Genomic DNA, 72,089 nt, shown 5'->3' with positions numbered 1-72,089 from the left:
GCTAGTTGGAATGAAAAATAGTGCAGCCATTCTGGAAAATAGTGTGGCAATTCCTCAAATGATTAAATATAGAGTTACTATATGAGTTACCAGTAATTCCACTCTAAGATAAATGAAAACATATGTCGACACAAAAACTTGCACAAGAATTTTTTAGCAGTGTTACTCATAATAGCCAGAAAATGAAAACCCAAATATCCATCAATTGATGATGAATATAAAAACAAAATGCACTATACAAATGTGCCATATTGGAATAGGAGGTAGCCATAAAAATGAATAAAGTATTAATACATGCTACAACACAGATAAACCTTGAAAACAGTATGCCACGTGAAAGACGCCAACACAAAAGATTACATAATTCCGGTCATATGTAATATCTAAAACAAGGAAATCTACAGAGACAGAAAGTAGATTAGTGGTTGCTTGGGTCTGGGGAAAAGATAGGCAGATAAGGGGATGACAACTAACGTATATGGGGTTTCTGTTTGAGGTGATGAAGATATTCCAAATCTAATTCATATGATGTGATTCATACATACATTAAAGTTAGAGAAGGTCTGGTCTCGCTACAAATCTATGTCTTAAAAACAATGGGCATCTGAGTGGCTTAGTCAGTTAAGCATCTGTCTTTGGCTTAGGTCATGATCCCAGGGTCCTGGGATCAAGCCCGGCATTGAGCTACCTGAGAACCAGCTTCTCCCTCTCCCTCTACCACTCCCCCTGCTTGTGCTCTCTTTCACCCTTTTTTCTCTCAAATAAATAAAATCTTTAAAAAAGAAAATGGGTCTTTAAAAAAGGGGGCGGGGGACGCCTGGGTGGCTCAGTGGTTGAGCGGCTGCCTTTGGCCCAGGGTGTGATCCTGGAGTCCCTGGATCCAGTCCCACATCGGGCTCCCTGCATGGAGCCTGCTTCTCTCTCTGCCTATGTCTCTACCTCTCTCTCTATGTGCCTCTCATGAATAGATAAATAAAATCTTTAAAAAAAAAAAGAAAATTGGGACCAATATAAAGAGAATTATGACACAGAGATTTATGACAGCTACAATGTAAGATTCTTGTTTGGATAAATTTAAACAAAGAAATTATTGAAAGGCATTTTTGAAATAACCAGGGAAATCTGAAAATGAATATTAATTGATACGTAGAATTATTAATTTTGTTGGGTGTGACATGCCATAGTGGTATGCAGAAACAAAAAAGTTATTGGAGATGTATACTTAAATGTTTACTCATGAAATAACCTGATGGCTGAATTTACTTTAAAATATCTAGGAAAAATTAAATTAAATTAAATTAAAAATTAGAATAAAATAAAATATCTAGGAAAAAAATTTTTATGGAGACATGGATGAATTGAAATATATTGATAATTAATGGAACTAGATGATGGGTGCATAAAGATTCATTCCTCAATTATATCCATTTTTGTGGCTACTTAAAATTCTCTTAAATAAATAACATTTCATTTTTAAAAATCACCTGGAATATTTAAAAATCAGATTTTTGGGCTCCCCAACTCAAAATTACTGAATCCAAATCTCAAGCATGAGTCGGCATGTGAGATTTTAAGATGCTAGGACTCAAGATACAGTGTCTGCAATCACCCATGGGCAACTTCCTACCCTATTTAGGAAGAAATCCATGCAGTCTATGAACCTTGGCTTCCCAAGCCCAAAAAACTATCATTTATTTACATGAATTATGAATCAGGCCTCTGTTTCCTCAGTTTGATGAATGTTATTCCTGAAGTGGAGAAGGACAAAAGAAAAGAAAGAAAGAAAGAAAGAAAGAAAGAAAGAAAGAAAGAAAGAAAAAAAGAAAGAAAAAGGAAAAGAAAAGAAAAGAAAAAGAAAAAAAGAAAAGAAAGAAAAGAAAAGAAAAGAAAAGAAAAGAAAAGAAAAGAAAAGAAAAGAAAAGAAAGGGAAAAGAAAAAAGAAACCGCAATACCTCTTTCTTTACTCCTAGACTCCACACCCACAACCATCAGTGATGGTAATTAGTCAATTACCTGCCTATCTGCATCCTAATGGTGATACCACCAGTCCTCTAATCATTGAGAAAAGAAATCAGCAGCAGGAGAGGATAGGCTGGGGAGAAGTTTAGAAGTTAATACAATGGGAGTGGATGGATTTCTGCCCTTAAAAATAGAGTCCAGAGGCAACTCTCACCTCACTCAGATTCAAATGTCCAAGTAAATGAAATTTCAAATAGAATTCTAAATGCAACTCCAAGCATATGATTTGCAAATTTAATGTGATGCCTACTGCTTTTAATTAGATGAGATGTCCTTTTTGAAATCAGTTACAGACACTTGCCATTTTCAAAATGCCCTCAGGTAACTTCCAACATTTGTGCCCTTCAAGTGAGCAGTTAATTTTCACTCTCACATACATAATTCACCCAGGCCATTGCTGGCTGTACCTATCATCCGAAGAGATTTACAGAAGCTTCACCACAGTAAATATACCAGGTCAGCACTGCAAGTTTCCAGAATAGTTTCAGGACAAAAATTGTGTAGATAAAGTGGAGACCTGAAAGGATAAATATGCCCTCAGGTGATATCCAAAAAGGGTAAAACTTGAATGTTTTTCTGTCTTTCCTGATAAATTTTCATCTTTTTGGCTTTACTTCTAAATGGATTATTTTAATCTTAACACTACTTTTAAATTTAAACTTACTCTTTTGACCACCACAGCATGACAAGTGATAACTATTTACTTCATTTTTTAAAAATTATTTTAATGATTTGACAGACAGTAAGAGGAAAGAAAGCAAAGAAAAAGTGAAGACAACTCCTCATTTTCCAGGAAAGTGAGCGGACAAACATGGAAGGGGTTCATCACTCTGGGAGCATTAGGCTTTGTCACTTGTGTCCATCAATCCATTTTCATTTATCACCCGAGTCTAAGCCAGGAAGATAAGAAATGCCGATTAGACCTTCCTTTTCCCTAGAAGGCCTCCATGAATCTGAAGTCTCCGTCTTATTCAACAACTATAATTTATCTTCCTTTCTTTTTTTTCAGCTCTCTGTTGATATACAAGTATTGATTAACTAGACAGGATGGGAGGAATGGGAGGAGGCAGAGCTTTTCCTGCTAAACATGTGGTTCATTTACTAGATGACAGCTGCTCACTAGCTTCTCAGGGTGAGACCAAGTTGGCAGGACGACCCCATATTTATTGTGAGGCTGGGGAATGCTATTAACATCAAGACTGATTTAGAGGGAGGGTAGGAAGAGGTGCCTTTGTGAGTTTCAGGTAATAGTTTCCCATTGCCTGGAAGGTCAAGACTTAAATCTTTAGCATATCTTACACAGCTGATCACAAGCTGGCTTCTTCCTAGCTTCCCTGCCTTAGTGCCTACCTTTCTCCTACCAAATCAACTCGAATCTGCCCCAAATTCTTACCTCTATGGCTCCATGCACTCCTTTTTTCTACCTGAAATTCTCCCTCAGATAAACCACACATCTTCCAAGGCCCAGTTTCAACATAATTTCTTGAGAGAAAGCTGCACTAGTCTACTTCTCTGTCCTCTTTGTTCTTATAGGTTTTTCTGTATGCCTCTATTGAAGCTCACGAGGCTGTTATGTGGGTGTAAATATTAATATGCTAACCTGTTTTAATATGTAAATAGAAATGTTATGTTTTCTTCCCCTCTTTTGCTACAATTGTAGAATGAAAGGAAATATATCCCCTCACTATGTGGGGGCATTAGAAGATTTAATTCCTGGCCTCCAGAAACTTTAGGGTATATCTTTTCAGTAAGTTCTATTATGAGAGAAGAGAATGGAAGAAAATATATGCAGAATACAGGGGGAAACATGGGACTCAAGAGGACTAGGGAGAAAGGGAAGCAGGTGAAAGGAAAGGAGATAGAAAATGATGGGGTCCCTGAGGCCTGAGAACCAATGGAAGCCATGTTGAAACTGAGTCCAAACCCAAGGGCAGCTCAGCTTTCATCTTCAAGGAGAGCTTCCCACCCTCTGCATCCACGGTCTATGCATCTGATCCTCTTCTGTACCAAAGAGGATGCCCCATTTCCCTTCCCTCACCTCTCCTCTGAGTGTACTCATTCTCAGCTGCCAACACACCCCATGCCAGCAGATATTACTTGGTTCTCATTCCATCAAACCTCCCCACACTCTAGGAAATCTGTAAGGACATCTGGGCACGAGATTCTGAGCACTCAGTGATTGGGGAAACCTCCATTTATCTTAAGGAGTGGGGAAAGTACACTTATTGAGCAAACTAGAAACCTATAAACAGGATCATATAGTTGGTGATAGCCCTGCATTTATGTCTATCTCCCTAACTTGACTGTAAGCTCAAGGCCCTTGTCCCATTCATCACTGATTTCCCAGGAATATCTGGAATGTAACAAATTTATACTAATTTTAGCTCAATGAATACCTAAAAGAAACCTGCTTGTGTTGTGCCCAAGATTGCGAATCCGAGAAACCACCGAGGAGCAGACACCGATGCAAGCGCACGAGGGTTTATTTGCAAGCTCGAGCTTGGGTCCAAGTATACACGACACAGCGGAGCAGGGACTTGGACCCCGAGGTGGGTTTCAGCTTAGTTTTTTATAGGCTGGTCTAGGGGACCTCCAGAAGGGGTGGAGGAATTTCTCAAGTTCTGTTTACATTTTGATATGGGGCTTTCAAGGGCATTGAGCTCTGTTCTTATTCTAATAGTGGCTTCCTGCCCTTGGCTTGGGCTCTGTTCTTATTCTAATATGGGGCTTTCTAGGACATTAAGCTGTAAACTGTTTTCTTCCTGTAACTGAAGTAATGTAAAGTTCAGCTCTTATTCACAGGGGCCTGGGATGGCTGTACTTGTGCTAAGGCTAAACTTGAGGTGGAATGGCCTTGCTTTTTCTCCGCCTCCACACCTGCTTTTCCCCTAAAAATATGCCTTGTATATTTGTAGTAGCTAAAGTTTTGAAAACTATTCCATTATCACTTTTTTATAAACATTTCTTTGAGACCTACTATGTGCAAGTTACTGAGACAGGTACAGAAGAAGGGAGAGGTGCTATAGGAATGGATAAATTTAAAAATAATCCTTAATGTGAGGTGATTCAAAATCTGAAAGTTATCATTTTTATAGAAACCCACATTTATAACCAATATGTTAACAGGTTAACATAATTTAATTTCAATCATTAATACACATCATCATCTTATAATGGGCACTAAAAAAATTAACCACTTACCAGATGTCCCCATACATCCTCCTAGTAGTATCCTAGGCTGTGTTTTGTAGAAAAAGACTTTGACAACCACTAACTCTGGGCTCATAAACACTGAGGAAGAAGTGCTCAACATCAGCATATCATGTATGAGTAAAATACTCTGTTACTTATAATCTTTGTCGGATTGCAGAATTCATGATTAGAATTTAAATTCCAAAAGGAGAATTCTAAAACCTTCTGCTGATTTTATACAAGCACAGGATTGAACTCTGTTATCTGGCAATTCAAAACAACTAGCATGTCAAGCTGTGATATTAGGAGTGATGGAACAAGTCAAATATATAGGTAAGTAATGAGTCTATGGCTGAAATTTAAAAGCAGGGTTCGGGCAGCCCCAATGGCTCAGCGGTTTAGTGCCGCTTTCTGCCCAGGGCGGGAGACCGGGGATCGAGTACCATGTCGGGCTCCCTGCATGGAGCCTGCTTCTCCCTCTGCCTGTGTTTCTGCCTCTCTCTCTCTCTCTCATGAATAAATAAAATAAAATCTTAAAAAAAAAAAAAAAAACCAAACATCAAAAATAAAATAAAATAAAATAAAATAAATAAAATAAAATCAGGGTTCAAAGATTTATATACAGGTGGAGGTCTTGAGTTTACCTCACAGTAAGACTACTCAGGACAACTCAAAAGGTTCATCTTCTCCCTGGTTTCTTTCACTCTCAATGCTCTCCTCCATCTCCTTTATACCAAACCCCCTTTCATCTTTACTCTTCTAACTTCATACTCTCCTCACTTATAAGATGAGCTGTGAACTAAATTCATGCTCCAAGAAGAAAATGCAATCACACAGGCAAAATTCCTTTATTCTTTCCTTTCACTTTATCCCTTGATGTGGTACTGGATGGATATATATATATATATATATATATATATATATATATATATACACATACTTTCTCTGGTCAGTTTTCCCACATCAGTGCATACAGATGCAGAAGCTCCTTCTGGATTTGAGAAGGGCTTCATGAACATATCTCTTGTGCTACATGTTCTCCTAGACAAGGTCTTCCTAAATAATTGTAAAGAAGCAATGGACTGAAATGGTACACACCTATGGAGTAGGCTAAAGCTTAGATTGTAGATATCAGAACTGCCAGGCAGTTATCACAAAGAAGAAAAAATGAAGAAATTCAGTTATTCAAATGAAAACTTTAGTTAAGCTATTGTGTTGATGTCAAGTCCACAAAACAGCTGGTTGAGTTTTAAACTCTTTCACTTTCCAGTTAGTAACTTTGCAGGGCAGTCATTGCAGTAATAGTTTATCAGGTTATTGAAAGAACTAAGCAGATAAACACTTTGCATTGCAGTCTAAGCTGAAAAATGTATCATTTGGGAACTACAGTAAAGTAGAATTACTCTTCTCTCTGTAATGGTTGAAACTCTACCTCAAAAGCAATCAGTCCATGGTCATGACATAAAACAAAGGAAACATAAGTCATTGTATAAGGGAATATGAAGTAAATTCCAGCACTGCCAAGATAATGAAAACTTATAAGGAGTTAAACTCCTATATGTTGCAGCATTGACATTTTAGTCTTAAATAGCTTCTTGAAATCCAGGACTACCACACCAACTCTGGTGGAGGCATCATTCATTTTTATCTGTAAAAGCTATATACTTAATTGTGATCTACAATTCTATTACCGATGCTGGACAAAAAAAAAAAAAAAAAAAAAAAGACACTTCTTTTATGTCATATTTCTTTTCTCTAAATGGGGAATTAAAATTTGTGAATCTACAAAGGGTATTTTGGAGCACTGATAAATATTAAATTTTCCTGTCCCCTCCCTTGGAGATTTGGATTCAACAAGTTTGAAATGGGGTTTAAAGAACTAGCTTGCTGCCTGGGTGGCTCTGCAGTTTAGCAGCTGCCTTCGGCCCAGGGCGTGATTCTGGAGTCCTGGGATTGAGTCCCACATCAGGCTCTGTGCATGGAGCCTACTACTCCCTCTGCCTGCCTCTTTCTCTCTCTGTCTCTCATGAATAAATAAATTAAATCTTAAAAAAAATAAAGAAAGAAAGAACTAGCTTGCTTTCTTCCTTTCTCCCTCTTTTTTACTTTTCATTCTTAAATAATTTTAGACTTACTGAAAAGTTGTAAAAATCATACACCCAGATTTCCTAATATTAGCATCTTAGACAATATAGTTCAACTATCAAAATCAGAAAATTAACATTTACACAATGTTCTTTATTAATTGTAGTGGGTTGAGTTGTGCCCCCAAAAAGATATCTCTAAGTCTAAAGTCTCAGCATATGTGAATGTAACCTTATTTTTTTAAGTGGTCTTTCCAGCTATAATTAAGGATCTCAAGATCATCTTAGATTAGCAAGGTGGACCCTAAATTCATTGACAAGTGCTCTAAGAAAAGATGACACAGTCAGAAGAAAAGAGATAAGGGAGAAACCATATACAGAGGCAGAGATTTGAGTTTCATTGCCACAAGCCAAGGAACACTTGGATCAACCAAAAGCTGGCAGAGGCCAGGAAGGATCCTCCCCTACAGTGTTTAGGAAGGAACCAATCCTGTCAAAACCTTGATTTAGGACTTTTGGCCTCCAAAACTATGAAAGAATAAATTTCTGTAGTTTTAAGACACTTCCGTTTCTGGTGCTTTGTTATAGTAACTCCAAGAAACTAACACATACAGGCAACAACAGTAAATAAAAAAAATATGGTATATCATTTCTGAGTACAATCACCACTGCTTACTCTCAATAAGGAACTGGTTAATTGCAAAATTATTTTTTACCTTGGCTTATGACCTACAACTACACTCTCTTCCATTCCATTCTAAATTTATTATTTCTTAAATGGTCTTTCAAAAATCTAAAATTTCCAAAGGAGGTTTTCAAAGATAATTAATTGATCAAGGAGGACTCGGTATTCTTCATAAGTAAATTTATTGAATATATGCACCAAATTTTGTGGTTATTAAGTTTTGACATAGAAAATAAAGCTTAACATTGCCAAGGAACTAGAAAAAGCTTTTTTTACATAAACAGTGACACAGATGGATTTTCATATGTTAAATACTTTAAAAAACATTTTTAAAAGATTTTATTTATTTATTCATGAAAAACACAGAGGAAGGCAGAGACAGGCAGAGGGGGAAGGAGAATCCCTGCAGGGAGCCTGATGCAAGACTGGATCCCAGGACTCCAGGATCACAACCTGAGCTGAAGGCAGACACTAAACCACTGAGCCACCCAGGTGTCCCATTTTAAGGCATTTTAAATGTACGTGGCATTCTCAACTGGATATCAACTTAATGTCTTTTTAACAATGACCTAACTTTTACATTACATAAATAACAGGTAAAGAGCAGATCTTAAGCTTGCTATTTTTGAACTACATGTTTTGATGTATAATCCATAAACAAGAAACTTGGACTATATTAAATGTTCCAAAATATGTTGACACTAGAATTTCTGGTGATTGGTTTCCAATTCTGACATTTCAGAGTGTGACTAGCAATGTGTTTCAATCTCATTTGATACAGATTATCAATTAGCAAATAAATGAAGTTATATGATTCTTACTAAGATATCTGGGCAGCCTGGGTGGCTCAGCGGTTTAGTACTGCCTTTGGCTCAGGGTGTGGTCCTGGAGTCCTAGGATGGAGTCCCAAGTCGGGCTACCTGCATGGAGTCTGCTTCTCCCTCTGCCTATGTCTCTGCCTCTCTTTGTGTGTGTCTCTCATAAATAAATAAATTTTTTTTAAAAAGATATTCTTTGAATCTACCACTTTGCCTGCAACTATAAATATGGGTTTTGTTCAAGAAAAATGTTTTAAAATTCTCTGTGAAATGTAAGAAGATGTATTTTATCACTACCAAGTAAATAAGCACTGATCTATAAGCCTAATAATTAAAATAAACCATTCTTCATGAAAGTAAACATTTTAGTGGGAGGTGAAAGCAGCTGATAGCCCTTTTCAAGGCTAAAGAATAGTTCCTTATATGAATGGAACCCATTGTCTTTTGCCTAATGCTGTAAAATATGGAAAAATTTTGGTGAAATCTCAAGAGAGACCTTAAAAAAAAAAACTGGCAAATTTTAACACTTAAACTACCTTTAACCTTTCCTTTGACTATGAAATATATTCCAATATGACTGACTCTTAATAATCTTCCTTATATTCTGAAGAGGTAAATAAAAATTTTCACTTTAATTGACCCTTATATCCTATAATCTGAGAAATCTAACCAACATCCTTGTCATATAATACAAGTAGACTTTCTTTCATTATGAAGAATAACTGATTTCTCACGTCTCTTGACACAGCTCAACAGAATCAATGTACAGCAATTAATATATTCCTATCTGCCTAAAGATCTGCATCAAAGTTACTAAGAAATATAACACAACCAATGATAAATTTGTTTTTAAAAATCAAAATGTGAGAATTATAAACATAAATTTCATTTCCCTTCTCAATAAATATATTCTGTAGCTGCTTCAAAAATATGGAAATTTGAACCAAAAAAAAATCCAGACATATTTCCAAATATTAAAGAAAGGACATCCTTCTATGCTCAAGAGTAGGAAGACTCAATATTGTCAAGATGTCATTTCTTCCCAACTTAATATATAGATTTAATAGAAATCCAATCAAACTCCCAGAAAGTTATTTTGTGAATATTAATAAAATGACTCTAAAGTTTTATAGTGAGGCAAAAGACCCAAAATAACCAACATAATATTGAAGAACAAATAAGGAAGACTAATACTACTTGAAGTTGAAAACATGTCTGTAGAAAAAAACTGCACACAAATGCTTATAGCAGCTTTAGTCATAATTGTCAAAGCTTGGAGGTAACCAAGATATCCCTCAGTAGATGAATGCATAAACAAACTGTGATACATCCAGACAATGGAATATTATTCAGTGCTAAAAAGAAATATGGGGTGCATGGGTGACATAGTCGGATAAGTGTCCAGCTCTTAGTTTTGGCTCAGGTCATGATCTCAGGATCGTGAGATTGAGCCCCCTGATGGGCTCCATGCTCAGCGTGGATTCTGCTTAAGACTGTCCCTCTGCCCCTCCTCCCTGCATTCTCTCTCTCTCTCTCTCTCTCTCAAACAATTTTTTAAAAAAATTAAAATAAATAAAATAAAAAGAAATGAACCATCAATTCATGAAGAAACACAAAGGAATCTTAAATACACATTATTAAGTGAAAAAAAAATCTGAAAAGCTATATACTGTATGATTCCAACTATATGACATTACTAAGGCAAAACTATGGAGACAAAAAGATTACTGGTTGTCAAGGTTTGATGGGAGATGAGGGACAAGAATGAATATATAGAATATAGGGGATTTTTAGGGCAGTAAAAATACTCTGTATGCTAATGATGGATACATGTCATTATACATTTGTCCAAGCCCACAGCATGTATAACACTAGGAGTGAATGCTAATGTAAAGTATGCACTGTGTGATTATGATGTGTCAATGTAGGTCCATCAGCTGCAAAAAAAACGTATCTCACTGGTAAGCAATGTTGAGAATGGAGGAAGTTATGTATGTGTGATGGTGGGGTGATTTGAGAATCTCTGTATCTTCCCTCAATTTTACTTAAAATCTAAAATTTCTCTTAAAAAATAATAATGAAGTCTTAATTTAAAAAACAAAAGAAAGAAAAAAATTCTGAGTTCATATTTCTAAATCTTCCCATCAAATTGCTTCTCTTTCCATGGTCTCCATTTCAGTAAATAGCTCCTTGATCCAACCGATTTCTCAGGCCTAAATTCTACATTCTTCCATGATCCACCTTCTCCTCCAATCCCCAAATGCCCAATAGCTCAACCAGTCTTAGAGAGACTTCCTCCAAAATACATTTTGAATTTTTTTCATTTTTCTCTACCCTCACCTATCTCATCCAAAACACTATCACTCCTTGTGTAATTTATAGCAATGGTCTCTTAATTGGTTACTCCTACTTGACCCCAATTCATTATCCACACATCAGTCAACACATTCTTTGAAAAATGTAAATTTTACTCCCTATTAAAAGCTGCTCAATAGCTTCTCAATTGCAGTTAAAGTAAACTCACAATAAACTATCACCTTACACCCATTAGAGTGGCTATTACCAAAAAGACAACAGATAACAAGTGTTGGTGAGCATATGGAGAAAAGGCCCCCTTGAGCACTGTTGATGGGAATGTAAATTGGTGCAGTCACCATGGAAAACAGTAAGGAGGGCAGCCCAGGTGGCTCAGCGGTTGAGCGCCGCTTTCAGCCCAGGGTGTGATCCTGGAGACCAGGGATCAAGTCCCACGTCGGGCTCCCTGCATGGAGCCTGCTTCTCCCTCTGCCTGTGTCTCTGCCTCTCTCTCTCACTGTGTGCCTATCATGAATAAATAAAAATTAAAAAAAAAAAAAAAAAGAAAAGTAGGAAGGACAAAAGCAGTAAAATTAAGTCTGTCTACAAAAATCAACCAAGAGACTCACAAAATTAAAGGATGTAATATATGACACCATTTACCTAATACATGGTGGGGTGAGGGGGGAAGAAAAGTAAAGAATGGGTTCAAACTTAAGCAACCATCAACTTAATATAGACTTCTATAAGCATGATGTTATATATGAATCTAATACTAGAAATCAAAAACCAGTAATAGGGATGCGTGGGTGGCTCAGTGGTTGAGTGCCTAACTTAGGCCCAGGGTGTGATCCTGGAGTCCTGGGATGGAGTCCCACATCAGGCTCCCTGCATGGAGTCTGCTTCTTCCTTTGCCTGTGTCTCAGCCTGTCTCTCTGTGTCTCTCATGAATGAATGAATGAATGAATGAATGAATGAATGAATAAATAAATAAATAAATAAATAAATAAATAAATAAACTTTAAAAACAAAACAAAACAAAAAACCAGTAATGGAGACGAAAAAAAATGAAGAGAAATAAAACCAAGTATATAACTAAAGAAACCCAACAAAGTGTAACAGAAGAACTACAAAAACAACCATAAATCAAAAAATGGCAATCAGTATATATCTATCAATAATTAATTTGTATGTAAGTGGACTAAATACTCCAAACAAAAGACATAGGGTGATAAAATGGATAAAAAAGCAAGACCCATATATGCTGCCTGCAAGAGACTCATTTCAGAACTAGAGACACATGCAGACTGCAAGTAAAGGTAGGGAAAAGCATTTATCATGTAACTAAAAGTGAAAAGAAAGCCAGGGTGGCAATACTTACATCATACAAAATAGACTTTAAAACAAAGACTATAACAAGAGACAAAGAAGGGAACTATATAATTATAGAGGGAATAATCCAACAAGAAGACATAACAATTGTAAATATTTAGGCACCCAGCATGGGACCCAAATACATAAAGCAGCTAATAACAAACATAAAGGGAGCAATAATAATACAAAATAAGAGAAGACTTCAACACCCCACTTACATCAATAGATAGATAATCCAAACAGTAAATCAACATGGTAACAATGGCTTTGAAAGACACATTGGAGCAGATGTATTCAGAATATTCTGTCCTAAAACAGCAGAATACACATTGTTTTCAGGAGCATATGCAACATTCTTCAGAATAGATCACATATTATGACACAAAATAAGTCTCAACAAATTCACAAAGATCTAAACCATACGATGTGTCATTTCTGACCACAGCACTATGAAACTAGAAATCAACCACAAGAAAAAATCTGGAAAGAACACAAATTCATGGAGGGTAAATAACATGCTACTAAACAATAAACGTGACAACCAAGAAATCAAACAAGTAATGAAGAAATATATGGAAACAAATGAAAACACAACAGTCCAAAATCCTTGGGATGTAGCAAAAACTACTCTAAAGGGAAGTTTATGGCATTACAGGCCTACCTCAAGAAGCAAGAAAAAAATCTCAAACAATCTCACTTTATACCTCAAGAAACTAGAAAAAGAACAAACAAAACCCCAAACCAGGAGATGGAAGGAAATAATAAAGATTAGAGCAAAACTAAATGAAGTAAAAACAAACAAAAACAACAGATCAATGGAAGCAGGATCTGGATTTTTTTTTTTAAGATTAACAAAGTGGATAAGCTTTAAGCCAGACTCATTAAAAGAGAGAAAGAGAACACAAAAAAGATGAGAAATGGATGAGGAGAAATAACAACTGACACCACAGAAATACAAAGGACTGTAAGAGAATATTATGAAAAATTACATGCCAACAAGCTGGACAAATTAGAAGAGATAGATACATTCCTAGAACCATGTAACATCCTAAAACTGAATCAGGAAGAATTAGAAAATTTGAACAGACTGAGTACCAGAAATGATATTAAATCAGTAATCAAAAACTCCCAACACAGAGAAGTCCAGGACCAGATGGCTTCACAGATGAATTCTACCAAACATTTAAAGAAGAGTTAATAACTACTCTTTTAAACACTTCCAAAAAATAGAAAAGGAAAGAAAACTTCCAAATTCACTCTATGAGGCCAATGCTACCCTGATACCAAAACCAGATAAAGACACCACTAAAAAAACAGCCCTATAGGCCAATATCTCTAATGAACATCAATATAAAAATCTTTAACAAAATATAAGCAAACTAAATCCAAAAATACATTAAAAAAAATCATTCACCACAATCACTTGGGATCTATTCCTAGGATGCAAGAGTGGTTCAATATTTGCAAATTAATCAATACGATACATCATATCAACAAGAGAAAGGATAAAAACCATATGATCATTTCAATAGATGCAGAAAAAGCATTTGACAAAGTATAATATCCATTCATGGAAAAAAAAAAAAAAACCTCAACAAAGTAGGTTTAGAGGAAACATATTATGCCTAAACATAATAAAGGCCATCTATGAAAAACCCACAGATAACATCACACTTAATGGGAAAAACTGGAAGCATTTCCTCTAAGATCAGGAACAAGACAGGATGTCCACTCTCACTACTTTTATTTAACTTAATACTAGAAATCCTAGCCACAGCAATTAGACAATAAAAAGAAATAAAAATCATCTGAATTGGGAAGGAAAAAGTAAAACTTTCAGTGTTTGGAGATGACATAATCTATACATATAAAATGCTAAAGACTCTACCAAAAAAACTACTAGAACTAATAAATGAATTCAATAAGGCCACTGGATACAAAAGCAATATACAGAAATCTATTACATTTCTACGCACTAATAAAGATACAGCAGAGAAATTAAGAAAACAATCCCATTTATAATTGCATCAAAAATAATAAAGTACCTAGGAATAAACTTAATCAAGGAGGTGGAAGACCTGTATTCTGAAAACTATAAAACACTTATGAAAGAAATTGAAGATAACACAAACAAATGGAAAGATAGTCCATGTTCATGGACTGGAAAAAATAGCATTGTTAAAATGTCCATATTACCCAAAGCAATCTATAGATTTAATGCAATCCCTATCAAAATACCAACATCATTTTTTACAGAACTAGAATAAACAATCCTAAAATTTGTGTGGAACCACAAAAGAACCTGAATAGCCAAAACAAACAAAAAAACAAAAACCCTAACAATCCAAAAAGAAGAGCAAAACTCTCACAATCCCAGATTCCAAGATCTACTACAAACCTATGATTATCAAAACAGTGTGGTACTGGCACAAAAATGGACACATATATCAAAAGAACAGAATACAAAACCTAGAAATAAACCCACAATTCTATGGTCAATTAATCATCAACAAAGGAGGAAAGACTGCAATGAGAAAAAGTCTGTTCAAAAAATGGTGTTGGGGAAACCAGATAGCTACATGCAGAGGAGTGAAAATGGCCCACTTCCTTATGCTATATACAAAAATAAATTCAAAATGGATAACAATCTAAATGTGAGACCTGAAACCATAAAAATCCTAGAAGAGAGCATAGGCTATAATTTCTCTGATATTGACCATAGCAAAACTTTCTTGATATGTCTCCTGAGGCAAGGGAAACAAAAGCAAAAATAAACTACTGGGACTACACCAAAATGAAAATCTTCTGCATAGAAAAGGAAACAATCAACAAAACTAAAAGACATCCTACTGAATAAGAGAAGATATTTGCAAATGACATATATGATACAGGGTTATTACCCAAAATATGCAAAGAATGTATACAACTCAACACCAAAAAACAAATAATCCAATTGAAACATGGGCAACAGATGTGAACAGACATTTCTCAAAAGATGTTATATAGCTGACCAATAGTCACATAAAAAGAGGCTCAACATCACTCATCATCAGGGAAATGCAAATCAAATCCACAATGAGATAACACCTCACACCTGTCAGAACACCTAAAATCAAAAATACAGGAAACAATAAGTGTTGAGCATGTGGAGAAAACCAAATCTTCATGTGCTGTTGTTGGGAAGGCAAACTGCTGCAGCCACTATGGAAAGCAGTATGGAGACTGCTCAAAAAGTTAAAAATAGAAAAACATGATTTAGTAATTCTGCTATTGGGTACTTACCCAAAGAATACAAAAACACTAATTTGAAAAGATGCATGCACCCCTGTGGTTATTGCAGCATTATTTACAATAGCCTAATTATGGAACAGCCCAAGTGTCCATTGATAATGAATGGATAAAGATACACACACACACACACATCGGAATATCAGTCATAAAAATGAATGAAATCTTGCTATTTGCAACATTACAGAGAGTGTAATGCTAAGCAAAATAATTCAGAGGAAGACAAATACCATATGATTTCACTCATATGTGGAATTTGAAAAACAAAACAAATGAACAAAGAAAAATGAGACAAACCAAAAAACAGACTCTTACTATAAAGAACAAATTGATGGTTAAAGAAGGGAGGTGGGTAGGGGGGGTGGGATAGGTGATGCGGATTAAAAGTACAAGTATCATCATGAGCACTGAGTAGTGTACAGAATTGTTGAATCACTATATTGTACACCTGAAACTAATATAACACTTTGTTTACTATACTGGAATTAAAATAACATTTAAAAACTATATATTAGAGGTCCACCATTCATGCCTGATTGGTCTAATTCAAAATTGAGAATCGATATCCATTACTCAGTGTAATTTCATTGTGTTCAACAAGAACTTCATTCTGAGGTTGTTGAGATAAATGGCTTTATAAAGGTATCCCCTTCAATGAAGTTAACAGCTAACAAGATACAAATTCTAATTTTGGTGGGCTTAAGGGGTGAAAAAGGGTAAACTTTCCTCTGCGTGATGAAGGGATAGCAGACAGAACTCCTCATGGGGAGATGAAAATAACATCATATACACGGAATGCAAAATATAAAGCAGCATAAGCTAGCTTCACTCTCCATCTTGCCATGTCAGAAATAATAAAACATAAAATAGGAAATTAGAGGGTTTTGTGCACAAGCAACTAAGTTCCCGCAGAAGCTGCAAGTGGTTTTCAGGAAAGCTGCTTCTTTATAGCTGGTTTAGCTGATGCTAATGAAACTCCTTTCTGGCTAATAGGCCATCTGCTCCATTCTGTCTCCCAGAGAGGGAACACATACATTCTTCCTGAATTTAGTCTCTGCTAGCTCCAGGGAGACAATGGCTCTTCTGGAGATGACACTTTAAGGACAGCCTCTGGATCCAACATTTTTCTACTTGTTTCTGAGAGAAGCACAGTGATGTGGTAAAGGAGTTGTTAATAGGTCGCTGCTTCATCACTCCAGGGACATAAGTCGAGTCAGTTATCTTCCCAAAGTTAGGGGGCAATGTGTGCAGGCACAGTGTCATGCAAGGTAGCAAGGTGCTTGTTTTTGGAAGAAGAATGTGCTGGAGGTGGTAATTTACAGGGGTATTTTAGGTGGCAGTAAAAAGTCAGAAACTGGCTGCAGCAAAGAGCTTGAGCATATCTGATACCATACTTTTAATGTTTTCCAAAATGAGTTTCATCAAGAGATGTTATACTTAAAAAGACACAGACACAGATAGGAGGGGGGAAGGGGAGGAAGGAGAGGAAGAGAGAGAAAATCTTTCATTAAAAATATTTGAGAGATGCTGAGTGGCTAGTCGGTTTGGCCTCTGACTCTTGGTTCTGGCTCTGGTCATGATCTCAGGGTTGGGAGATCAAACCCCACATCAGGTTCCACACTGAGTGTGGAGCCTGCTTAAGATTCTCTCTCTCCCTCTCTCTCTGCCTCTTCCCCTTTAAAAATTTAGGAAACACTGGAGTTAACAGAACTTCTTTAAAGTCTTTGAGTTGCTTTTATGAACTATAATGCTTTAAGAGAAATGGTAATATTGAACATTTCCCTAATTTAACCACTTTTTACATAACTTCTGTAAAAGTTGGCATGCTATTGGCTATGAATGGCAATATTAGCCAATAATGTCTTAAATAATACAAAAATTTAAAAAGCTCACATATCACTGTGCAGAACATTTTTCTTATTTGGTCCAAGGGCTCAGGGAGGTCACAGTGCTGAGTGTAAAGCTTTGTGATTCTGTAGGCCCTTCCCTCATGGTGGTAGAAAACTAGAGCAACATCAAGCATCAGTTTCACAGAGCAACATTCCAAGAGAGAAAAAAAAAATCTCACCTACTGGCCTCTCTCTCCTTTTGCCTGGGAAGAGAATCTTTCCCAGAGATCATCAGCTCACATCCCCTTACATGTCATTAGCCAGAACCAGATCACACAGATACCCTTAACTGCAAGGGAAGCTGAGAATTCAGATAATATCTGATTTTCCTAGCCTCTAGTGGGAAATGGGCAACAAAAGGAGAATTAGAAGTAACTGTTGGACATGCAACCAAGAGCCACAGCCCTTCTTAGGGTTACTGTTCTAAGTGTTATGGACCATTTTGGCAGGTCAGGAGAAAAACAAGCTGGTTTATTTAATTTATTTTATGGGTTGAATTATGTTTCCCCAAAATTCATATGTTAAAGCCCTAGCACATAACACCCTGGAACATGATTATATTTGGAAATAAGGTCACTGAAGATGTAATTAGTTAAGATGAGGTCCTACTGGAATAGGATAAGCCCCTATTCCAATATGACTGATGTCTTGATAAAAGGGGGAGATTTATACAGCCATGCACACAGGGAAAACATTATTTGAAGGTGAAGACAGAGATGGGGGTAATGCAGCAGAAATCAAGGAATGCCCAAACTGCCAGCAAAATACCAGAAGCTACGTGAAAAGCATGGAACAGATTCTTCCTCACAGCCCTCAGAAGAAGCCAACCTTTCTAATACCTTGATCTTGGGCTTCTAGCCTCCAGATCTAAGAGACAATAAGTTGATGTTATTCAGGCTATCCAGTCTATGATACCTTGCTACGACCACCCTGGCAAACTAATATAAGCCCCACTCTTCCAGACATAGGCACCACCCCTGTAAGTGACCGCAGGGCACCTCCTACATCACAGGGCTCACTAGCATTCAGGAATGCTAAAGAGGCCGTTGCCAATAAGTGGTAAGTGAAAGCACAAAGACAGTCCTTCACCACAGGTGGGCATCTTCCGGCATAGCCAAGGCCAATAGCAACATGCTGGTTACTACATAAGGGAAGTCTACATGTGATACAAACAGGAACAGCAACTCGCACAGCTCAGCCATGCAGGCAAAATGTGGTGTATACACTCAAGTGGAGGCTGGTTCCCAGGCTCCACTCATGGACAGCCCAAGAGGAGTCTGGGAGAGACTAGAGAACTTGGATCAATCTGATTTACACACTGTTCCATGTCCAGACCCTTCATTCCCTCCTCTCTCACCTCACATCCTCTCCTATTACTTCCTTCTCACAGCTTGGCAACCTTTTATATAACTCATTATGTCTCCAAACAGGGATGGCTTAATATGTATGAGACCTGTGCAGTCACCCAGGGCCTAGTGCTTGGAAGGGCCCCCAGGTTTAATGCTCAACTGTTGCCATTTGAAATTCTTAGTTTTTGAACAAGGGATCTCACAGTTTCATTTTGTACTGGACCCTACAAACCATTTTCCAGGTCAGATTGTGTCTCCAAAATCTACATTAAGTTAGATGATGTATCAAAAGCCAAGAATTGATCCTTTTCTCATGGCAGTTCAGTAGACCATCCCTTCCTTAAAGAAATGAACTATAGAATACCTAGCTGATTGGATGATAAAGGGACCCAGGAGTAGAAAGAAATAAAATGTGTTGACTAGCATGTACCTATTCCTGGACTATACAGCTGAGTCAACCCCATTTAGGGCAGTGTCTTTCAAATGGGTGGGTTGCAACCATTAGTAAGTCATGAAATCAAATTAGGAAGTCAGGACTAACATGTTTTAAATATGAGAGAGAATGAAATGGAATGGAATTAGTGGGAAAGTAACAGAAAAGATCAGAGTTTATCAAAAGTAGAAAGATGAGTTTTTTTTTTTTTTTAAAGATTTTATTTTTTTAATTTTTTTTTTTTTTTATTTATGATAGAGAGAGAGAGAGAGAGAGAGGCAGAGACACAGGCAGAGGGAGAAGCAGGCTCCATGCACCGGGAGCCTGATGTGGGATTCGATCCCGGGTCTCCAGGATGGCGCCCTGGGCCAAAGGCAGGCGCCAAACCGCTGCGCCACCCAGGGATCCCGATAAGTAGAGTTTTATAAACTTTTATTTCCAACACATATGCATATATACAAGTGAGGTAAAATATGTATTTTCTGTAAGTCACGTTCAAAATAATTTGAAAGTTGCATTAGACCCTAGTTTCTAGGGTAAGGGCCAGCAAACTATTGTCCAAAGAACAGATCTAGCTTTTCTTTGTAAGTAAATGTTATTGGAAGACAGCCATACCCACTCATTTATGTGTTGTCTATGGTTGCTTCTACCACATGATGACAGAGTTGAGTGTTGCAACAGAAACCATACAATCCACAAAGCCAAAAGTATCATCTGGCCCTTTATAGAACAAGTTTGCTGAACCCTGCTCCAGCAATGCGGACCAAGTATTGAAGAAAATAATCGGTTACTTAGAGGAAAATGGAAGTGCAATTATGAGAATAAGAATACACGAATAGGGGAAGCAAAAACAAATTTCTTTAGTTACCATTGAAGAAGAAAGCCAAAAGCAAATATATAGAAACAGAGCACAGAATCAAAGATACCCTGGAGGGCCACAACGCAAGCATCAAAGTGGCCTGGGGCTTGACAAGGCAGCCTGTGAGTCAAAGAGGATCCACATTGAAAGGTCATCCATTCCTGGCTCTGTCCTTCCTGGTGTTCACCAACAGACCCAGTGCTCAGTCTCTTTGCAGTTGTGTTCATTTGTACCCTTTGCTTCCTCCACAACTACACCTTAGGCCTGGGCTTCAGGGTTTCCCCATTTTGGGGGGAGTACTGTTCTGGAGAAGCACCCTAGGTCTTGATCAGGTCCTGCATGGATACCAGTCAAGAGAAGCATCCCTCTGCTACCTGGGACATGCCAGGAACAACAGTGCCATTCTCCGTACTTGAACCAGGGCCATATGGTTTTAGTTCCCATTCCTCTCCTTCAAGGAACTCTCAGATCACTTATTCTAAGTCCTTGCATGTGGAAACTTCCCCATGCTTCAAGGAGCTCCAGAGTTCCAGTTTATTAGAGAAGCTTTCAGTTCCAAGTGAGTCATCTGGCCAGAAGAGGGTTTCTTCATGGGATAAGATTGACCCATGAAAAGTGCAAACATACTGATTTGGAGAGATTCTCACTTATGTTGGACACATCACCTATGATGGGTCACAGCAATCCTGTGAACCTGAGCTGTGTGGGCCTCTGCTAAAATTCTTGTCTGTGTTCTGACCAGGGTTCCACCTCATATCCATGGCACCCAAGAGTGACAGAGCAGCAGGGGTCTTCTGTCCTGTACAACCCCCATTACTGACAAGTAGAGTAACGACCCCATTCCCTCATCCCAGTTCCACAGGTTCTGCTCTGCCTCTATCTCCAAGAGCTTTCAAGACAACTACTCTGCAAGGCTAACAGGCCTTTCTGATCCATGTCCTCGCTTGGCCCCACTGACATAGTGACTTGATGCTAAGCTGTGCCAGAAGAGGAATGGATAGTCCTTGCTCACATGGGCCCCTCTTCTCAATCTTCCCATAGGATTTTCCCTTATCCTCTCCACTGATGGTGCCTTCCATATAGATTATGAGGAGCTAGGCAGTGTGAACAAGAATTGCACTGCACATTTTCCAGACTGTGGGAAATAGGAAATTAGCCAGAAGAGTAAATTTATCAATAAAGAACACAGAGAGATGGTTTCTGGGTGTGAACAGGAAGACATGGTGCCTAGACACCACAAAGAGTCTTCACTGGCACAGACTAGACAGTAAACTAATACCTAAGTCAATAAGCCCTCTCTACCCATTATTCTAAATCTTCATTGATAAGGCACTTAGTTCACATGGGCCCATGAATTTTGTAAGACATTTTAACTAGACTTGTTTATATATTAAGGGCCCTGCAAAATATATTTGGTTCCATATACCCCTGGCCCTATCCTCTGCAGAATGGCTATCATGGGGGCACCTGGTTGGCACAGCTGGTTAAGCATGGTCTTGGTTTTAGCTCAGGTCATGATCTCAGGTCATGATGATAGAGCCCCAGATTGGACTCTGCACTCAGTGTGGAGTCTGCTCAAGACTCTCTCACTCTTCCACTGCCCCTCCCCACTGCACACTCTCTGTCTCTAAAATAAATAAATAAATAAATAAATAAATAAATAAATAAATAAATAAATAAACAAGCATATATATATATATATATATATATATATATATATATATATTTTTTTTTTTTTTTTTTTTTTTTAAGTGGTAGATCTGATGTTTCTGCCTTTGGGAGGCCAGCAGGCCCAAACAATATGAAATGAAATCTACCCACTAACAGCTTTACTTCGTCACATACTCATCCAAAGCTCAAATTTTTAAGGCCTACTGTCCTTGGCAGCTCTAAAGTGGGAAAAGTTTCTGTTATCACCTAATTACCTAGATCTGGAGCCATCCTACAACTTGGGTCTTTGAAAAACCTCCTATGCTAAAACAAATTTGTGATTCATCCTAGGTCAGGTTACAAAAGATTCGAAAATGCTGAATCCATTCTAAGGAGGAGCCTTCTTTATATATATGCTGGATGCTGAGGCAGACAAAATATGTCACTTAAACTGTATTTTTATATCAAATCATAAATGTTTTTTCATTATACAAAAATAACCTCTCTCATTTTATTCTGTCAAAATGTCTCTTTATTAGGTTATGGTTAATGGCTTAAGAAGTAATTTGCAGTGAAACATGTCAGTGGATTTTATGGCTATCAAAGAAAAGCACAAAGACACCATTTTCAGGGTGCCGAAGTCATTATCCTGGGGCCTGCCTTCCTTGTGGAACTGATAGGTGCAAAAAAGTAATTAAGTATCCCTTTTTCCTTTTGGTATTGTCTTGAAGTTTTCAACTTCCCAGGTGTCAGATCTGAGCTTCTGCCCTTTAAATAAGAGAAATAGTTACAAGGAACCAGGCACAAAGGAAGGTGACTCCACTTAGCACTTAATAATAAAGCCTTGTCCTTTTGTAACTCTCAGAAGTAAAACTCTGACTGCCTGGCTTCATAAGAGTGGCCAAATTGAGTTCATGTTTATTAATTAGCTCATTATATTTGTTACACAGGAAATAAGCTTGTTAAAGAAAAGATTTAGTCATTTTATAGCCCAGAATTAACCTTTCTTGAAGTCAATTTTTATGGAGATTAGGCAAACAGTATTTCCATCAGATCACCAGAATTATGAAGGCATTTTTAAAATCCAATTGTGAAGGAAACTCAAAGATCAGAAGTACAAACCATATACAGTATTCATCTCTATTTCTAAATTGTTCATGGAATTTGCTTTGAATCTGAGATGACTCAAGACTACAGAGATCTTTTGCATAGCTGCACAACATTTTGTGCAGCAGGATTAAAACATTGCCTCCAATATACACCAAGTTGTTGTTCTTGTATTGTGTTTGCCTGGAGCCATTAGAGGAGTTCATATCACAGCACAGAGATTCTTATATAACTACTTTGGGGTACAAGTTTCCCATGAGTTCTTTCCCCTTTCCCCTTTTTTTGAGTTCTTCCCTTTGCACACATTCAGACACATCTGACAAATTTGCAAATAAATGAAGAACTTGAGATATGGGACTCCCCAGCTATATTCTCTGTGGTGTGATCCCTTGCACATCTAAAGCACATACTCTCTGAGAGCCTCCCTAAGTTCAGGACCAGAGGGAATATCGCAAGTGGAACCAGAAAGTCCCAAGTTCAAATCCTTCACTACTTATGAAAAGAGGTGCCTTGGGCAGGTTACATAAACTGCCAGGGAAATGGGAATAAAAATATCTACCTTTCAGAGCAGTCACGAATGACATATTTGTATGTCCTATCATAGGACTTGGTAGGCATTTAATAAATAAAAATTGCCCTTATGATGCAAACTCTGCTATCTATGTGACTGTTAATTATCAGAAAGTGAGAGGAAAGGAGTTGTCTTTTGTATCCTGGAATTGGGCTGCCCTGAGATTTATAACATCTGTGGAAGAAATAAACCACCAGCTCTAAAATGGCCAGGTTATAAGAGTACCTATCCCTTCTCCCTCATTCTCTTCTCCCTTCAGCCTTTGGCTCTTTACTCAGTAACACTGTATGAAGTACTTTCATGTGCTAAGTACCGAAAGGTATATAATTAAGTAAGAAAGATATATCATCGTTAAAATAATAGCACTTTTTTACTATGTACCAGGCAAAGCCTTATTTTTATTATCTCATTCTGATCATGAGATAACAATCATTCTATAAGAAGGTTATTATTTTTATTCCAGATTTTACAGATAAGAAAACTGATACTCAGAAAGACAGGTAATTGGTGAAAATTTTATAAAAGACAAAATGACAGTTGAAAAGGCTCCAAGCTTTACAACTGTGTGTTAGTCTTCCAAGAAGGTATCATACCATGAAGAAAAGATGGCAAACTCCTCAATAATCAGAAAAATGTAAATTCAAACAATAAAAATCTCATTTTACACATATTAGAGGGCAAAAATTTAAAAGCTGGGTAATCCAAGCATAGTCAGGGATGTGGGGCATTGAAGGCTTATAAACTGCAGTGGAAGTGCACCGTGGTATAGCCACACTGGACAGCAGCCTGCTGCTACTTGCTGAAATAAAGAATACATATATACTGTGAGCCAGCAAGCCTCCTCCTGGGAATCTGTCCTAAGAAGTCCTCCCATTAGTCCACAAGGCAGATTTTTTCAATCTCAAAACTACTGACATTTAGGGCTGAATAATTCCTTGTTTGGGGGACTGTCCTGTGCATTTCAAGATGTTCAGACCTCTAGCCTGCACTCACCAGATGCTAATAGCATCTTCCCCCAGTAGAAACAACCAAACACGTTTCTAGACCTTGCCAAACATCCCTAGAGATGCAAAATCATTCCTAGTTGAGAACCACTGCCATAAGGTGACATTCTTGAGGATGAAAGGGGGAGTTGGAGGCACCATGGTGTCTGTCATCGGGAAAATGCATAAATAAAATGTGAGGGATGCCTAGCATGGAAGAGTAGGCAGCTATCAGATAGAATTAATTAGATGCACACCATAGTAACATGACTAGAGCTTTAAATTTCAGTTCTGAGGACAAGGAAAGAAAATGAGACACAGAACACAGTATCACTTGTACAAATTAAAAATACTCATATATGTTCATAGAACAATAGACATTTTACAAGAATATGTTTGAACAAAAAGATATACATTGAAACACTTAGGGAATGGTTGCTGAAGGGGTAGGGGCATGAAGAGGAAGAGTATTAAAAGGCATAAAGCAAGAAAATGCCTTATTTAGACTAATAATATCAGATGTGATGAATAAGATAAACTCTTTGAAGACAAAGCAAAGCCAAATGAAACAGGCATCATGAATCAGATACAGGTAATACTCCAGGGATTGAGGTAGGAACCGCTTTAGGTAGGAGAGGTCAGGGAATAAGTGGCAATTTCAGCTGAGTCATGAAGGATGCGTAGACTTAATAGATACAAACAAGTATGCGTGTGTTTTTTGGGGGGGTGGTATTTCAGAATGTTCAATAGCAGTCACCACCCACTGATCACATTTACATAACTGTCTCATTCAATTTTGAGGGACATTTTTTTTTTTTTAATTTATGATAGTCACAGAGAGAGAGAGAGAGGCAAAAACACAGGCAGAGGGATAAGCAGGCTCCATGCACCGAGAGCCTGATGTGGGATTCGATCCTGGGTCTCCAGGATCGCGCCCTGGGCCAAAGGCAGGCGCCAAACCGCTGCGCCACCCAGCGATCCCTGAGGGACATATTTATTTCCTTATTGTATGTTCTGAAGTTCAGAGGTTAAGTAACATCTCTGACCCCAAAGGCCATTCTGTTTACACATAAGAGTTGTTCTCTTTAGGTCACAGATTTCTGGACTGGGCTTCTTATTTTTATTTATTTATTTTATATTTATTTATTTTTAAGATTTTTGGAAGTTAAACTTTTTTTTAGAGATTTTATTTATTTACATGAGACACACACACACACACACACACACACACACACACAGAGGCAGAGACACAGGAAGAGGGAGAAGCAGGGACCATGCAGGGAGCCTGATATGGAACTGAATCTCAGGTCTCCAGGATCCTGCCCTGGGCTGAAGATGGCGCTAAACCACTGAGCCACCAGGGTTGCCTTTATTTTTAAATAGAACCCAAAATGTCTCAAGCAAATAGGGACTTCACATCCCCATCCAAAAGTCAACAAGTTCTAGAGTCCATTATCTCTAGAAACCATCATCTCTCATCTCCTATCACCATTACTGTGGTCAAAGTCAATAGGCCCTCACAGGAGAACAACAGCTTCTCATAGATATCCCTCATTCACTCTTGCACAGCCATTTAGATCTACCTAGAACACTCATTTGATCATGCTGATCTCCTCTTAAAACCACAGTGACTCATAACTGCCCTCAGATTAGAATCTAAATTTCTGAATATGACCATCCAGGGCTTTCATGATCTGGCCTAAAGCCCTGGTTCTTGCCTAAATAAATAAATAAATAAATAAATAAATAAATAAATAAATAAATAAAATGGGATTTCAATAGCTGAACTCTCCGTGCCATACCCAACACTCAATATTCTATTATTTTTTTGTCTAAAAAACTTCATTAGCTCTTAAGAATTATCCAGGTCAAAGGGTGCCTGGGTGACATGGTCAATTAAGCATCTGATTCTTGGTTTTGGCTCAGGTCCAATCTCAGGATTGTGATCTCAGAGTCATGAGATCAAACCCTGAGTTGGGCTCTGTGCTCTGTGCAGAATCTGCTTAAGATTCTCTCTCCCTCTACCTCTCTGCTTATCTCCCTCAAATAAATAGATAAATCTTTTTTTTTTTAAAGAATTATCTAAGATTTACTTAACAATAGGGGGAACAAGACCAGATTATGCAAAATAAACAAAATAGGATAAAGCATTAGAGCAGAATGTCACTCACAGATAAATAGGAGCATTATGGCTCCTGTTCAATATATCCCACATGCTGTGTTTAAAGGAAGGCATAGCATAGCTCCTGACTTTAGGGAACTCACAGTCCACGGAGAGATGGGTAAGTAAGACTGGGTTAACTCCTACCATAGAGAGAAGTGAAAAGCATGACGGAAGAATACAGAAAGAGCACAAATCAAGGAAGTCTTCTCAGAGGAGTGAAAATTTAAGCTAAGATAAAAAATTGAACACTAAGTAGGTGTTAGGTTTAGGGGCATTGTAGGTTGGGAAGAGTCAGGGAAAGCCACAGAAAAGACCTGGGATAAGGGAGCTGGATATTCAGGAAAATGAAGCAGTTTAGAATGGATTAAAATATTTATGTGGCAATCACAGCTTTGTAATACAGATTGAATTCAGGCATTGTGATGCTCCCAGCATTGGTCTTCTTTTTCAATAGTCTTCTATTTGGGGTCTTTTCTGATTCCATTCAAATCTTATTTGTTCCAGCTCTGTGAAGAAAGTCCATGATATTTTGATAGGGATTTCAGTGAATGTATAAATTGCCCTGGGTAGCATAGATGTTTTCACAATATTTATTCTTCCAATCCATGAGCATGGAATATTTTTCCATCTCTTTGTGTCTTCCTCAATTTCTTTCAGAAGTGTTCTGTAGTTTTAGAGTATAGATCCTTTACCTCTTTGGTTAGCTTTATTCTTAGGTACCTTATTGTTTTGGGTGCAATTGTAAATGGGATTGATTCCTTAATTTCTCTTTCTTCATACTAATGGTTAGTGTACAGAAATGTCATGATTTCTGTGCATTGAATTTATATCCTGCCACATTGCTGAATTGCTATAGGAGTTCTAGCAATCCTGGGGTGGAGTTTTCTTGGGTTTCTATATACTGTATCATGTCATCTGTGAAGAAGGAGAGTTGGACTTCTTCTTTGCCAATTTGAATGCCTTTTATTTCTTTTTGTTGTCTGATTGCTGAGGATAGGACTTCCAGTACTATGTTGAATAACAGTCGTGAGAGTGGACATCCTTGTCGTGTTCCTGATCTTAGAGGAAAGGCTCTCAGTTTTTCCCCGTTGAGAATGATATTTGCTGTGAGCTTTTCATAAATGGCTTTTATGTTACTGAGGAATGTTCCCTCTATACCTACATTTGAAGACTTTTAATCAGGAATGGATGCTGTATTTTGTCAAATGCTTTCTCTGCTCTATTGAGAGGATCACATGGTTCTTGTTTTTTTCTCTTATTGATGTGATCTTTCACATTGATTGTTTTATCAACGCTGAACCACCATTGCATCTCAGGGATAAATCCCACTTGGTCATGGTGAATAATCCTCTTAATGTACTGTTGGATCCTATTGGCTAGTATCTTAGTGAGAATTTTTGTATCCATGAACACACATTTCTCCAAAGAAGACATATACAGGGCCAATAACCACATGAAAAAATGCTCCATATCACTTTTCATCAGGGAAATAAAATCAAAACCACAATGAGATACTACTTCACACCATTGAGAATAGCTAACATTAATAAGACAGGAAACAACAAATGTTGGAGAGGATGTGGAGAAAGGGAACCCTCTTGCACTGTTGATGGGAATGCAAACTGGTACAGCCACTCTGGAAAGCAGTATGGAGGTTCCTCAAGAAGTTAAAAATAGAGCCACCCTATGACCCAGCAAGTGCACTACCGGGTATTTACCCCAAAGATATGATGTAGTGAAATGCCGGGACACCTGCACCCCAATGTTCATAGCAGCAATGTCCACAATAGCCAAACCGTGGAAGGAGCCACAATGTCCTTCAACAGATGAATGAATAAAGAAGATGTGGTGTATGCATACAATGGAATATTACTCAGCCATCAGAAAAGACGAATACTCACCAATTCTTCCACCTGAATGGAACTGGAGGGTATTATGCTGAGTGAAATAAGTCAATGGGAAAAGGACAGTCATATGGTTTCACTCATATGTGGAATATAAGAAATAGTGAAAGGGGTTTTAAGGGAAAGGAGAGAAACTGAGTGAGAAAAATTAGAGAGACAAACCATGAGAGACTCCTAACTCTGGGAAACAAACTGAGGGTTTTGTTAGGGGAGGTGTGTGGGAGGATGAGGTAACTGGGTGATGGGTACTAAGGAGGTCACTTGATGGGATGAGCACTGGTTGTTATACTGTATGCTGCAAACTGAATTTATTTATTTATTTATTCATGAGAGACAGAGAGAGAGAACACAGACACAGGCAGAGGGAGAAGCAGCCTCCATGTAAGGAGCCCAATGTGGGACTCGATTCCTGGTCTCCAGGATCACACCCTAGGCTGAAGATGGTGCTGAACCGCTGAGCCACCCGGGCTGCCCAGCAAACTGAATTTAAATTGAAAAAAATGATAGAAAAAAATGAAATAAAAAAAAAATACATGGCTTTTAAAACATTTGGAATAAAGTATTGTTATGCCCTATTAACATAAATCAACTATATCTGATAAGTCCTAGTATTGCAGAAAGAGCACTAAACAGTAGAAATCCCCTCCTTCTAGTCCCAACTCTGCCAGAAACCATCTGATAGTGGGAATCTCATTTAACCAATCTGAGTCCCTCGTTCCTCATCTGAAATGAAAAAGAAAAAGGTTTTAGAAATGGGGACTGTCAGAGCTGGAAAGAACTTCAAAGGTTATTCAATCCACATCGCTGTTTATGGTGAGGAGATGAACACTGAGAAAGTTGATTCCTGCAAGGCTTAGAGCAAACAAAGAGAGTTAGTGGGAGATATTCAGACACCCACGCCAAAGCTGCTTCTGCTCTCTCTGCTCCTCCTCAAGGATCTTCCAGTAGTCTTTCAAGTTACTTTGACCACAAAGATCAGAATAAGTTCTTGTTAAAAACACACATTTCTGAGACTTGCCATCATAATCTCCAGGGTAGAAAAGCCCAAACTTTGTATTTCAACCAAGCTTTTCAAGGTGATTCTGATTAATCAAGTTTGGGAAACTCGGTTCTCACTTCATTCCATTAGTTGGCAACTTATTTATTAAGCATATCCTCTGTGCCAAGTTCTAGGCAAGATGGTGGAGATACAGCAAATGGATGTGGATACCATCCCTACCCTTATAAAGGCTGCCACCTATCAAGGAAAAGAGATATTGACCAAGAAACTCCAAGTGTGAAAAGTGTTAGGTGAAGTACAAAATACTGTTAAGGGGAGGAGGGACAAGAAAAGCACCTCTCCTGATCTGGGGAACCTGAGGAAATTACATTAAGCTGAGCCCTATAAAAAGGGCATGCAAGCACGGATAGGCAGAGCAAGATAAGAGCTTTCCAGGGAAGACACAGCAGGTTCAAAGGACCTAAGGCAAGAGAGTAGACCCCACCATAAGACCCCACCAGGATGTAGGCAGTGAATTGAAAGAAGACAAGCACAGGTAAGCCAAACATGAGCTTCCATAAAGGCCTCAGGTACAGTGCTAGGAATTTATAAAACCTATAAAATCAGTAAAGAAGTCTGCACCCTAGTATGTGGGCAGCCTCTGACAAGTGTCAGCCATGGTTTGTAAACCACGCCAATGCATTGATTTAAAGCCAGCATCAACACTGTGACCAATGCTGTTTTTATTTCAGATGTTCCTGATGCTCTATTTGACACGGCCTTGGGAGCTTAGCAAAGAAAAGCATTTACTAAGGCGTTTTGACTGAGAGGATACTGCCAAAAAAAAAGGGAAGAAAGGAAAAATGGCCTAAGAGCAGCTGTAACTTAACCAAATGAATGACAGTGGAGGAAGGCAATTTCTGCGTGGTCAGGAGAGGGCAATGAAGACTTAGGGATTTCTTTATGTGATTCTCTGAGTTCACATCCTCCAAACTTCAGCTTTCTTACACAGATAGTTTCCTGCTAGTGAGATACAAGTGGTCTTTCAAGTGTGACAGAAGTAGCAATTATATTTTCTGGTCAAACTGGGTGAAGAAATTCTATGACTGTCACTACTCAGAGTTCATGTTCCTCAAGAAGAGATTTTTTTTCTTTTCCAAACTCTGTAAGGCTTTGTCCATAGAAAGACAAATACTGTACAAAGAGGTATGGTGAGGAAAATCTTCATTATTTAAATGCAGAAGTTACCTGGAAGAGGAAGAGAAAAGGAGAAGATGAAGAGAAAGTTTTATTTTTTCATTTTATATATTTCATTGTTGCTTAAATTGTATGAAAATATCATGTTCTATAACTAAGTTTTTTTTTTTTTTTATAACTAAGTTTTTTAAATTAAAAAAAGCAAACAGGGATCCCTGGGTGGCGCAGCAGTTTAGCACCTGCCTTTGGCCCAGGGCGCGATCCTGGAGACCCGGGATGGAGTCCCACGTCAGGCTCCCGGTGCATGGAGCCTGCTTCTCCCTCTGCCTATGTCTCTGCCTCTCTCTCTCTCTCTCTGTGACGATCATAAATTAAAAAAAAAAAAAAAATTAAAAAAAAGCAAACACATTTACTAAAATCCAACCCAATCAATTTTCTCATTTAACATTTACTCTGCTCTTAAAAGACATGTGTAATTAACTTAAATCTTCACATCCCCCATCATGATAAGCCTAGCTACACATTTAAATGCAACAGGAAAAAAAATAAAAAATAAATAAATGCAACAGGAATCCTAATCCCAAAGCCTTGAAAATCAATCAATCTCAAAGTTGGACAAAAGCATGAAGGTGAGAGATGAGAGGATACATAAGTCTCTTTGTCATATCTCTCCCCAGAGCCTCTCTGTCAGACACCTCCAATCTCCACAGTCTCCTTTGAAACCTCCTGCTTGTACTGACTTACTGCCTCATTCCTTCATGCCCTGCCCCTTTCTCCCTGGTTGTTTCCATTTTTCCACAGGTAGTTGAAGTTGATCGGCTACCCCACCATTGCTGTATTGCACCTCCTGTCCAGTACCACATATATACCACAGAGGTGAGGAACCACAGCAGCAAGCAAAGAGGACTTCACACTAAGTAGGACCTGAAGAGAAAGATCGTCTGATCCTTCAGTGTTGTTTTTTTTTTCTCCCTGTCACACATGATCCTGGGCATTCGGGAAACTCTAAGATAAACAAAACATGGCACCTGCTTTCAGAATCCCTCTAATTTGAATGGGTAGATGAGGCATGAACATAATCATTTTAAGGCAACATGCTATGTGAAAAAAATGCCACAAGAGAGAAACAAATGAAGAGCTATAGGAAATCAGATGTATTTGTATTTGGGTAGTCCTATATATTTATATTTAAATGGATGCCCAGAGCAATGTTGAGGTCCCTAGAAACCCAGGGAGTAAAACAGTTGCAAAGGTCATCATGAGTTTCAATCTACAGCTAATGGACTTTATCCCACCCTTCACCTTGCTGAGAGGAAGTGTAGAGTAGAGAGAAAACCTATTTCCAAAGGTACTGCATGCTGTCAAATGTTTTCACATAGACATCAATGCTTAATTAACATCTAATATGGCTGACTGCAACGGCTGATGCATGCTTAGAGCTTAGTAGGGCTGTATGGGTCATGTAGGAGGGATTTTAGTCCAGTTCTCATGTGTAACACTAGAAAGGATCAACAAGCCCCTTGAATGTTAGGAGAAAACAATGGACAGAGCAGAAGGCCTCAATACACAGGGCAATAAAATTTTGCCTATAATTTTAGGGACAGTGAACTCAGTCCCATCTCTTATCTTCCCAGGGGCCCATGAACTCCTAGATGAAACACAGGGTTTGAAACCAGACATATATCTAAATCTTGGCTCTCCCATCTTTGGCATAGGGTCTTGGACTTCACCTCTCTGATTCTGGGAAGTCTCTTCTATAAATTTAGACCCCAGAGTTGTAAGGACTAAATAAAAATAAAATTAATATGTGAAGCACTGATACATACAAAGTAAGTAGTAATCAACAAGTGTGAGTTCCTACTAATGACTGTTTCTTTGAGAAATGTATTTTTGAATTTTAAGCAACTGGCTTAAAATTGTAAAAATAAATTGTAAAAATAAAAAAGAAATTCCATTAGGACTAAATTTCAAACTCCCATCCTAAATGTGCATCTTAAATGTGCATACCACTTGAATCATGGGCAAAGTTCAAAGTAAATCCAGCACGGGGGGGATGTATTTTATGTAAGGGATAAATTACTGAAGACCCTGTATAAATGAAAAGTTGTATAACTCACAATTAATTTTCCCATTGGAATAAATACAAAGGAAAGATGCTGGCACATAAATCTACAACCATTGTAGAAATATTTTGCTGTAAAGCAGTCTTTTATTTCCTCAGCACTGTCTATACTATTTCATAAAGTGCTCCCTTTGACACAAGAGTACAGTGTATTGAAGCATGTGTTTGTTTCAATAGTGTTTTATCAACATCTACTTTCCTTTACAGTTATTGGTTTTTAGGCATATTTTTAGAACTAGCAGCACCACCAGTACCACCCTTAATGAAAACATGTATGACATTATTTCATGATTACAAAAAAAAAAAAGACTCATTTATACTAACAGTGAATATTCAAATAAAGGCACACCAGCAACCAACATCACCTGTAGAAGTTTCTGTTGTGACAAACCATGGTGGGTTTGTCCATTTATTGGGCCTGAAGTGGGGCCCCAGTGAAGCCAAAGTTAAACACAGCTACCATTTCACTCAAGCTGCTTTGAAATTACACAATTATTGATATTTTTCTTGAAATATTCGCATTATTTTATTTGTGCATAAGGTGAAATTTTTGTTGATATTTAATAGACACACTTTCATATGCACATAAAATATGACTATACAAACTGAAGAACAAAGGAAATGTAACCTTACCGTCTGGCTCACAGCTTTCATTAGTGAATCTGATCAGCAGCAGACTTTATCTATTATGTCTGCCGGCTCTGATACCCTTGGTGTTATCTGCATTGGTATTAAAGAGTAGAAACCAACAGATGGTTACAGTTTCAAAGCAGAAGAAATACTCTCTGACCTTATCTCACAGGGACTCTGAAGAACATTAGCACTTAGAATTCTGAGAATCTAGAACTCACACACCTGTGCAAAGACAAGTGGAATACTACTAACCGGGTAGGCTAACTAGTAGACACCGCTCAGCTGAAGAAAGGGAAAAGCAGAGAAAGGTGTTGATCAAAGATAAGAAATGTGCTTGAAAATGCAAAACCAGACCTTCCCAGTAGCATGTCTATAATCTCTGGCCAAAGCAAACCAAAAAACTAAAAATAGGCATTGAAGGGTTGTATCAATGTCAATTTCCTGATTATGATATTGTCTCACAGACATGCAATATGTTATCTGACCATTGAGGGATATTGGTGAAAGGTATGAGGGATCTCCCTGTATTATTTTTTAAAAATGCATGAAAATCAACCCCAAAAATTACCTCAAAAAGAAAAAGGGGTGGGGAGAAGAAAATTGGTTTTCAAATGGAGAAGGCTAATCAGTTCTTCAATCAAGGATTTAGCTACAAGGAAGTTCCTCATAATGCTGCTTATATCATCAAAATACTGCACAAACTATCCAAATGTCTAAAGGCAAGGGATTAGTTCATTATAGAAATTGTGGCATTGTACATGCAAAAAAATACTATGCAGCCACTAAAAAGATTTTATAGGAAAACATACAACTTGGAAAAAATGTTCACAATGTATTTTCACAAAGCAGATCAAAAAAAGAAAATGACCAGTTTTATAAATTATAAGTGTACTTTATAATTTAACATACAGAAAGCACTGGAAGCGTAGGTGATTAGGTTAAGGATGATTTTCCTTTTTTGCAATTTCTACCATTAAAACTAATTCACTCATATACAGATAAGTACTAAGTCCCTGTGGCATGTGAGGCACTGCAGGATACCATGGTGAGTAAGAGACATTTCGGCCCCTATCTTTTTGGACCTCCCTGTTTCCCCTATCTTTATGGACCTTCCTGTTTATGACAGCTGGACACAACTGATCCAGCAATATAGGAACCGTTGGTAAATGCTGAGCTTCCCTGAAATAGCCTCCTCAGCTCTGAGAAGGCTTGCTCTGGATCCAGTCTCTTTCGGAAACCAGATTTCGGTCCACATAGTGCCATCTCTCAGTGACCAATCATCCTTGACTTTCATCTCTTCGGCTCCAATCTCTGTAGCATGGTCTCTGATACACCTAGCAACCCTGTTCTTAGAAGGGAGAAGTGGGGACAATGCATTTGTATCTCCCAAGTACTAGGTACTGTCATAAGCTTTTGTTTATATAGTGTTTATGGAACCCTACCACAGCCATAAGAAGAGGTTTTTTTGTCAGTATTTTACAGAAGAGGAAAACAGAAGCACAGAGTGACTAAATGATTTGCCCACAGACACACAACCCTTCAAACGCAGGCCTGACTCTAAAGCTCACGTTCTTTCCACACATATCAAGCTGCTCTCCCCATTTATCTGTCAGAACATCTTTCAACAGAGCTGCCTCTTTAGATTTCCATCTATTGCCCTTGCCTCTTGTATCTGGCCACATTTATAACCTCTGGCATGTCAGACTTCAGAACTAAAGATTCAAACTCTCTGGGAAGAACTGCTGAGGTTAGAGATAGAATCCAGGGAAAATGGGTTTAAACTGATTGGCTTCCAGCACAGCTGGAGATACAGAGGAGAGGGCTTCAGACCCAAGGCCAGGGAACAGCCCTCCTTTCTCCAGCTGCTCCCAAGGTTACATGCATCACATGGCATCACGAACAGTCTGTGAATCTCTTCTTTGCTAAAGAAAAAAGCTTTGAATATTTTTGTTTCCCTGACACTGCTCAAGATTCCTTTTTACCTCTTAGGACTCAAGAGGTCCCTGCTGGAGTGCACTTTGCAAGCCTATCTGGAAAGAAATGTGCTTGTCTGTCTCTAATCTTTTGATCTCCTATACTCACTGCCAGTCTTGATAAATAAAAACCCTCAGAAAAGCCACCTTTATGAAAGTCTAGAAGCCAGTAAGTCAAAGAATACTGAACTCACAAAAATCAATTCAGTGTATAAAAGTAAAATGCAGAGCAGTATATAGAGTATAATCCTATTTGTAGTTAAAAATATTTTTGTGTATGTATAAACATTTTTGTCTCTTAAAAACATATTAAAAGAATTAAAAATAAAAACATATTATAAAGTGCCAAACTTTATAAAAATACAATGAACCCCCCCCCCCCCCAATACCTATCACCTAGCATTAGACCTTGAGCAATGCTCAGATGGACTACTCAGTGGGTTCGGGTATTGTGAACCTGACCTATACATCATGAAGTTCTACACCTGCTTTTCACTCAATATTTTACCACATATTGATACACATGGCCTAGATCTATTTATTTGTGATTGTATAATTCCTTCTTCATTTTAGCTGAAACTCTCCTATAAGGTGGTTAATTTCAAATACAGTATATACAAGGAAAGCAGAATAGATGTTGGATTATTCTTCCTTACTGTTATACTGTTTTCAGAATAATGAGTTAGTGCCCTAGTAACCTTCCATGGTAACCAGTGAGTTTTATTTTTTATTTCATTTTTAGTGTCACAGTGAGCCCATAGATTTTTTTCTATCTTGTGTATTTATTCAACTGCAGTCTTATGGCCATTCTTTCTATGATATACATATGCAAAAACTATAAAAGTAAATAGAGTGTAAAAAAACAAACACAGACCCCAACCCCTCTCCCCAGAGGTGATCCTACAAAATCCTTACAATGAAGTTCTCATCACTAAGTGTATAAGTAGGAGTAGATCTGTTCCTTATAAGTTAGGAAGCTGGGTAGTACCACTTTGAAAAGTAAAGGCTTAAGAAAGAAATTACTTCAGTTCCTTGTAAGCTGGAATTTCGAAAAGGAAGATGAAATATTTAATTAGATGCAAAGGAAAGTGTCATATTGGGGGCTAAGAAATTAATCACATAACGTTTAGGGAAAATGTTACAAACAAGAGTTTAGTTTTTAAGGAATAAAAGTAGATAATGAAATAAAATTTTGGAGAATCTTAACTATTTTCCCACAGAAAAATGACCAACAAAGTCATCTGACCTAAGCCAGTAAGGTGATAAGAAGCATTAAGACTTGAGAATCAGCAACCCTGTGCTGCAGCAATACCAGTGCTGCAATGGAACCAAGACTTGCTTTTATAAACTGATCTAAATTAAATTCCTGCACTTTTGGCACTGTCCGTGCCCTGCTTCCTTGAGATCTTCCCTATCTCAGTTAACTGCCATTCCATCTCTCCAGCAGCCCAGGTCAGAAACCTGCCTCATCTTGACTTTCCTCTTTCTCTCAGACACCCCATACTTGTCAAATCTTGTTTACTCTACCTCTAAAATATATTGCAAATCTTATCCCTTCTTACCACCTCTGCTTCTGCCACCCTGATCCAAGCCACTTTTTTTTTTTAAGATTTTATTTATTCATGACACACACACACACACACACACACACACACACACACAGAGGCAGAAACACTGGCAGAGGGAGAAGCAGGCTCCATGAAGGGAGCCTGACATGGGACTCAATCCCGGGTCTCCAGGATCATGCCCTGGGCTGAAGGCAGTGCTAAACTGCTGAGCCACCTGAGCTGCCCCCAAGCCACTTCTATCACTCACTTAGAATATTGCAACAATTTCCTAAAGGGTCTTCTTGCTTCACTTTTGTTCCTATAGAGTGTAGCTTCCATCTACCATCAGGATGATCTTTTTGAAATGAAGTCATAACTCCTATACCTCAGGTCAAAAATCAACAATAGCTTCTTGTCTTAGAGGAAAAGCAAACTCCTTGCTGTGACCTTCCATGCTCTCTCAGCTCCCTTGTTAAAGCCCTGACCTCATCCTACCATGTTTTCCCTCTTCTCTCCATGCTACCTTCACTGGTTGGTGATTCTGCAGATACTTCAAATATGCTCCTGCCTGCCTCTGGGCCTTTATACTTACTATTTCATATGAAACATTTTATTCTCAAATACCTTAATTGTTCATCCCCCTTTTCCCTTTAGGTCTGTACTCAAATGTCACCACCACTCCTGCCCATCACCACTCCAAACACAATAATGCTTTATTTTTTCCCCATAGCAACTACAACATCTATGGTACTATATAGTTAATTTATGTAACTATTTATTTTGCTTATTTTTAATCTCTTCCACTAAAATGTACACTTCATACGACAGGGGCTCAGATTTTTTTTCAGTACTAGAAACAGGACCTGGCATATTACTGGCCCTCAATAAGTACATACTGAGTGAATATAAAATACTCTAATAGCCAGCACTGTGTGTCTCCCCCATCCCTGCCCCCAAATATACAGGCATTACATTTTATCCTCAGCTCTACAGCCCCATGATCAGATTTTACTATGTTGACTTGCTTATCAAAGGTATTTAAATGTGGCTTAAGAAGAATTTTTAATAAACTGCTCCATCTCTTAATAGATATCATGAGCAATAAATGCAGTGTCATAACATATCAGACTTTTATTTGCATTGTAAAATCAAATTGGCAGCTGTGTAATAATAAAAAGTTAAGATCATGAGCTGCATAGGAACAAATAAAGCCTGATCATTCAAGTTTAGAATTCTCTTGCCTTTCATACTGGCTGTTCATTTCAACCCTGGTTGATAGTTCTTGCAAATTGTGCCCTGGGAGTCAGAAATATCAACACCCTTAGTCACCCTGTAGTCCCTCATTAAAGAAGCACCTATCATAATCTGCAATGGCTTTGGTTTTAGATTATTTTGCCTTTCTCTTATCTTAGCCCAGTGATTCTTCACTACAAATAAAATACCAGAATTGGCTGAGAAGCCTATTCACAATATCTATTTGCCCCATCCCAAGAGATTCTGATTCATAGTTCTGTAGGTGAATTGGGGGAGGATGGATATTGGACAACTATACTTTAGGAAAACTCCCCAATGATTCCGAGACGCTCCTCTGGTTCAGAACCACTGTTCTAATTGATACGTACACTAAATATAATTACTATGTGAGTCATTTTAATTAAAGAGGGGGAGGACCTGGGAAAACTCTCAATATTCAAGGACAGACAAGTCACAAACTTTCCAATAACGAACATCTTCCAATTGAGGAAAGGACACATTGGCTATCTGACCCCAACTAGAATAATCCCCTGATCCTTGATGGAAGTGATGGAAGAGAAGGAAGAGATTATCAAATGTTGCTATGAGGAACAGGATTTTTGCAATTTATTTAAGCCTTGTCCATAATGCACATTTTAAGATCAGGTAAGAAATGTCTGTTCCTCAGAACATGAGAGACTCCTAACTCTGGGAAACGAACTAGGGGTGGTAGAAAGGGAGGTGGGCAGGGGGTGGGGGTGACCGGGTGACGGGCACTGAGGGGTCACTTGATGGGATGAACACTGGGTGTTATTCTATATGTTGGCAAAATGAACAATAAAAAAAATTTATTATTTTTTTTTTAAAAGAAATGTCTGTTCCTTTTCTCCTAAGACTGTTGGCCACACTTTGTGACAATAAAGTTTCCCAGGCTTCTGTAATCCAAATTGGTCTTTTTCTTCCCTAAATTGTCCCAGGTCTGAACAGGTAGGGGGCATAGCTCCTGAAAAGGAGGATCTGCCATGAGAGACAAGAGTAAAAAATATTCAACCAGAGCAGCGCACAGCAACAGGAATCAGACAGCCAAGCAATGCAGAGAGTTCAGAGAGAGCTTCCTTAAGGCAGTGACATTTTAACTTGTACCTTATGGATATGTAGGAGTTATCCAGGTAATGAGGAAGGGATGGAGAGTGGAGAAAGAAGTGTCACAGGCATAAAAGTAGCATGTGCAAAGACACAAACATGAAGGCAGCTTGCCATGTGGAAGGATTTAAACAAGCCCAGTGTGGCTGGGGCAGAGTTCAAGGACAGTGGGAGTGAATACCCTGAAGAGAAACTCTAGGGCCAAGGCCCCATAATCCATGCTAAGGAACTTGGACTCGATTTTAATGTTGAAGAGAAGTTACCAAAGGGTTTTTAAGTAAAAGGGGGACTTGATTAGTTCTGCATTTTAGGAAAAAGCACTCTGGCTGTCCTAGGGTGGACAATTACAGGAGCAAGGCTGGATACAGGGAGACCAGGTGGAGGATGCTATAATATCCTCTTGTTCTTCTGCTTCTCCCCACTGTAATATAAGAGGAAGCACTGGCTTTTATCAAAATAGTATCCTGAGGGTCTAAAAGTTTTTTTTAAAGTCATCCATCAATCTTCTTTTTAAAACATGTTTATTGAGTGCCTATTATTTTCTATACCTACACTGCCCAATACAGTAACCACTAACTACGGTGACTACTGAGCACTTGGAATGTGGCTAGTCTGAATTGAGAGTGCTTTAAATGCAAAATACACCCAGATTTTGAAGACTGAGCATAAAAAGAAAATATAAAATCTCACATTTATAATTTCTATATTGATTACATGTTAAAATATTTTGAATATATTGGGTTAAATAAAATATATTACTAAAGTTAGTTTCACCTGTTCTTTTTTAGTTTTTTTTTAAATGTGGGTACCAAAAAAATATTAAATTACATATGTGGCTCATATTTTTGGGTTGTTATATATTTCAGTTGGACAGAGCCATTCTTGGTGCTATTCTTAGCACCAAGAATATAGCACGGTACAAAACAAAGCCCTTGCTCTCATGAGAGTTTACATTCCCCTGGAATGCAATCCCAAATAAATATCCATAAAAAATCAAAGTAAATATACATTTTATCATCTATATAATCAATCCCTTTATCACCAAGAAGTGCCATACAACAAGCATACTCAGCTTAGTTTTGTGATCACTTTAGCACCATGGAATTGTGCCAGACTAACATAACATCTTTGCACCCAGCGGAGGCCAAGTCAAGGCCCCTGTACAAACAGAGGCCTGGTGCTTGTTCCTCTAGACAAACTTGGCAGGATGATGGATAAGTGACACATAAATAAGAAGTCACAATGTCCAAAAAAACCTGTAGTGTCAGAGCAACAAGCATGCAGTAAGTTGTGGCTGTTTCACCAAAACAACATCTATCACATTAAATCAGTGCCACTAATTGGAATATTATTGCTACTGTAATTTTGTTTTTACTCAGTTTTGCTAAGTTGTTTTGATTTTATAGCGGTACAACTAAAAAATGTAAAGCATACATAATATGATTAATTTCACATAACGCTATAAATATGCTATAATTTTTTTCCTGAAAAGAAATTCTTATGTTACTCAAGTTTTAGAAATCCTGCCCTGAATCATACAGCTAAAGGTACATTTGGCAGGGAAATGAGAGAATTGCTTTGGCATATACCAATATATCGCCTGAAAATCCACATATCTGCAGCCTTATTAATGGAACTCCAGATTCCACAGCTCAACTTTAAAGAAAAGGGTACATGAGGTATTCCTAGGCATGAAGTTTTTGAGGCCCCTGCCGATTTTAGTCACACTCGTGGAATGTGGTGAGTAAAGCATCACACCTAAAGCAACGCACAATAGATTTGTCTCAAAGTTTATCATGTCCAGAATCAACCTGAAACTACTACAGCAGCTTACTAATGCTCTAAAGGAGTGGTTTTTACACTTTGGTGGGTATCAGAATAATGTTGGAAACTTAATAAAAATACAAAAAAGCTCAGGCCTTTGTGTTCTTTATTGGTTCTTTGTTTCCCTACAGCCAATAGAACATAAGAACCATGGCTCTAAAGAAAAGATAGCTACAGAAGGGTCAGCAGCCCACTCCCATGCTATAATCCAACACTTCAAGAATGCCTTAAGTGAATACCCCTAATCACAGGCTCACACTTTTAATACTTTAATTCATAAAATTAATAAAGACATAAAAATACTAACCATGTTTATGTAATGCTGTCTCTACACACACAGTGGCATTTTGGAAGTTATTTGCATAAGTTTATTTTAGACTTGGGGATTCTTACAGCTCTCATATTGTCTCGCTATTACTGAAAGAATACTTAAAAATTATGATGTGAAGACATTTAATTAACTTTTAATTGAAATGGCTCCAGGAAGAAAATTATAAATAGCACATTTGTCTTCACTGTATTTGCATTACAAAACACAGAAAGTAATCAATGGACAAGAAAGCACAGTGAAACTCAGGGCACAGAGAATATGGCTGCCAGAAGCAGAAACACAAGACTCCAGAATAATGAACTGGTGCCGTCATTCCCAACCAGTGAGCCCAGAGTTCTAAACATGAATTAGGTGGGTTCTAACAAGCATCTTGAAAATACCAGAAATGACTAATATTACATATTCTCAAACACTATAACTGATTTGGGCTAAGAAGTTCCCAAGTTAATAGAAGGTAATATTAAAATTTTGTTCTTTGCTTTAGAGCTCAGCATCCTGCCACAGCATGATGTTACATGGCTGTGTGGTAGCCAGGAGGCAAGACATGCAGTGGGGAACACGACCTTACAGCTTAGAAGACTTGGTTCTTAATACTGGCCCCACCATGAATTTGAAACCCCATTCTTCTAGCTGTTCAGCCACCAAATCTGGAAGTTACCCTACATTCTCATTTTCTCATATTCCACAACCAGTCCAACAACAACAAATCGCATTAGTTAGTTATTCCTGTGAAGTATGTCCAGGATCCAACCATTTCTCCACTTCACTACCACGAAGGTTCATGGTACCACCATCTTTCACCTGTATTATTACACAACAGCCTCCTCATAATTATCCCTACAAGTCAGATCATGTCATGCCTCTATTCATGGAGCTCATTTCACTCAAAATAAAAGCTCAAGTTTCTGCCATGACCTAAAAAACTTTGTGGATTCTGTAGCCCATCTCACCTATACCCACCCTCCACTCCAGCCCCATGGCCTCTTTGTTGCTCTTCAAATGCACCAAGCACACTCTAATCCTAGGACTCTGCACTTGCTGATCCCCCCATCTGGCAATCTCCTCCAAACACCCCCAGGTAACTATGTGGCTTCTTTCCTTTCCTCCTTCAATGGCACTTTAAATATCAGCCTTTCCATAATGCCTGTAGAATTTATACATACTATACTCATATATACGTAGAAAATGTCTGGGAGATACATAAACTGTTAACAGCAGAAAATTCAGTTAAGTGGGAATAGTTTGGGAGCAAGGTGACAGAAAACAACATTTTATACTCTTTCATATACTTTTTGATATTTTTATAGTAAAATGATTAATGGTAGCTAATAATATGATAATGCTGAATTAATACCCAGGCCAGTTCACAGGAACTGTGATAGCCCTACCAGTTCTGGAGTATTATAGTTAATATGTTTTATGTGCTTAATAGTTTTAATTGAGTATAATTATAATTATACTATATAATTATAGTATATATCAAGTATAATTGACATATAACATTTTGGTTTCAGGTATACAAAATAAGGATTTGATATTTGTATATATTGCAAAATGATCACCACAGGAACTCAGTTAACATCCATCACCACATATAAGTTACAAACTTGTGTATGTGAAGAGTACCTTTAGAGATCTACTCTCTTAGCAACTTTCAAATGTACAGTATGGTTTGGTTACCTATAGTTATCATGCTATACATTATATCCCTAGGACTTATTTATTTTGTAATTGGGAGTCTGTACTTTTTGGCCACATTTACCCATTTCCCTCACCTACTCAAAACATAATAATCATAACTATGTAATTTTTTTGCAATGAGATCTACTAAGAAGATGACTAAAATTCTGTTGAGGGGTAACATTTTAATTGGAGTTGAGTTAGTCTTCTGTATTATCATGGCAGAAACATAGCCTAAAATGAATGATCAAGGCAAAGCATGCTCCAAGGTACAGAAATAGAGTGAAAGGAGATTTTACAGAGCAATTGTTTCAACTCTTACCGATGAAGTGAAGCCCAGATTCCTGATAACATCTACTTCCATCTCACAACCACACAGTGAAGGGAACCCCATCTTATGACTGATCCAGTTTCACTACTGGATATTCACCCCCCAAAATTAAAACACCAGTTCAAAAAGATACATACACCCCTATGTTTACTGCAGCATTATTTATAATGTACAAGATTTGTAAGCAACCCAAATGGCCATTGCCATGTTCTTATTCATGCACATGACTGTCACCAAAGGACTGTAAGCATCTTAAGGACAAAAGGAATCTCTTTTTTTTGTTTTTAAGATTTCATTTGTTTGTTCATGAGAGACACAGAGAGAGGTAGAGACATAAGCAGAGAGAGGAGAAGCAGGCTCCATGCAGGAGCCTGGTGTGGGACTTGATCTCAGAACTCTGGGATCACATCCTAAGCTAAAGGCAGATGCTCAACCACTGAGCCATACAGACATCCCGAGGACAAGAGGAATCTTCTGAATCTTTCTGTCATCAGCACTTGGCACATAGGGAAATTCATAATGTTTATTTAATCAATTGGTAAGTAATTAATGCCTCTTCTTTTGCAAAATTCTTTTCTACTCCCTCATTTCCAGTGAAGTGTTCGTCACATCATTGCTCCCTGCTTAAAACTCTCCAATGGCTCACACTATACTTAGAATAAAATCCATATTCTTCATACTGACCCATAAAGCTCTTTCTGATGTGGCCCCTACCTACCTCTCTGGTTTTATCTGTTTCTACTCTTTCCCACTCTAGGCACATTGACCTTTTTTTTTTTTTTTCCCATTCACCAGATGAGCCAAATTTATTCCTACTCTAGAGCTTTTATAAGTGTTGCTCCCTTCACTTTGAGCTCTCTAGTCCCCAATCTTCACATGTTTCTTCTTGCATTCCTTATCCCTTCCCCAACTATTGTCATTTATCACTATCCATATTTCCTCATTTGTTTATATGTGTTCTCATTTATACATATGGGATATGGGAGCTCCATGTGACGAAGAAGTCTTTGCTGTCTTGTTCACTACCACTATACTTAGCCTTTCAGTCAATGCCTGGCACATAGTAGGTACTTAATAAGTGTTTGTTGAATAAAGAAATTAATTCCTCCAGTACTACTCAGTCTTCTTTTCAACTATACTTATTTAATACAATAAATATTTGTTGGATAAATGAATCAAAACTGAATGTCATCCTTTTAGCATCAGAATGAAATCATGGCTTGGATGAAATATTGTAATTGGCTAGAAATATGCATGCAATGACATGGTAGAAAAATCAGAAAGAAGCAGACAAACTTATAGAACTATTGTGTATACATAAAGTTGTTTAATTCTCCAATTTATTTTCATTTTAGTTTATAAACAAATCCCCCTAAAATTATAGCCTCTGACTCTCTGGCACATAAATTTCTGACTTTAAAATCATTTTATTTCAAGCTTGATAGCTTTTGTCACTAGGTAGAGTAATTAAGGTGTAGTATTGGCCATAGCTAGGCTCAACTGACATTACTTTCTTTTCAGTGTTTTGTTACCTGCCTGTCTCTTTTGGCGGAGCTCATAGAAAGGCTCAGGGCTGAGTTATGTACATTCTCTTCTGGCAGGAGGTTTGTCAGGAAGATATATCTCCCCCATCTACTGAGTGGCCTCTGTTTTCCAAGACCTATGGCAGGTATGCCTGGCATACACTGCCAAGCCCCTCTCATCATCTCTAGTGGCCACTCTGTCACTGGCAGACAAAAGAATGGACTATTCCCTATTTGAGATCTCCATGCTTTTTGGCCTGCTCATTGTATTCTAGCCTTACTTTCTTCAGGTGGTATTTTATTAATAATTCAATATAAATTCCAAAAGCAATGCTTCAGCATGCCAGAACTGCTATCTCGTAGTAAGAGTAAAACAAGGGAGCTTAACACACTTTGCAAGCACAATCTCCATAGTGAATCCAAGAAATAGACAAAGATTATCAATGGGAATTATAGGCTATTACAGATAAACATTAACTTAAAAATTCAACAACATCATTTTATGGATGATGGGGAGTTCCAGAGGTGAATTAACTTTGTTACTTCACATGGCTCACAACTGGTGGAATAACTATGTATATAGTTATTTGTTCACCTGAATGTTAAGAAGACTAAGGTTTATAAACCTGTACTGATCCAGAAGCCACTGATTGAGTCCCACCTAGGACTATTTCCATATCTCTGTTTGGTCCATAGATTCAAATCATTCCTTAGGTTCTGCCTAATTGCATCATGGCTCAGGACAGGAATAGCAGCAGCGAAATAAAGTGTATTGACAATCATCTTTAGGTCAGGTCTTTCTTTGTGCAGTTGAGCTTTATATCCATCATCTCTTTCAAGACATCTTGGAAGGATTTTGCCCAACAGGGCTTTTACCAACATGAGATTATCCCAGCAAAAAGGTACTAAGCGGGTCCTGCTAGAAATCAGTCAAGGAAATGTTACCTACATCAGGATTCTGTGCATCTCAGAGGTCCCTTAATGGTGGGGAGGGGAGCATGACATGTACATGTACATGAACATCTGCCTCAGAGAAGGCACCGATAGCCAGATTACCACCTCAATTAATGACAGACTCCACCTTTTGTCTTTCATTCTTCATTGGACTGTGGAAAGAACAGAAGTGGAGTGACCAAAAAGGATTAAAAATGGAAGAGTAAATGACATGCTCCTCTCCATTGTAGATCCCTCAGTCTATGTCTTTAGCAGGGAAAGGGGAAGAAAAGCTTGACAGTGGATGAAATCATAAAGTTTGGGTTTATACAGGCCTGGACTTGTTCACATCTGAATGTAAAATTGTTCTAATGACTAAAAGTGACCCTAAAGCAATGAGTGCTGTCTCATTGTAAGAAAGCCTGTATTGATTAGAAATTACTAGTTAAATATGGGTGGAATTCAGGGAGTGGAGGAATGGAGAAGCTAAAAAAGTGAACACAGGGAAGGGGAGGAGCTTATGAAGAACATACTCCACTTCGTAAAGAGTTTGGACCTCATCCCGTGTATACATGCCTAAGAAGAGCCAAAGCAGCTGAAATATGAATATCATATTTACATGCATTCAATAAATATTTATTATAGACCTATGAAGTGTCAGGCTATGTTCTAGGAACTGGGGATGCATCGGTGAATAAAACAAACAACAAACCCTGACGTTGAAGAGTTTACATTCTAGTGGGAGAGAGATAACAGATTCTAAACAAAATGTGTATGTGTTTAATATCCAGTATGTTAGAATCTGGTAAGTGTTACAGAAAAAAAAATAAGGTAAGACAAATTGGAAGTACTGAAGCAGAGATGATGATGGGATTAGATTTCATTGTTTTCATGAGAGGCCATGGAGGCCACACTGAGAAGGTGACATTTCTTCAAAACTCAAATGAGGTGAGGTTAAGTATGAGACAATTGAAGAAAGAATATCTATTTATATATTTTTTAAAGATTTTATTATTCATGAGAGACAGAGAGAGAGAGGCAGAGACATAGGCAGAGAAAGAAGCAGGCTCCATGCAGGAAGCCCTATGTGGGACTTGATCTCAGGACTCTGGGATCATGACCTGAGCCAAAGGCAGAGGCTCAACCACTGAGCCACCCAGGCATCTCTGAAGAAAGAGTATTTAAGGCAAAGGAGATGGTCAGTTCAAAGGCCATAAGGCAGAACCCTGCCGCTGTATTTAAATAATAGCATGGAAGCCACTGTGGCTAGAAAAGAATGTGAGAAGAGATAGAAGAAGGAGATAGAATCAAAAGAGGCCATGACCAGGTATGATCTAAAATACCCTTGAATAACTTTGACTTTTATTCTGAGTGAACTAGGGAGACAATGAAGGATTTACATATGCAGAGGGGAGACATAAAGGGGAATATTGATCTCAATTATATTTTAAAACAATCATTCTGACTGGGTGACGGGCACTGAGGAGGGCACTTGATAGGAGGAGCACTGGGTGTTATACTAAATGTTGGCAAATTGAACTTCAATAAAAAAATTAAAAAATAAAAATAAAACAATCATTCTGTAATGAAGTAGCAGAAAGATAAATTAAGAAAACAATCCCGGGATCCCTGGGTGGCGCAGCGATTTGGCGCCTGCCTTTGGCCCAGGGCGCGATCCTGGAGACCCGGGATCGAATCCCACATCGGGCTCCCGGTGCATGGAGCCTGCTTCTCCCTCGGCCTGTGTCTCTGCCTCTCTCTCTCTCTCTCTGTGACTATCATAAATAAATAAAAATTGAAAAAAATATTTAAAAAAAAAGAAAACAATCCCATTTACAAAAGAAACTGAAGACACAATCAAATGGAAAGATATTGAATGCTCATGGAGTAGAAAAACAAATATTGTTAAAATGTCCATACTACCCAAGGCAATCTATAGATTTAATGAATCCCTATCAAAATACCAACACCATTTTTCACAGAACTAGAAAAAATAATCTTAAAATTTGTATGGAACCGGGCAGCCTGGGTGGCTCAGTGGTTTAGTGCCGCCTTCAGCCCAGGATGTGATCCTGGAGACCCGGGATCCATGCATGGACATGGAGCCTGCTTCTTCCTCTGCCTGTGTCTGTGCCTCTCTCTCTCCGTCTCTCATGAATAAATAAATAAAATCTTTAAAAAAATTATGTAGAACCACAAAAGAAGCAATCTTAAAAAAGAACAAAATTGGAGGTACCAAAATCCTAGATTTCAAGATATACTACCAAAGTTTTAGTAATCAAAACAGCACGGTACCAAACAAAAATAGACAATAAATCAATAAAACAGAATAGGCAGTCTAGACATAAACCCACAATTATATGGTTAACAAAGGACGCAAGAATATGCAATGAGAAAAAGGTATTCACAAATGGTGCTGGGAAAACTGAACAGCTAAATGCAAAAGAATGAAACTGGAGCACTTTTTAACATCATACACAAAAATAAATTAAAAATGGATTAAAGACCTAAATGTGAGACCTGACACCATTAAAATCCTAGAACATGGGATCCCTGGGTGGCGCAGCGGTTTGGCACCTGCCTTTGGCCCAGGGCGCGATCCTGGAGACCTGGGATTGAATCCCACATCGGGCTCCTGGTGCATGGAGCCTGCTTCTCCCTCCGCCTGTGTCTCTGCCTCTCTCTCTCTCTGTGACTATCATAAATAAAAAATTTTTAAAAAAATCCTAGAACACAGCACAGACATAATTTCTCTGACATCAACCATAGTAACACTTTTCCAGATGTGCCTCCTGAGCAAGGGTAACAAAAGCAAAAATAAACTACTGGGACTACATCAAAATAAGAAGCTTCTGCACAGCCAAGGAAACAAAAACAAAGAGACAACTTATTAAATGGAAGCAGATATTTGCAAATGACATACCGGGTAAAAGGTTAGTATCCAAAATATATAAAGAGCTTATACAACTCAACACACACACACACACACACACACACACACACTCCAATAAAAATGGGCAGATGACATGAAGATGTACAGATGCCAACAGATGCATGAAATGATGCTCAACATCATTCATCATCATGGAAATGCAAATCAATACCACAATGAGATACACCTCACACATGTCAAAATGGTTAAAATAAAAAACATAAGAAACAACAAGTATTGGCAAGCATGTGGAGAAAAACGAATCCTTGTGCACTATTGGTGATAATGCAAACTGGTGCAGCTACTGTGGAAAACAGTACAGAGGTTCCTTAAAAATTAAAAATAGAATTACCATATGATTCAGTAATTCTACTACTGGGTATTTACCCAAAGAATATGAATATGGAAAAAATGATTCAAAAAGATCAGGACACCTGGGTGTCTTTTGATTCTAAGCACAGTATACTTAAATTTGTGATAAACAGATATGTAAAAATGTGTTTTAAAAAAGTGTGTAGGGATGCCTGGATGGCTCAGTGGTTGAGCATCTGCCTTTTGCTCAGGGTGTGATCCTGGAGTCCTGGGATCGAGTCCCACATCGGGCTCCCTGCGTGGAGCCTGCTTCTCCCTCTGCCTGTGTCTCTGCCTCTCTCTCTTTCTCTCTCTCTCATGAATAAATAAATAAATTTTTTAAAAAGTCTATATAACATTAAGTGAAACACAGACTTAAGTAATTGTTATTTTTTACTAGTGTAAACTTAATCTTCCCACTAAAGGCTATGTAATTACTTCTCATTTCTTTTATTGGTCAACACACACACACACCAAACAAATGCTTAAGAGATTTCTTCAGGATGAAGAAAAAATAATACCAAAGGAAAATATGGAACTTCAAGAATAAAAGAGCAACAAAAATGGTAAGTATCTGGGTACTTGAAACAGACCATTTTTATCCTTTACGTTTTTTAAAATGTGCGACTGTTGAAAATAAAAATTATGTGGAAAATCCTGAAGAATCTACAAAAAGCTGTTAGAATTAAAAAATGAGTTTAACAATGTTATAGGCTTCAAGATCAGTATACAAAAGTTAAATGTTTTTCTATACACTAAAATGAATAACAAATTTATAATTTTAAATATCATTTACAATAGTATTAATTGAATTTTGAATTATTGACTACAATAGTATTAATTGAAATACTATTTACAATAGTATTAAATGAATATCATTTACAATAGTATCAAGAAACATGAAATTCTTAGAAATACTTAAACTATGTATATGAGCTGTATACAGAAAACTATAAAACATTACTGAATCAATTATGACTTAAATAGAGACATATGCCATGTTCACACCTTCTTAAGATATCAAATCTTTCCAAATTGATTTATAGATTCAATACAATACTTATCAAAATACCAGCAGGAATTTTTTTTTAACTTGACAAGCTAATTCTAAAGTTTATATGAAACAGAAGGCATACAATAGCAAAATAACTTTGAAAAAGAAAGTTAAAAAGTGCTGTAAAGTTTACATATGGAGCAGTGGAAGAAAGTAGAAAGTCTAGGAAGAGATGTATATATATATGGTCAATTCACTTTCAACAAAGCTACCAAAGTAATTCAAAGGAAAAAAGATAGTTTTCAACAAATGGTATTAGAACAATTGGATATACATATGGAAAGATATAAACATCAAACCTTATCTCACTCCATAAATAAAAATCAAGTCATAATGGATCATAACCATAATGTTAATAATGAAATTATAAAATACATAGAAGATAATAAAATAAAATATTTGGATTTTTTTTTTGGTTAGGCAAAGATGTATTAGATAAGGCACAAAAAGGAAAAATTGTAAAAGAAAAAAAACTATAAATTGAGCTTCTTAAAATTTTCAAACTTTTGCTCTTTGTAATATACTTATAAAGCAATGAAAAGGCAAGTCACAGACTGGGAGAAAATATATGCAAAACATATTTCTGATAAAGGCTGGTATCCAGCATATATAAAGAACTCTCAAAACTCAATATTAACAAAAGATCCAGTGAAATCAATAAGCCAATGATTTTTTTAAGCCAACGATTTGAAGAGACTCTTCACTAAAAAAAAAAATATGAATGTCAGAAATATACATAGATTTCTCAAAATCATTATTCTATTTTGAAAATGCAAGTTGAGACTACAATTAGATGCTACTACACACCCAGTACTTTAAAACTTAGTTGATAAAAACAAAAACCACATAATTCTATTTTAGGTTTTTTAATTCAGACAAAGCTTAGACAGTTCTGCTTCATGCAACACTGACTGAGGTCAGTCACTGATATTCAGTTGGCAACTGGGCTGTACTTGAAGGATCAAAACAGTTATACTCAATACACAAGTAGTTTCAGAGAAGAGAATAAAATAAAGAGAGAATAGAAAAGAAGTTAATATATCTTCTATATCAAAACATAAGAACATTTCAAAAAGGGAGAAACTACAGTCTAATCTCTGTCATGAAAATACACACTAGTAAAACAGCAATAGAGATATAGATATTAATGGATAATACACAATTACTGAATAGAATTTATCTCAAGAATTTAAGACTAGTCTAACATTTGAAACTAAAATACAACTTGAAAAGTATAATTTTTCCACATTAACTAATAAATAAGAAAAATCATATGACCATCTTAATAGATGTAGAAAACAAACCAATTGATAAAAGTCAATGCTCATCAACAATTTAAAAATAACTTAGCAAACTAAGAATATAAGAATCAAGTTTAATCTCCCAAATGTATCTACACAAAAATTCTATAGCTACTATCATACTTAAATGTAACATTTAAATGCACTCTTGAAAAGATAAATATGTGTACAGTCATCACTTATATTCAACATTGTACTGGAAGTCTAGCCAGTTTAGTAATATAAGAAAATGAATAAAATGCTATAAAGTTTGGAAAGCAAGATGTAGAACTCTATAGCTGGCACATGGCATTATTTTTATGCAGAAACTTCAAAAGAATCTCAGATAAACTATTATAATTAATCAATTAATTTAGTAAAATCACTGTACAGAAAATAAATACATAATAATCAATTTTAATTTTAAACATAAGCAACAATTGGAAAAATTAGTTTTTTTAAAAAAAATACTCTTTATAGAGGAAATTAGAAGATGGTGCCAGAGTAGGTGGACCCTAGGGTCACTTCATCCCATGAATACAACTGGATAAAAAAAAACAAACAAACTGGATAACTATCAAATCATCTTAAATACCCTAGAAATTGACCTGAAAACTGGCAGAACAAACTCCACAACTAAAGGTAGAGAAGAAGCTACAAAGAAGAAGGTAGAAAGTGTAGAGAGGCAGTTTGGGAGACAAATGGACCATGGCCACTGCAGTGGAAAGGGAGCCATAGTAGAGAAGAATGGCAAAAGACAAACTAGTACACTGGGGGCAGGGGGGATGCATGGGGAAAATGAATCCCCATAGCAATTGGCTTGGAAAGCAAGATGGGCCAAATTTCATGGGTTATGATTACTAACTTCCTTAATCTGGGGAAGACAATAGATAGCCCCAATAGATATCCAGATTCAGGAGCACAGAGAACTCCCAACAAAAATCAATAAAAGCAGAACACCAGGATATACTGTAATTAAATTTGCAAAAATATAGTGATAAAAAAATTTAAAGCAGAGAGACAAAAGAAGATAGTATCTTAGAAGGAAAACACATAAGGCTGGCAGGGAATTTTTCAGCAGAAACTTTCCAAGCCAGAAGAGAGTGACATGATATATTCAAAGCACTGAATAAGTAAAATCTTCAGCAAAGAACACTCTCTCCAGCAAGGCTATCATTCAAAATAGGAGAGATAAAGATTTTCCCAAACACTAAAGGAGTCCATGACTACTAAACCAGCCCTGAAAGAAATATTAAAGGAGACTCTGTGAGTGGAAAGGAAGGACCAAAAGTGGCAGTATAAATGTAGGAAACACAAAAGTAGTAAGAATAAATATTCTGTAAAAAAAAATGAGGCAAAGAACTCACAAAATTAAAGGATGTAAAACATAACAGCATATACCTAAAACATAGACAGGAGTAAAGAATGAGTTCAAAGTTAAATGATCATCAACTTAATATAGACTGCTATATGCAGAAGAGGTTATATACAAACCTTAGTGCCATATATAAAAAACTACTAAGATGCAAAGAATAAAGAGAAAAAAATCCAAATATATCACTGGAGAAAGTCAGCATATCAAGAAAGAAAAAAAGAAAAGAGAAAAGAAAAGAAAAGAAAAGAAAAGAAAAGAAAAGAAAAGAAAAGAAAAGAAAAGAAAAGAAAAGAAAAGAAAAGAAAAGAAAGAAGGAAGAATTAATCTTCATAAATAACCACAAAACAAATAATAAAATGACATAAATACATATACTATCAATAATTATTTTGAATATAAATGGAACAAATGTTGACATGGGTTGTCATGGGTTGACAGAATGGATAAAAAAACAAGATCCATCTATACAATGCCTACAAAGACTCATTTTAGACACAAAGACACCTGTAAAAAATTGAAAGTGAGGGGATGGAGAAACATCATGCAAATGAATATCAAAAAAAAAAAAAAAAAGCTGGAGGGGGACCTGGCTGGCTCAGTGAGTGGAGAATGCAACTCCTGATCTTGGGGTCATAATTTCAAGTCCCACATTCAGCATGGGGCCTATTTTTTAAAAAGCTGGAGTACTTATATAGGACAAAATGGACTCTAAGACAAACACTGTTAACAAGAGACAAAAAGGATACTGCATAATAATAAACAGGGACAATCCAACAAGAAGATATAACAATTGTAAATATTTATGTACCGAACATAGGCACACTGAAATACATAACAGTTAATAACAAGCATAAAGAAACTAATTGATAATAATACAATAATAGTAGAAGACTTTAACTCCACATTTACATCAATGCATAGATCAACTATACAGAAAATCAACAAAGAAACAATGGCTTTGAATGATACATTGGAACAGAAGAGTTTAACATACATATTCAGAACATTCCATCCTAAAAACAGCATAATACACATTGCTTTCAAGTGCACATGGAACACTCTTCAGAATACATCATATATTAGCTCACAAAACAAACCTCAACAAATTCAAAAAGATTGAAGTTATACCCTGCATCTTTTCTGACCATATGCTATGAAAGTAGAAGTCAACCACAAGAAAAAACTGGAAAGACCACAAATACATGGAGGTTAAATAACCTGCTACTAAACGATGATGGGTCAACCAGGAAATCAAAGAAGAAATTTAAAAATCACAGGGAAACAAATGAAAATGAAAATGAAAACACAATAGTCCAAAACCCATGGGATTCAGCAAAAGCTGTTCTAGAAGGAAGTTCACAGTGATACAGACTGATCTCAAGAATCAAGAAAAATCTCAAATAAACGACCTAACCTTATACCTAAAGGCGTTAGGAAAAGAACAAAGAAAACCTAAAATCAGCAGAAGGAAGAAAATAATAAAGATCAGAGCAGAAATAAATTATATAGAAACAAAACAAAAAATAACAGATCAATGAAACCAGGAGCTGATTCTGAAAAAAACATGAATAAAATTGATAAAATTCTAGCTAGACTTATCAACAAAAAAAGAGAAGAACTCAAATAAAATTACTAATGAGAGAGGACAAATAACAACCAACACCACAGAACTACAAAAAATTATGAGAATAGTATGAAAAACTATATGCCAACAAACTGGACAACCTGAAAGAAATGATAAATTCCTAGACACATATAAACTACCAAAGCTAAAATAGGAAGAAATAGAAAATTTAGGGGCACCTGGGTGGCTAAGTCAATTAAGCTCATCCTGGGATGGAGCTCCACTTTGAGCTCCCTGCTGAGCAGGAAGCCTGCTTCTCCCTCTCCCTCTGACACTCCCCCTGCTTGTACTCACTCACTCTCTCACTCTCTCTCCCTCAGATAAATAAATATTAAAAAAAAAAAAAAGAAATAGAAAATTTGAAAAGACCAATACCCATCAAATAAATTGAATCAGTAATCAAAAACTCCCAACAAACAAAAGCCCAGGACCAGATGGTTTCACAGGCTAATTCTAACAAACTAAAGAAGAATTAACATCTATTCTTCTCAAACTATTCCAAAAACAGAAAAGAAAGGAAAACTTCCAAATTCATTTTATGAGGCCAGCATTACCCTCATACCAAAACCACAAAGATATTGCTAAAAAACAGAACTACAGGCCAATATGCCTGATGAACACAGATTCAAACATCTACAATAAAATACTAGCAAACTGAGTCCAACAATATATTTTAAAAAGCATTCACCAAGATCAAATCAGATTTATTCCTGAATGGCAAGGGCAGTTCAATATTCACAAACAAAGCAATGTGATTCATCACATCAATAAGAAAAAGTATTGAAATCATATAATCATTTCAATAGATGCAGAAAAAGCATTTGACAAGGTATAACTCCACTCATGATTTTTAAAAAGCCTCAACAAAGTAGGTTTAGAGAAAATGTACGTCAAGATAATAAAGGCCATCTTTGAAAAACCCAAGCTAACATCATACTCAATGAGGAAAATCTGACAGTGTTTCCCCTAAGATCAAGACTAAGACAAAGATGCTCACTCCCCCCACTTTTATTCAATATAGTACCAGAAGTTCTAGTTATAACAATCAGACAACAAAAAGAAATAAAAGGCATCTAAATTGGGAAGGAAGAAGTAAAATTTTCAGTATTTGCAGATGACATGATACTATATATAGGAAACCCAAAAGAGTTCAACAAAAAAACTGCTAGAACTGATAAACACATTCAGTAAAGCTACAGGATACAAAATAAACATACAGAAATCTGTTGCATGTCTATACATGAATACTGAAGCAACAGAGAGAGAAATTAGGAAAACACTCCCGTTTACAATTGTACCAAAAACAGTAAGATAGCTAGGAATAAACCTAACCAAAGAGAGGAAAGATCTGTACTCTGAAAACTATAAAATACTGATGAAAGAAATTGAAGATGACACAAAGAAATGGAAAGACATTCCATGCTCATGGATTGGAAGAACAAATATTGTTAAAATGTCTATACTACCCAAAGAAATCTACACATTTAAAGCCATCTCATCAAAATGCCAACAGTATTTTTCACAGAACTAAAACAAGTCTAATATTTGTTTGGAACCACAAAAGACCCCAAGTAGCCAAAGCAATCTTGAAAAAGTAAAGCAAAGCTAAAGGTGTAGTAATCAAAATACTATGGTACTGGCACAAAAACAGACACATATTAATAGAACAAAAATAGAAAACCCAGAAATAAACCCACAACTATATGGTCAATTAATCTTTGACAAAGCAGGAAAGAATATCCAATGGAAAAAAAGACATTGTCTTCAACAAAACGTGGAAAAACTGGACAGCAACATGCAAATGGGAGAAACTGGACCACTTAGTTACACCACACACAAAAATAAATTAAAAATAGTTTAAATACCTAAATGTGAGAACTGAAACCATTAAAATCCTAGGGGAGAACACGGGTAGTAACTTCTTTGACATCAGCCATAATAACACTTTTCTAGATATGTCTACTGAAACAAAAACAAAAATATACTACGGGGACTGTATCAAAACTTTTAAAAAGCCTCTGCAGAGCCAAGGAAACAATCAACAAAGCTAAAAGGCAACCTACTGAACGGGCGAAGATATTTGCAAATGAAATATCTACTAAAAGCTTAGTATCTAACACACATAAAGAATTGATACAACTCAATACCCAAAAATCAAATAATCCAATTAAAAGTGGGCAGAAGATGTGAACAGACATTTCTCCAAAAAAGACATCCTGATGGCCAACAGACACATGAAAAGATGCTCATCATCACTTATTGTCAGAGAAATGCAAATCAAAACTAAAATACAATATCACCTCACATGTGGCGGAATGGCTAACATCAACAGCTCAAGAAACCATAGGTGCTGGTGAGGGTGTGGAGAAAAAGGAAACCTCATGCACTGTAAGTGGTAATGCAAACTTATGCAAACACTGTGTAAAACCTTATGGAGGTTCCTCAAAAAGTTAACAGCAGAACTACTCTATGATCTAGCAATCGCACTACTGTATACTTACCCAAAGAATATAAAAACACTAATTCAAAGGGACAGATGTACCCCTATGTTTATAGCACCATTATTTACAATAGCCAAGATATGGAAGCACCCAAGTGTCCACCAATTGATAAATGGATATAGTAGATAGAGTATGTATATTTTTTATATATAGTGAATTATTATTCAGCCATATTAAAGAATGAAATATTGCCATTTGCAGCGACATGGATAGAGCTGGAGAGTATAATCTAAGCAAAATAAGTCAGAGAAAGACAAATACCATATGATTTCACTCATACATGGAATTTAAGAAACAAAATGAATGAGCAAAGGGGAAAAGAGGAACAAGAGAGAGAGAGAGATAAATCAAGAAATCAAGACTCTTAATTATAGAGAACAAACTGATGGTCACCAGAGGTGAGGTGGGTTGGGGGATGGTTAAGTATGTGATGGGGATTAAGGAGTACACCTGTTGTGATAAAGACCAATGATGTATGGAATTGTCCAATCACTATATTGTATACCTGAAACTAATATAACACTGTATATTAACTAACTGAAATTAAAATGAATGCTTAATAAGCCTAAATAAATAAAATTAAAAATATATATAATAGTATCAAAAATCACCGAATACCAAAAGTAAATATAATAAAAGGCATTCAAGGACTCTACATTATAAAGCATTATTAAGCTACATTAAAGAAAACCTAAATAATTAGAACAAAGATTGGTAAACCGCAGGGTACAGCCTATTTTTGTACTGCCCATGAACTAAAGAGGGTTTTAACATTTTTTGAAGGTTGTAATACAAAAAAGAAGAACAGTATTGTATGCAGAGACTGTATGCAGCCCAGAAAGCTAAAATATTTACTATCTTTTTACAAAAAAAGTCACTAAATCCTGAATAGAGGAATATATCATTTATGTTATTTAGAAGACAATATAAATGTTAATTCTAAAAAAAAGAAATAAATGTTAATTTTTTTCAAAATAGTATTAGTTATTAAGCTATTAAGCAAATTAGTTATTAGACCCAATAACCCTAAGTCAAACTCCTAATAGATTATTTTTTTGTAAATTCACAAGCTGATTCAAAAATTTTTACTGAAATGCAAAAAGCCAAGATTAGTTAAAATAATCTTTAAAAAGGAATAGTAAGGGGATCCTGGGTGGCTCAATTGGCCAGTGTCAAGTATCTGCCTTCTGCTCATGTCATGATCCTAGGGTGCTGGAATCAAGCCCCAAGGTATCAAGCCCTAATCGCTATCTCTGTCTTTCTCATAAATAAATAAATAAATAAATAAATAAATAAATAAATAAATAAATAAATAAATTTTGAAATTTTTTTAAAAATTAAAATAATAGTAAACTTTAAAGTCTTATTACTACTATACCATAAAGCTATAGTAATGAAAACAAAATACTACTGGCTCAAAGTTAAGTAAATAAAACAGACTAGAAAATCCAGTCACTGATCCACACAAACCCAGCTTCTAGTCAATAGAAAGGAGAAAAAGCATAATCTTCTCAATAAATGGTGCTAGATCAATAGCATCCATAAGGGATATTACAACAACCTTGACTTCTATTTCATACAAACATAGAAATCAATTCTAAATGGATCATAGGCCTAAATGTAAAAGGTAAAAACAAATCTCCTAGAAGATAACATACGATAATATCTTCAAGACTTTGAGGCAAAGAAAGATTTCTTCAATAACATAAAAAGCTCTGACCACAAAGAAAAGTTAGATAAACTGATTTGGTTAAAATTAAGAACTTACCTTCATTAAAAGATACCATTAAACAAGGATGCCTGGGTAGCTCAGTGGTTGAGCATCTATCTGCCTTCTGCCTTAAGCAGAAGGCTGTGATCTCGGGGTCCTGGGATCAAGACCTGCATTGGGCTCCCCTCAAGGAGCCTGCTTCTCCCTCTGCCTATGTCTCTGCCTCTCTTTGTGTGTCTCTCGTGAATAAATAAACAAAATCTTAAAAAAAAAGAGAGAAAACTAACTATAGCCTCGGAGATTTTTAAACTACATATATATGACAAGAATTTGTATCTAGAATATGTAAAATACTATTATACATTAATAATAAAATGATAACTAAATCCAATTAAATGAAGGGCAAAAGATTTAAAAATCAATACACAAAAGATGACATCCAAATGGCAAATTAACATATAAAAAGGTGCTCAACATCATCAGTAATTAGGGAAATGCAAATTAAAACCACAGTGAGATCTCACAATACATTCACCAAAAGGCTATTTTTTTTCTTAAATATTCAAGTATAGGCCAAGATACAGAGCAACTGAAACTCTTACACACTGATGGTATGAGTGTAGACAGATGCAGCCACTTTGGAAAACAGCATCTGCTAATAATAAATACATACTCTATGACCTAATAATTCTATTCATAACATAAGCATATACCTAACACAGCCACATATGTATGTGTATCCAAAGACATTCATCAAAATATCCACAAAGTATTATTCATAACTGCAAAGACCGGAAGTAGTTCAAATGTCTATCGGCAATAACAGAAAAATAGTCACAACATATTAATAAAATGGAATACTATGTAGCAAAGAGAATAAACTACAACTATGTGCCCATAACATGGATGAAACCCACAATCATAAGGCTGGGAGGCGGGGAGGAAGCTAGACAAAAAATAATAATACATATCAAACTCAAAATAAGTGAAGCTATTCCATGCTGCTAGATGTCATAACAGAAATTATTATAGAAGGATAATAATTAGAAAAAGCATGATGAAGCCTTTTTGGTTGCTAGTAACATTCTATTTCTTGATCTAAGTGGTAGTTACAGGACTTTGTTCCCCTGTAAAAATTCATTCAATTACAATTTACAGACTTTTCTGCATTTATGTTAACTTTCTATTGAAATAGAAAAAGAAAAATTGAAAATAAAAAAAGAGAATTATGCTATGTATATGAAACATTAATGAAAAGAAAAGCCTCAGACTAAATTGATTATATTTAACCACGAATAAGCTGTAGGCAGGAACTCTAGATATGGGCACTGTGTTGAAAAATGTCTCCCAAAATTTATGCTAACCTAGAACCTCAGAATGGGACCTCTTCAGGAAATAGGGTCTTTATAGACATAACCAAGTAAGACAAGGGTCTTAACTGGATTAGAATGGGCCCTAACCCAGTGACTGCTAAACTTAGAAGAAGAGAAAAAATTTGGACAGACACAAGAGAAAAGAACGCCACATAAAAACAGAGTACACATGGAGAATGCCATACAACAGAGGCAGAAATTGGAGTGACACGTCTACAACACAAGAAACCCCAAGGGTTGCTGGCAACTAATAGAAGCTAGAAGAGGTGAGGAAAGATTCTTCCTAAAAGCCTTGTCAAAAACCATGGCCCTGCCAGCACCTTGAGCTTGGGCATTTTTTAAAACAGAGTTTGGTCTGCTACACCTGTAAATTAAAGATTAAGTGTTTTGCCTATAAATTACCATTCTGCCATGAAGAGACAAATGTTTTTACATATTAAAAGTAACAGCTGTGTTATTTAACCCAACAGAGGAAATACATGCAAAACACCATTTCAGGTAACCCTAGGAAAGATGGTTATGCATTGAAAACTTGGGATAGCAAAAACATAGTAATCAGGTTAATTCACTGAGAGTTATTCTGTGGTGGGGGAGAAGGGAAATGACTGTGTCATATAAGCACTCCCCCAGAAATGTCCAATCCTGACTGGTCATAAATGCTAAAAGGATAGATCTAACCCTTCAGCATCTGAAATTTACTGTACTTATTGAAAGGGGATGCAAGGGGAAGGCCACATAGAGTGAAGTGGATGAGGAACCCTTTTTCTTATATTGATTGCTCATTTTCACAATGGGTGCATTCTTCTACAGATTAAAAACCACCTTCATTTTTTAAAATAACATTTGCAATCAGAGCTCATATTCCCTGAGGTTTGAACTTCAACCATGAGATCATGCATTTTTTGTTATAAAGTCAGAGCTTATACATAGGGGTTACTTTAAATGGGATGACAAGTTTGGTCTCACTGTGTTCTATTAACGGTTTTGCTTCCTTTTGTTTCAAAACAATCAGTGAATCCAGGAAGGGTGAAGCTAAGGGGCAAAAGCACAGTCTTGTAGGTTTAAACACCTTTCTTTGAAATTGTGATAACCTGCCCAAGACCTGAGTTATATCTGCACTAGTTCTGGAAAATGTGTATTTCTAGTGCATCCTTAGGGTACATATAACTACAAAGAGAATGCTAACTCAACTACAGAAATAATTTTTAAGGGATCTCAGATATTTTGAAAGCATTTTTTGTGATTTGCATTGTTAATAACAAAGTATTCTGATTAATTCAAAGAGCCTCAACCACACTTTATTGATTTGCTTATTACTACACATAGTTTAATAAATTAAATTTAAAAATAAATAATAAATCTTTTTATAAAATATATAACCAAAACTTTTCACTCAAACTGTTCTTCCTGTCCATCATTTCTCTGTAACATCTTAATCTAACAAGTGTAACCTGTTTTAAGTGAATTCAATATGTTTAAACTTGTACTTACATTGCAGATTACTCTGGGAAACAAACTGAGGGTTGCAGAAGGGGAGGTGGATGGGGCATGGGGTAAATGAGTAATGGGCTTAAGGAGGGCATTTGATGAGATGAACACTGGGTGTTTATACTTTATACTGGCAAGTTGAAATTAAATTAAAAAAAAAATTGTCCTTGGGTAAATCCTTATTAAAAAAAAAAGACACTCTCATAATGTGCTTAAAAATAAAACTCAATTTACATACCACTTGTGACGAATATATTTGAGTAAAATAAGATATAAATCCAACTCCCCACTCTACCAGCAGAGACTTACATGGCCACTCCTTCACTTCACTCAGGACTTTCAAATACCTCTAACCATAAGAACTGCCCTGACCACTCTGTATGAAATAGTATTCCATGCCTATAATTCTCTACCTCTCCTTACTCTGCTTTTTATTTTCAGAGTATTTATCACTATCTGACAAATTACATATTTATTTTTATTGTTGGCATTTAATTTCTATTTTATCCCAGTAGAATGCAACCACCTTGAGGGCAGAGTTTGTTTGCTGTGATCTCGCTCCAAGAACAATCCCTGGCAAAGAGTAGGCAATCAATAAATAACCTGCTAAATAAGTGAATAAATACTATAGAGTAATAGAAAATAAAGTCTTATGATCTATAATGAAAAGAAGCTGAACATTTTCTTATATGTACTAGATCAGGAAGAAAGTATCCCAATATAATTTCCTAGAATTATTTTTTATTGAGTAAAAAGCTTCAGGGCAGATCTTTTATGAGCTAGCCATCAATCTTCTATTTTTAAGTCCATAAGGATAATTAACTTAGTACAGATTTTTTTTTAAAAAACTATAAAATTGTTGGGGCACCATGGTAGCTCAGGTGGTTAAGTGTCTGATTTCAGCTCAGGTCATGGTCTCAGGGTCCTGGGATCAAGTCCTGCATCAGGGGCTCGGCTCAGCTGTGAGTCTCCTTCTCCCTTTCCCTCTGTTCTTTCCCCAGCTTGTGCTCATGCTCTCTCTCTTTAAAATAAATACATAAAATCTTTTTTTTAAAAAGTAAAATTATTAAAAACTGCTTAATGGTAGCAATAGTTAAGAATAGGGAATGGGGGTGGAGAGTAAATCTAATCTCTCCAAAGACATAACAGTTCTTTGATTCAGGTGCAGCCCATTCTGACTGAAGTAAGAGGTTTTGTAGTGTTTCCCTTATGGGAGTTCTGACCTCTACCTGTCAAACAGGAAGTGATGAAGCACTTGTCCTTATTATTATGCACTTTGTGTGGATAATGGATGGCTTTTTTATTTTCTTGAAGTTAGTACTTTATGAGTCACCTCTGAAATGTTTTCTTTCTTGGGTGGCCTTTCATTGTGCTCTACTATGGTAACACCTATTCTTCATCCTTGTCATGCCTGGAGTAAGGGAGCATTTTAGAAAATGAATCTGCACTATACTTCACACCACAAATGATATGCACCCCATAATTTCTCAATATGTTCATACCTACTGTGTTAGGTAGTTTGTGTTGTACTTCAGAGAGCTGCTCCTGACCTCAGACATTCCTCATACCAGTAGTTCTTTCCCAGGACACACTAGCCACTGGGTAGATGAAAGAAACAGACCCAGAGTGGCTCCCTTCCACCAGAAAGGATTTTGACTCAGCAAAATGGGCTCTCTGATCCTAACAGACTAACCCTACAAGACTAAAGTCTTATTTCTGACTCCACGGGAAAAACTTGAAGGACCATACAGAATCCATAGGAGAAATGTGTCACTTCTAAATGTACCAAACCAGAGGAAGATCATTATTATGCTAGTGTTTTCCAGTGTGCCCTGTTGGATTCTGAATGTAACTCAGGGCTTCCATCTTTTGGAGCAGAAGGTTTAGACTCAGTTATGCTGCTAGCAGCAAAGAAAACCCAAATCTCAGTTACTTATAACAATATGGTGTAGTTCTCACTTATGTAGCACGTTCAAAAGTCAACTTCACCTCTACCATCTTCATCCCCAGCCCAGGCAGTAGGCACAACCCCCCTCTGTTGTTGTGCCTACACATAGGAGTAAAAGAGTAATGATGGAACTATACAATGGTTCTTAAAGCTTTTGCTCAGGAGGGACATATGCCATCTCCACTCACATCTCATTGGCCAAAGCAAATTCAACTCCAGTAGCAGTGGGGTGGGACACTAAAGCTTCTGGAGGAAGGGGCCAACAGGCAGGTGTAAAAAAAGTTTTGAATTATACAATCTACCATCCCTGTGATCTAAAATCTTGAATGGTTTAGGACAAGATTGTTTGACCAGTGTGGGAATGTTCACATACCACTTTGAGAATCTGATAAAAAGTACAGAACCCATCCCTAGAAAAATGTACACACCTACAAACCTATTCCCAGAAATATGCACAAATACAAATACCTACAAATGTTTGCATATAACTTCAAGAGTCAGAGATACCTAGCTCCATATATGAACTCTAAACCTAGAATAATAACTTGTTTTAAAGAGAAATTTTTTCCACTGATCATTAAACAAACTGCTATTTGTTAACATTGAAGTTAGCTTTCTTATTATACTTGAAATTAGAGGAGAAAGACCTCATGCAGGAGGGACATCTAGGTTCTCTGCAAACTGTCTGCTATGCTAAATCACTGCCCTCCACACCACCTGGAAAATTCCATTGAAAGGGGAACACATTGCCTTTAAGATATATTTTCTTCTGGTTTAAATTGTCCGGCATTTTATCATATTGCTTTTTTTCCTTTTACTGTTTTACTGTTTTATCAATCATATGCATGTAATACTAAACTTAGTAATACAGAGTAATACACCAAGTATCACCAAGTAGTAATACTAAATAAATCATACTGTCTTACCCTAAGGCAACCAAAAGTTGTTGAGTTTACACAAACATAATACCTTTGGGTATTTGTGGCTCTCTCACTCCACGGAGCTGAAGATCATAATCAACATATTTTCTAAACTCCAGCAAAATCTTCAAATGTGGCCACAATGAAGATTGGATAAGGGAACTGCGAGAGAGAGGGCAAGGCCATTCATCACCCTACTCCGAAAGCAACTCTACCAATGGAGCCTGATGAGGGTATGTGATCTGCCATAGATGCAATGACATTTTATCAAATGTCAAATAAGGTGAAATCAGTCACCTCCTAAAGTAACAAAAATCTGACAGAATGGTCAGCTTACTCCTTAGAAGTGCCATTTTTGTTCATACTATAATTTGAGTTCCTTTGTTTTTTTTTAATTATTCAAAGTGGCATCTTGAGTGAAGTTGGATGAAGTTCTGGCTTTCCGATCTGCACATTTCTCTGTGGGGTTGGGTAAAACATGAAGCAAACACTTTAATTTCAGAAAAGAAAATACCCTGAATATTTTATGACTGCAAATTTCAACTTAAAGCAGACACAACTTGAAGTGCTGCTCCTGTACACAGAGGGAGAGGCCCAGCAAGTCATAGGCCCACAACCAAACTGGGTTCTACTCAAGCCTCTTGCACAGGCAGTGCAGTTTTGCATGCCAAGGGACCTGCTGCCTGAGCCTTGAGGGATATAATGGACACTGTTCTCAATAGAGAATTCATTTCTAATATCCTCATCTAAAGAGACTCTCAACTTCAGATTTATTTTCTATTGGGGGAAGAAAATACTTTGTGCTATAAAATCTCATTAAGAATCAAAACAAAATAATTTTATGTTGGGATTTACCCACAATTCAGAAATGCTGTCTTTTGGATTCTAAAATTCTATTTGAACTTTACATGTAACTGTGTGCCTTGCTTTAAGCAAACCCAACACATAAATGTCCTGATTAAGGAGTGAGAATTTGCTATACAAAACTTTAAGGATCCCTTTAGCAACCTTCTCAGAATGAATTTAAAAATAAATTGTGAAAATATAATATACATTCTGGTACGCAGGTAAGATATTAGGTGAGTATGCCATCTACCCATTATTTACTTATAATAATATTCCTTAAGACTTTACTAAAACATAGGTATCAAAACAACAAAAACCTTCCAAGTATAAAGAATAGCTACATTCTATGATTTGCCAAATGACTAGCTGTTTAAGATAATAATAAAGGCAGTAGTATTTGTCTAAAATATACAAAATATACAAAATGCCATTGCCCTCTGAGATATATGGATTAACTATTATTAATTTCATGTTAAGGGCTTTAAGTATCAAATCATTACAGCATATTGCAATTTTTATTTTTTTGACAATAATCACTGTGAAATAATTGAATGGTATACATGTAACATTTTTCCCATATGGTCCCATTATAAGTCTCATTTCAGATGCCCCCCCCCCCCCCAATATTTCTCAATGCTCTGGGAATATCCCATACCAGTTATCAGCCATAAATACTATGTCAGCTTCAACCACAGTACATTATCAACTAGCACTCTTCTGTTCCCCTTCGTCAGGACTCCAGGAATGGATGGCTATGGAACAGGCACGATAAGACACCTTTCAAGCTTTTATAGACCAATGAGAAGATAGGTCTCCAGATAATGGGCCATTTTAATATTCTAATGCCTCAGATTCAGACATTCCCATTACAGAGATGTCATGATTAGAAAACACAAAGGAAAATCACTTTACATGATTTACAACTATTCCCTGATATTTAAAAATATCACATACCCCTTCCTAATGCTTTATTGCTTATGGCAAGACATGCTACATGCTGATATCAGCTTAAAATTGAAATAAAATATAGAGAGTAGGAGGGGTGGGAAGACTTATCAGGGACAGAATAGAGCCCAGAAATTTTGATTAGCAATCATCTCCACCATGTAATGAGTTTCCGGACCAGCAGGGGTGAAATTGCATACCAAAAATCACAATAAATTATTCTCCATTTGAACACAGACTAGCCATATCATCACCTAGTTCCAGGTTTAGAAGATTGAACTTATCAAATGCATTGCTGAACAAAAGCTGGCCTTCATTTCCTAATGCAGTTGAGTGTGCTGGATGATTGATTGAGTGTGGATGAAGGTTCACTACTATGGAACAATGATCAAAGACCGTATATCAACCACTGGGCATTCAGTGCTGTTATTACAGTGTCAATCAATAAACATAGTCTTTTAAGAGACTCTACTAGTAACACATTAATTCAAGAGCTAGGCCAGTATATTGAATAATTGCTCCACAGAGAAATTCACAAGGTACCACAGTTGCTATGTCCCTTCCTTCAAGTAATATCACCTGTTACTGGAGTAAGAAGGTATCTATGCCTTCTGGATGTTTAAAAAAGCTGGTTAATTTTTTTTTTATCAAAATAGTTTAGAACAGCCTTGAAGGGAGATTGTAAAGAAACCATTTCAGTGTCCTCACCTACATTTGCGAACATCTCCATTCCCCCCAATCCATGTCTTTCAGTAGCATCACAATAAAAGATACAAGTATGCCTAGCAATTCCCAACAAATACCAATTGCAAAGAAAATCAAGCCAATGAACAAAGGAAACGGCAGAGAAGCATAGACTTCTCTAAGGTTCTCTGCTTCTTATTCTTGATAAATATGAGCAAAAACGTGCATTTATGTTTAGATGCAGTTTAATAAAAAATTCTCCCTGAGATATTTTCTAAGTCAACAATGTCCTGCTTATCTGTATACAAATAGTTGAATTTCAATCATTCATTCATCCAATTGTTCATTCAAGATTAATTCAACATGTTAAAATATGTGATAAGCCTGAGTTCAGAATTGGAGATACAAAATAAAAATGTTTATCTATGCCCTATGTTTAAATACTAATTAATTAGAAGGGGGAAAAAAGTAGGATAAGTATAATGATAGAGATAAGCGCTAAGTATTTTGAATCTCCTGTGAAGACTATCTAAACAAAATGAGAAGCTGTCAAGGAGGACTTTCCCAGGCGTGACACCGGAGTTGTCCTAGAGGAAAACAAGGATAGAGTGGAGTGTACTGAGAGTACAGCCTGAACAAAGAAATAGAGACCAGAAGAGACTACAGCTATTCTGCACTGTGGGATGTGAAAGAGTGCTGGGCAAGGAATAGCAAGAGTTGAGTAGAGGGGTGGTCAGGGCAGATCAGAGGGTCTTATGATAACAGTCCAAAGACTGACTTTAACAAAAAGCAATATAAGCCACAGAAGAGAAGTAAACTAGTAAGATATGCGTTTTTCAGAGGCCTTTGTGAGGACTGTACAAAAAATGGGTCTGACCAGAATCAAAGCACTCAATTAAAAATAGTCCAGAGGAAAGGGATTGAGAAACCTGAACTATGGAAAGAAAGGAGAAATTAAAACATGGGAGGCAGGGATCCCTGGGTGGTTCAGCAGTTTAGCATCTGCCTTTGGCCTAGGGTGTGATCCTGGAGTCCCCAGATCGAGTCCCACATCGGGCTCCCTGCATGGAGCCTGCTTTTCCCTCTGCCTGTGTCTCTGCCCTTCTCTGTGTGTCTCTCATAAATAAATAAAATATTTTAAGAAATAAACAAATAAAACATGAGGGGCAGGCCACCTGGGTGGCTCAGTGGTTGAGCATCTGCCTTTGGCTCAGAGCATGATCCTAGAGTCCTGGGATCGAGTCCCACATCAGGCTTCCTGCAGGGAGCCTGCTTCTCCCTCTGCCTATTTCTCTGTCTGTCTGTCTCTCTCTCTCTGTGTGTGTCACTCATGAATGAATAAATAAAATCTTTAAGAAAAAAACAAAAACAAAACCAAAAAACATGGGAGGCAAAATTGCCAAAGGCCTCTGCTTCATTGGATATAAGGGTGAGGGAAAGGGAAGAGGCATTAAGGCCCTGGTTTGGGGTTCTTGGCAATTGAGTGAAGGATGATGCTGTTGAATTAAATGATGAAGGGAGGAAGAGAAGCTAATGTAGACTGTAAATAATGAGACCAGTCATCATCTGTGTTTGAGGGCCTATGAGACCACCAGTGGCGGATGGATTTTTTAATCTAGGACTCAGGGTGGAGGTCTGCTGATATATAAAGATGGAAAAGTTTTTTCCCAGTTGTACAACAATTGGTACCCAATGCATGCATGGTATTGCCCACAAAGAGCATGTGATGCAGTAAGAACCATGGCTGAGGCATCCCTTGATATTTAAGACATGTAAAGAGGAAAAGGAGCCCAATTTTGAAAGAGAAAGACTAATCAGAGAAAAAAGGGAACATAACATAATTGGAAGGAAAAAGTTATTGAGCAATGCCAAATATACAAATCCAGCAGAGAATGTTCCATAAGGCTAGAGACTGGAAAATATCCATCAGATCTGGCAACTACAGAATGTCATCATATTCAATAATATGATAATGGTAAACCTGGAAAACACCAAGTTGAGGAAAGAATAATTAAAAGTAACAAGAGTAGACTATTATTTCAAGAAAGTTGAATAACAAGGGGGTTAAGAGATTATGTACTAGTTCAAAGGGGAATTGAAAGGTTGAGAGCAGTTATTTTACAACTTTGTTTTGTAAACAAGTGTGGTTTAAGTGTATTTATAAACTGGAGGGTAGAAGCTATGAAGATGAGGAAGGTTGAAGGTTCCAGATTCAAGGGGATGAGAGACTGCGTGGAGTCAAAAAGGAAGTAGAAGGCACTGTGTCAAGAGAAAAAAAAAGGGTGAACTAAGCCTGACACCAGTTTCAGCTTTCTAGACAGTATGCTTTCTGCCATGCTTTCTTCCAAATAATTTTTTTAATTCATCTGTGCCTTCCTAGAAAAGTCACTATCATAACACAAATAAGGTCAACCTTTGCACCAACTTGAGAGTCCTATTGACTAAAAACTATGCAAAGAATAAAAAAATCCACAAAACAAGTTACTTGTACTGATAAAAAAATATTACATAGAAATACAAATACATTCATTAAGTATATGTTATACCAACTTCTAAATAATGTCCTATAATAAATAATTGTTTAGGTCATAGCAAAATGACTTGAAAAATACATGGAGTCTTCGATCTCAAAGAGCATCTCTATGACCTCCCTAGGAAGTCAGCCTCTACTCAAAGATCCAAGAAGCTTGAATGTCGAATAGTAGGTACCATTTAGCCTTGTATGCACCTGAGGTTTACTTTCAGTTTTGTCAAGGCCTCACCACATAGACATAAGTGCATTCTGTATCTGATTGTTCCTTTTTTCCAAAAGGAAGCAGACAGGCTAATTCTATTCACCTTTAGGATAGGAGACCCTTGTAGAAACACCCAGGAATCAGATTAGACCAACAAAAATCAAGAGCAGCCCAAGTAAAAGCAGGGAGAAAAAGAAGAAACAATCCAGGCAAAAAAAAAAGTGGCAGAACTCATCACATGGCCCCTCTAGAGTGTCTTTTCACTTGCTCTTACTGCCATAAAAACTTCTTATACCATTCTAAAGCCATCTTACAAAGTACTGCATGGTGACATCATTGGCTAGCCAGACAGTGGAAAAAATAAGAATATAGGATCATTGCACTTTCTATAGTATACACTTTCTAATAAACTTAATTTTCTAATTAAATCAATCATAATAAAATTTTCTATACTCTCTAATAAAATTAATTATAAATGGATCAAAGATATATATCTGAAAAATCAAACCATAATAGAATAAGAAAACCCAGGATAATTTTTTCTAATCCCAGAATAGAAATGGTCTTACTATGCATGATACAAAATCAGGAAAAAATATAAATAAAAGATCAATAAATTTGACCAATATTTAAAATTTATCAGTTGTTAAAAATAAGGTTTTAAAAAATGACAGTTGGAGAAAAGTATTTGCAACTCATATTGCAAATAATCAATTTCTTTAATAAAGAGGTCTCACAAACAATAAAAAATGTCAACAACCTAAGAGAAAAAGAAGCAACAGATACCTCACTAAAAAAGAAATATGAATTGATCTTAAACATACAAAAAGATATTCAATCTCATTTGTAATAAGAGAAATGCAAGCTAAAACCATAATGAGATTTAATCTATTAGGCAAAGATAAAAATACTTGAAAATAAAAAGTATTAAAGACAGCCTGGAGAAAAAGGAAATTTTATGCACTCCTAGTTAGATTGGAAATTGACACAGCATATATGGAGGACAATGTGGCAATATCTAGCAAAACTTAAAAGTGTTCATACCCTTTGACTCTGTAGCTCTACTCCTAGGTAGTTATATGCAAGATGTTTATATAGAGATCTTTATTGAAACGTTTTTCACAGGAGCAAAAAATTTAAAACAACCTAAACATCCACCAACAATAGGTAACTAGTAAATAAATTCTAGTTTACCCTTAAAATGAAATACAATGAAGCCATGTAAAAAGAAAAAATGGGATAGTATGACATGATAAGGAATAGTCTCCAAAATATATTAAACAAACAAACAAAAGAGTAAGATACAAAACAGTATGAAGTGTGCTATCATTAATGTAGGAACTAATAAATACACCCGTACAACTATGTTTGTAAATTGCAAAAATTATCTTGGGAAGAACAACCCCCCCCAAAACAAACAAACAAACAAACAAACAAACAAACAAACACAAGTGATTGCCAGAGTTCGGTAACTGGGAGACAGAAGTCAGGAAACTCACTTACTCACTTTTTACTATATACCATTTTATATCTAGGATTGTGTAGCATGCACCTGCATTACCTACTCAAAAGTAAATTTAAAAATATATCTCCCAGTTATATGGACTTTTTATGCTATAGTCATATGATATCATCTGTACAGGGAGACATACTGTCAGAACAAAGACTTCTTTTTCTTCTGTGAAAATTAAAGATCCTATATCTGTTTTCATTATTTACTATCACTAGGTGACAAGCATATGTGCCTGGAAGTTTAGAACAGCAGTCTGCATTACTTCTGATAAATGGGGCTTAAATAATTCAAATACAGTCCACATCTGAGCAAATTATAATAATTTTTGAGCCTACTTTAAGTCCCTTTTGGAATAGTATAGGGGATGAATAGATTTAAGTAACTTCTTTATTAGCAAAATATAATTTTACAGCTTTGTCTTCAAATTAGACAAAAAAGATCTAAGAATACAGAACTGTTATAATCCCAGGATCCACATATTATCTAGCATAATGTATAGGCCTAACAAAAACTTGTATGACTGAACAAAAAATTAATTAAACTATAAAATTTTATTTCAGTTTAAAGCAGTCATAAAAAGAGTATAAGATCTAGCTGGAGTCCTCCCAACTTCAATGCAAATTTTTTGTGATAATTTTTTTTTAACAAAACTGTAACTATCAAGCCTAATTACAATTCTTGCTCTGCCCCCACTTC

General features: G+C 36.7%; 1 long non-coding RNA gene across 1 annotated transcript; it reads left to right on the top strand.

Annotated features, from left to right (window-relative positions):
• Window positions 1-42,542: 42,542 nt before the first annotated feature.
• LOC111093960 lies at window positions 42,543-66,298 on the top strand. The gene is made up of 3 exons (XR_005383920.1): window positions 42,543-42,724; window positions 64,790-64,903; window positions 66,251-66,298. It is a non-coding gene; the product is annotated as an uncharacterized LOC111093960 (long non-coding RNA).
• Window positions 66,299-72,089: the final 5,791 nt, after the last annotated feature.

Source organism: Canis lupus, chromosome 34 (assembly GCF_011100685.1).
Source record: "Canis lupus familiaris isolate Mischka breed German Shepherd chromosome 34, alternate assembly UU_Cfam_GSD_1.0, whole genome shotgun sequence".
NCBI classification, from domain to species: Eukaryota; Metazoa; Chordata; class Mammalia; order Carnivora; family Canidae; genus Canis; species Canis lupus.
This window is presented reverse-complemented; position numbering and strand designations above follow the sequence as displayed.